The sequence below is a fragment of the Hydra vulgaris genome, chromosome 02 (assembly GCF_038396675.1).
Source record: "Hydra vulgaris chromosome 02, alternate assembly HydraT2T_AEP".
Taxonomy (NCBI): Eukaryota; Metazoa; Cnidaria; class Hydrozoa; order Anthoathecata; family Hydridae; genus Hydra; species Hydra vulgaris.
In genome coordinates this window covers 46,470,400-46,542,488 of record NC_088921.1, presented here as the reverse complement: position 1 = coordinate 46,542,488, position 72,089 = coordinate 46,470,400, and the positions used below count along the sequence as shown (strand labels likewise).

Here is a 72,089-nt window from a genome sequence, read left to right as displayed (position 1 = left end):
ACGCTTAGTCACTTGCGAAAAACTAAACTGAGTAAATAATCGAGTGTGCGGTTTTATCAGAATAAAGAGTTATTTTACTTTTTTTGATTTTTTATTCAACTTTTTGTTCTAGCTGCATAAAAATTATGCTATCAGAATTAAAATTAAATTTCCAACAAAATAGTGCTAAAATTATTTTTATATCAGTTTCGGTTCAAGCGCTATTTCGTTCACAATGATACGAATTATATAAAAAAAGTTTGACTTCCCTTTAAAGTTGTATAAAAAAAAAAAAATGGAGTTGAATTGACATATAATTTTATCAATTCGAATAGAGGAGATGATTCTGTATTTGAATCTATTTTTATTTTTTTCATAGCCATATCATACATTTTTCATAGCCATATTTCGATCAGTGTGCGGAATGATATGGTGTGCGGTTTGACCCGATTTTACTCTATACCTAACAGATTTAATATAACATTAAATTTACACATAATTTCTTAATTTAATTTAATTTAATTTAAAAACTTTATTTTTTGTTGATGGTTACAATAGTTTTATCAAGAATAAACTAATTAAAATCAACACATTTAACAATTATAGACAATACACACTCACATGAAAATCGTTAAAAACAATAAATAATAAATAAACCAAAAAAAATCAAATAAATAAATTTACTATATATATGTCCACATGTATATAGTTAATTTTCGAATAATCTTTTAAAAAGTATTTAAAAATAAAAAACAAACTACAATTTACAAAATTATAATATAAGTTACAAATAACATTAAAAATATTCAAATTCAAATTACAACCGTTTCATTACAGAAAAATGAGTAAATATTGTATTATAATGTCAGGATTATAATGTCATATTATAAAAGTTTATTTATTATAAAAGTTTATTTATTATAAAAGTTTATTTATTATAAAAGTTTATTTATTATAAAAGTTTATTTATTATAAAAGTTTATTTATTATAAAAGTTTATTTATTATAAAAGTTTATTTATTATAAAAGTTTATTTATTATAAAAGTTTATTTATTATAAAAGTTTATTTATTATAAAAGTTTATTTATTATAAAAGTTTATTTATTATAAAAGTTTATTTATTATAAAAGTTTATTTATTTCAAGTTGATTTTTACAAGAGTTTACAAGTTAAATGTGTTGATTTAAATAAGTTTTAGTTAACACTAAAACTAATTTAAATCAACACATTTAACTTTATAGACAGTACACACACATAAAAAAAATACAATTATTTCATAAAAAAAAGTCATGAAAATTTACAATTGTTTCAATTTAAAAATATATATATTTATAATAATACAATCTTAGCTAAAGATATAAGCCAGTATAAAATAAAACAAAATTTTAAAAACGACAAATTTTGCAAACGCAATTATCACCATACCAATTCTTGATATGTTTTTTGAACTCCTCAAGACTTGCGGACATGGTCTCATTATTTAGAGTGTTCCAGAGCGAGGTGGCTCTATATAACGTACAGCATGAATCATTATACATGGAGCCTTTAGGAGGTAGAATGAGTTTTTTGCTACAACGGAGTTATACGTAAGATTTTTTATAGTAAAAAGATTTTTCATAAATATTCGATTTTGACAATTAATAGATATAAAAGTTTCGATCATAAGAAATCTCAAATTTTTTAGATGGAATCTTGGACTATTATCGAAATTTAATAATTCATCCAGGGGCAAATCAAATCTTTAATAGACTATACTTAGAGCTTTTTTATGAATTCTATTTATTTGTTTGTCATCTTTTTTTGAACAAAACATTCAAATTAGAGGACAATAAGAAAAGTTAGACAATATTAAAAGCATTAAACAGCAAAATAGATTTATCACGGGATAAAAATTTCTTATGCGTGAAAGAGCAAAACATTTACCATTAGCTTTACTGCATAACTGTTTAATGTGTTCCCCAAATTTTAGATCTTTGTCAATTGTTATATCTATTAGTTTTACCTTATCGGAGGCAAAAACCCTTATATTACCTATTTTTAGCAATAGATGTTTTTTAAGCCAACTAAAAGAAATTGGAACTTATCTGGGTTAGTAACCATCGAGTTTAACTGAAACCAGTTGATGGTATTGGTTGCTTCTTTTTGCAAATAAAAAATAACCTTCTCAAAGCTATGATCACAAGCATAAATAGTGTTATCATCAGCAAAATTACAATATATAAATGATTTATTTTTATTTGTTAAAGACAGTTCCGTGTCTTTAACAAATAAAAATAAATCATTTATAAAGATATTGAACAAAATAGGTCCAAGGATTGACCCTTGAGGCACTCCAGATAATATATCCACCCAGTTTGAGGCAGAAGAACCTACTTTTACCTTCTGTTTATGGACACAAACATAGAATAGCAAGAGAATAAGACTTTCTTTCAAAAAGCTATAGACGTTTAATTTAGCAATTAGTAAGTCATGTGGAATATAGTCGTACGCTTTTGAGAGGTCTATTAACATTGATCCAACAACACCTCCATCATTAATAATAAATTGTAGCAATTCTTTTAAGATGCTCACTGTTCAGATCAGTTATGCAGTATAACAATCTTTCTTTGTACTGTGGATGACTATTGTTTTGTTTATACCTTGATCAATTTTTATAAAAGTCTTGATGAGCAGTTTCGACAGTTTGTTCACTATAGGGCTCCAAGGGGATACTTTTCTACTGATGAAATTTTTGATGTGGTAGAAGACGGTGTGAATTTTGGGTGTTACGCTTGCACCATTTATCATTAAGTAACACCTTTTCAAATTATTAATTATTTTATCAAAATCAGACTGAAAGATAAATTTAAAGCAAGTTTTTACAATTAAATTGAAACTTTTGAATGCTTCAATTATGTGAAGAATGTTAAGAACCAAGTTTGTATTAGCACGTAGCTGGAGCACATTCACATTTTAAGAAGCTTCCTGCATTCATTTCCCTCAAACTGATTCCTATGATAGGGCTCAGTTAAATATGGAGGACAGCTGGCCACTGAATAACTTCTATCCATGCAGTTTTAAGTATTTTGGAAAGATGGTTGACAACTCCTATAAACAGATGTAATTCCATCGGTGGGATTATTAGTGCGGCCGTGGCGCAGTGGTTAGAGCGCTTGGTTAAAAAGCTGGAGATTCAAGTTCAAATCGAATCCTGGACGTATTTTTGCGTCACGGTAAGGAAGAAGTCATGAACTTCCTAGTTAAATGCACTTCAGCGGTCCTCTGTGACAAGACCGTTAGGTCTTCTTATGGCACCTAAATGACAAAACTAAAAAAAATAATTATTTCCAAAATCAGAACATTGTCAGGCCAACTGATGATTAACTTTTTGAATGTCATCCCGACTGAATTTCTGTAAAGAATCAAGGCTAGATTTGATTAAGCCCAGTGTTTGCAAGTTTCTAGACTTGGAAAGATACTTGGATTTGGTGTCACACCATATACAAAGGTGCATACTTAAATGAGTTTGAAGACCACAGATTATATTCGCAACTTTTATATCGCAAACCAAAATTAGTTTAATTCCATTTGCATTAATCAGTGACCAGATTTGTTCAATGTTGAAGTGAATTTCTGGCAAATCATCTGATACTGCAATAAGAATTTGTCTCTTAACTATAGTGTCTTTGCCAGTCCTTTGAATGAGAGGTTGTTTTTGAGGCGGTGAGCTGGTATCAGCCCTTAACACAGTATCAACAATGCTTAGACAAAACTTTAGAAAATCTTTACCACATCAATTCCAAGCTTAACAAAATATCCTCCAGAAATTTTGCAAGACTGTTTAACATGATTCATAAGACTTGATAAATCATTGCAGTGAGTAACAGCCCGAACTGTACCAAAATCTCTTTTTCCGTCGGTAGTTTTTAAGTCACTGCAGGTGAAGAAGTCTTGATCTGCTCATAAGAAATTTTTATATAAACTTGCATATACAATGTGGCTGCTTGATGTTTGGTTTACAGTTCTAACCAGTTTCTTTAATCCGTTGTTTGATAGTCTTGTATTTAACTGTAAATTTACAAGAGCTAAAGTGGTCAACTTTAAAGCACTTGGTAGTGGCTGGTCACTACATTGACTTGAAACCAAAACTAACACATTTTATCTTTATGTTAAACTTTGTTAAAAGTTTGTTTAAAACTTTGAAATTATTCATTTTAAAGTGATTAGAAATTTATTAAAAATATACTTCCAAAAACCTATCTTGTCTCTTTTTTTAAAGATTTTCATTGAATATGCAAGAATTATTTAGATATTGATATTTACCTAGGGTAAATTTTAGTTGGAGGCCCGCAAGATGCTTTAGCAATCGAATAATAATTAGGGGATTATTCTTTACTGAAAATAACTCAAGATGCAACTTGTTTGACTGCTTTGGTATCTTGTGCTGGTAAAGATTTATTCTCTGAATATGTGAATGGTTTTCTATATATGTAAAATATATGTTAAAGAGTGTTTAAAAATACGTCTTTTACCTCTTACTAAATCATATTATAGTATACATGTGTTCTAATAATGCATCTAATAGTTTTATTTGTTATGCTGTGCGCAAATTTATGGGTACCACCAAAGCAAAAATTCAAAATTCTGTAAGATGCCCTCGAGAATAAATTAATTTTTTTGAAATACTTTATCTTCTAATATTAATGTATTAAAATTAATTCTTAGTTCTAAATAAAAGTTGGTGAGTACTTTTTTATAGTTATTTTTCTATTTTCACACTTATTTTGTGTGCACGCAAGGTATTAAGGCGGTATTACCTTAGAAAATGCTGATATTTTCACGCAATGCATAAGCCAAGTTAAACTACGTTTTAAATAGCGAATCAATATTTTGATCTATAAAATGAAAATGCTAGTTTTAGCAATAAAACAATTATAACAAAAATTGTTGGTATTGCATAGTAGAACTCTCATGTAACCATTATTTTGAAAATAGTGACCGAACATCACAGTAATCGGTAACGTTTTGAGGTCTAAGTAGCAAAAAACTAACTTAATATAAATTAAAACTGCCATAAATCTATATACTAAGCTTCTGCATTACGGGTCTTTCGAAGTCGAAGTTTCGAAGTGTACATTTGTAACTACGAAAATCAAAGTCAAAGTTTCGAAGCTAATCAAAGCAAATTCGGACTTCGAAAATGTTATAATTTTTTTCCGAAGTATTTCAAATTTTTTTCGAAGTATTCCGAAATTTTCCTGATGTATATCAAACCCAGTTTTAGACCATTTTTAATGGATTTAAGAGTGTAAAAATTATGCAAAACAGAAAAGTAAATATATAAAACTTTTTTTAGATTTTATTCTTTGAAACAACTATTATTGCTTGTAATTGATTTGTATTACAATTTACAGATGTACAAATTAAGTTTAATCATCAGAAATATCAATGGAACCACTGTTTGCTCGGATCCTCTTGTTATGTCGTAGTGGAGTGACAGCAGATTGATCTTTTTGGTAGGTCTTGGATTTCCTTTCTGTGTCCTCTTCTGCTGTTTCAATTGTCAAAGCAGATTGTGCATTATTCATTTTTCCAATGTTGGTCTTGAGGTAAACAATTTCGTCAACATTTTGGGGATCCAATTTTGTTTTTGAATCAGTGACCACACTGCCTGCAGCTGAGAAAACCCTTTCACTTGATGCAGAAGTTAAAGGAATGGCCTGGTATTTTCTTACAACTTGGGAAACTATTACCTTCATTTTCTTGACACTTTTTTTTGGATATCATTTTGACAATTTGAACTTCTGTGAACCTTTGCAGAGAGAACCTGGGCTTGTTTGATTGCCTTGTAAATGTCGTTGTCGTCTTTCTCAGAAGATTGGAACGTCCCATTGTGGCTTGATGACTGAAAAACTTTATTTTTGTTGGCTTTTTGCAGCACTAAGTTAATCAAGTGATCAGCGAAAAGCAGAGAGTCTGTAATCTCTACTGTTTTCGGAATTGCAGCCTTTATATTAGCTACTGAATTGTGCACAGCAATCCTTTGAGTGCTGGCTCTGAGAAAAGAAAGGTCTGTTTGCATAACCTTATCCAAAGCTTTGGGTAAGGCTGCAGCTGTATGTTGGCCACTAAATAACTGGCAAGCAAGAACAAGCTTTTTCAGTTCAAAGTTTTTGTTGATGAAATGAAGTGTTGCAGATATGTAAGAATTGTTGCTTCTGCTTGTCCACATGTCTGTCAAAGCCCCAAGGCCTTCACAGTCATTGAGTTCTCTAGCCAATTCCTCAGAAATGTATTGCTTTACCTGTCCGTAAAGCAATGGGAGTTTTTGCCTAAAAAATAAAATAATAATAACCAATTAAATATATATAATGCCAGAGTTTCAATTCAAATTACAATTATCCATGCAAACGTTTTTACAGCAGTAACTTATTTTTGACAGCAGCATGCTGTACTAGGAAAGAATTTTACACACACACACACACACACACACACACACACACACACACACACACACACACACACACACACACACACACACACACACCTTGAAAAGGTTGTTGCAGACTTGACCGTCATCCTGGATTCCCTTTTGGCCGCATACTTTTTGAATCCTTCCGTCTCAACAATGTTGAATGAGAGGGAACAGCTCACCAACAGCTCAGGTAGGTCGAAATCATAGTCAAGTTGGCGCTTGTCAAAAATTGAAACTTTAGGCTGAAAATATCTAACAACTGAATTGTTAGGTGTGGATTGGGCTGGCAACAACTTCTTCTGTTTGTGTGTTTTCAGAGGAGTGTTGTTTGATGGACTGCTGATGTAATCTGAAAAAAATTAAATTGAAACAGTTAAATTTTATTTATGAGTATCTAAAGCTAAATAAGAAGATCGCACATAACAAGAGCCGCCTTTATTTTTTAAATTTTCTTACCGTCACGGTTCTTTTCATATTCGTCCACATCAACCAAAGCTTGGAGAAGTTCCAGTGAATTCGCGTCATCTTGCTCAGTTTCTGCTAGCTCAGAGGCTTCCACTCTTGCAAGAATTCCTTTGTGACACTTTAAATGAGACCTTAAAGCGCCAGTTGATGAGTTTTTCATTTTTAGAATTCTTCCGCATTCTAAATGTTTCGTGATAATATATTGAATATTTGTTTATTTACTCTGATATTTAATCAGCTAAAGTCGTAAATTATTGTTTTGTTAAAAACTTGTCTTTAATAAATCTAGTCTAGTGCTCAACAAACCATACCATCTGCTAAACATGTATTTAACTTTGAAAATTTAAACTTCGAAAAAATAAAATTCGAATTTCATTTCTTCGAAATACTTTGATTGTACTTTAAAAACTAAGTTGAATATTTTACTAATTACTTTTCATTCGTTACAACAATATTACAATTAAACACGAAAAACTCCTAATTCAATTTAATATATATATAAAAAAAAAATCACTTCAATGAAATGGTAAACAAAATTGATACCAACGGCTACTCATTTGTAAAAAACACCGCTCCAACCGTTGCCAACCTTGATATTAACTTTAATTTAAAAATTATTTACGTAACAAAAATATTTCAAAATTAATTAGTTTTTATTCAATATACAATGTGCGATAAGCAAAAAATAGCAAACTTTTAATTAAAAAAACTTTGAAAAAAAAATTGAAATTTGAAAATATAAACTTCGAAAATTTAAAATTCGAATTTCATTACTTCGAAATACTTTGATTGTATACGCAATTACTTAGACCATTAAAAACTATAGACGCGGCTTTTTGAAATTAATTGAAGACAAACTTTTTGCGCATATACGTCACTTTGTGGCAAAAACGCAAATAATGTAGGATTTTAGTATAAAATAGGATTTTGTTTATGTAGGATTTTAGTTCAAAATATTTAGGAAATTTTTTTCCATTAAAAAAAAATATTAAAAATATTTTGAATACTTTCTTTTAAAGAATAAAAACATTTATTACTATGTTTTTTTTAAAATTTTTTACTCAATTAAAAACACTCGATTTGAATAGACAGTAAAAATATAAAAAAGTTTCATATATATATTTATTGACCACAAAATAAAATACTTTTAGTTAATTTACTTCGAAGTTTCTTACAATCTTTATTCAAATTATCTCCTTGGTGGTATAATCTAACGTTACAATAATAAAAGCTTATCATTTTGACTAAATTAACCAAATGATTAGATTGAACATCATTATCAAACATATGTTCTCTGTTTTCAATAAAAATAGAGCTACGAACAGTGTATACAAATACAATTTGCCTGAGAAGAACCTGAAACACTTGTATGAATCAACAATTTTTTGTAGGCAGCTTGAAACTGTTTTGCTGTGGGATTATTATTATATCCTCCATGGCTTCTTAAAGCACTGAAAAAAACTTCCAAATGGTCTTGAGATAGTTTATAAGCTGAAATATACCTAAGACTATAATTACCATTTTGAACATAATAATTCCATATTCCCATATATGATTTCAGGCTTACAATCATCCCAATAAAACCAGTTTTACTTTGACTTAAATGCAGAGGTTCTCCATTTTTAGCACATTTAAGTGTTATTAAATACTCTATTGATTCTTTTATTTTTTTGAAAATAGTTTCTTTATTATAGTGTTGTAAACTAGACTTGAAATTCTTTGCTAACAAATTTCTGCTATTTAAGATGTCAAAAATGTTATTAATAGCAATAATGAATCTTTCTGTTGCTTTGCTGTCTTCAAAATCCTTCAAGTGCTGACTTTCTCGTAAATATTCTATTGCATTTGCAACTTTTTGACTGAATGTCTGTGCAGCTAGCTTGACTTTCATTTTTTCTTGAAACCAATTTATATGTCTCTTTGTAATTTTTGTCGCTAAATGAAGGTCTTCCTTTTCTTGAATAGTTACTAATTTTTCAATAAAATCCCATTTTATTGGTTCATTATTACTATCAAACATTATTTTGTGCAAACCTAATGTATTTCTTATAAGTTTTAACATGTGCGGAGGATCCATGAAAATAAAAATTGGTTTTTTTGTAACTGGATGTGGAAAGTATGTACAAGTAGAGTTAACTGATAAATCAGCTCCGAGATGATTAGCCATACTAACATTTGCCGAAGCACCATCAAAAGTTAAACTTGTTATAGTAACGCCAGCTTCTTCTAATATTTTTAAACACATTTTTACTAAGTTACTTTTTTGAACTCCTGAGATTCCATTAATTAAGAAGTAGCCTATTGGTAGCTTCCACGCATTGTTTAAGCTATTAATCAAAAACACAATTGCTTCTTTTGCTTCAACTTCAGAATCGCTTTGAAGTTCAGAACCAATATCAACATACCTAAAATTATAGTTAAATTTTTTTTGATTAAACAAACACAAACTTTCCACTATTGTGTACATATATAATTGTACTTAACTGTATTAACACAACCTACCCTGAAAACTTGTCACCATCCCATTCTATTTTTTTATGAATTGCCATTTCATCAATCATTAATGAGCAGATACATGATTTTCCTTTTTCTTTTAGTTCTGCTACTTTCAGTTTTAAGACCTTAATTGATTCAGATTGAAATCCAGGTTCGCATGTGACTTTTTGATACCATTTTTGAAGTGTTCTTGGATGAGGAAGCATTTTAGTAAATGTTTTTCTGACATATGAATAAGCTCTAGGAGAATTAAAATTTAGGGTAAGAGCAAAGCTTTTTAACTCCATTGGATATTCTTTAGTGCATTTGGATTTTAGTAATTGTTTAAAAACAGTTTTTGTAGAAGCAGGCATTGTGTCCTACAAAAAATTAAATAATTTTAAAATGTCTAAGAAATTATTACCCATACCTAATTAAAATTTTGAATGGAAAGTTCACATAGATTATTACTTTATATTTTTAGTAAATATCACTTACAGAAAGCTTAAGGGAGGATTCTTCGTCAATCATTTGCATTTCCTTCAAATGTTTAAGTAAAGATTGTAAGTTAGATACTCTTTTGTGAAGTCGCCGATTTCGTTGCTGCAAAATTTTAATTTTTTTTTCTTGCTTTGAAATTAATTTCAATACTATATTAAAAGACTGGTGTTTTTTTAAATCATTCAGGTAACATTTTCTCCTTTTTAGAGGAGATTCTAAGGCTATTTTTTTTAAATTCCTAAAGGTATTGCAGCTCTGTCTTTTAGCTCTGTCTAAGGAGGCTGTTTCCAGGGTAGTTTCAGATGAAGTATCATCTTTTATTGTTTTGATATTAATTTCACTCTCACTTGTGATTTTTCTTTTAGCTGGAGGTTTTCTAGGTTTAATTTTCTTCACCAAACTACTTGGAAAATTAAAAACACTTGGTATAGCTTCCTTTTTAAGTTGCTTTTTTGAACTCCAACCACTAACAACATATGAATCTGGTGTAAAATGCTTAGAACAAATTTTTGAACTTTTTGTCGGAATAAAGTTTTCTCTACGCATGGCAGAAATCCATTTATTTTGTAACAATAAATCTTTTGGAAATCTGTAACATAAAATATAATTAATAAATAAAAAATATTTTTTGCATGTTTATCAAAAAGTAACATATAGCAATATAATGGTTTATAGCAACATATTAGTAATAACATTTAGTAATGTAATGGCAAACATAATGGATGTGGTTCTAATCAATGATATATTCTATTGACAATTCTATAACAATTAAAGTATTAAAAAAAGTTATAAAAAAGATTTATAAATATATAATATTATGTTTACTTTCTTATCAAGAAAAAAGAACTTTTAAGTTTAAGACAACAAATAACACTTATATATAATTATTAAATATTTTAAACAAATATCAGCATAAATCAAAACATATCCTAGGATTAATCAATATTGGCCAAAATTGCAGAAATCCAAAATAAAAATACCATCGAGTCGTTAATAATAATAATAGTGGACAACAAAAATTATTATTATGACATAATAAAATGACTTAATATGACTACTATGTATAAATATGATAAGCCATTTATCTTTCATCATAATTTAATAAAAGATAAATATTTATCATGTATATAATCGATTATATACATGATAAATAGATGATTAATCATCTATTAATCATGTATATAATTAAAATTAATGTATATAATAATTCATGATAAATTATGATGATATATATATATATATATATATATATATATATATATAATATATATATATATATATATATATATATATATATATATATATATATAGATATATATATATATTGATATTTTTCTATATTATATTAAATATGATAATATTTAGTCATATTATTAATATGACTAAACATTATCATACTTAATATTATTAAATAATCAATAGATAAATAACATCATAGTAGTCATATTAAATTATTTTTTATTTAAAATAAACTCTTACCCATGAAATGATATCTGCACCGGCTTTATGTCTTTCTGTGCAGTTATATGCACAGCAAGAATGCACCATAGTTGAAGATAATCAAAAAATATAATGCAAATGCAAGAGCAAACTTATCATCGAAAAAAGTTTTTGCCACAAACTGACGTCATGCGCAAACTTTTTTGGCTTCACTTTAAGATTAGAATTATTAGGCTTAGGCCGGGTCTATAGTTTTTAATGGTCTAAGCGCAATTATACGGACCATTTTGTTCAACTTCGAAAAAATAGAATTCCGTGTTTTCGAAGTCCATATTTTTAAACTTCGAAATTCGAAGTTCGAAAAATACTTCGATTCTCGAAGTTTTTCGAAGTAAAATCTTCCTAATGCGGAAGCTTACTATAAACAGTTAAACAAACCGGCTGAAATTTAATCTTGAGTTTGGTTTGGCCATATGCTACATTTGCACAAATATTTAATCTTGAGTTTGGTGTGGCCATATGCTACATTTGCACAAATATTTATAAAATTATAAAAAGTGGTTCTCATTTTACAGGTATTTTTATAGTCACATTATAAAGTCAAATTTTCACTTATGATCAACATTCAAATTAAATTATTTTCCGCGGACAAATTTAAAAGATTTCAAAACTTGCATCTCAGGGTACCTTGATGTGTATGCTATCCAGGGCTGTACACAAAATTTAGGGGCCTCGAGCATTCTTTAATTAGGATGCAAAACCTCAAAAAAAGAAGCCTGTACAATTTTTTGATTATAATACTAGTAAATAAGTATAATTAAGCTTAACTATACTGCTTATAAGTAGTCCAGCTATAATTAAACTTAATTATAACTGAGCTTAATTATAATTAGGTTTAATTGTAATTAAGCTCAATTATAATTAAGCTTAATTATAATTAAGCTTAATCATAGCTAGACTACTTATAAGTAGTCCAGGTTTTATCAGTGGCGGATCGTGGTTTTTGGGGCCCTAGGATGATCGAATTTTTGGGGCCCTAAAATAGCACCACTGAAGTTAAACTTTCTTAAAATCTGAAATAGCCTGATGTTTTTGTGAACAAATGAAACAACAGACTAAAATATCAAATTCTATTAAAACTAAAATTAACATTTACATTAAGACTTTATCATAATTATAAACAGTTAAAACAACAACAAATTCAAAAAAATTGTTCTCTTCTGTACTTAACAGATACATATTTGCGAATTGCTTTATCATAGGAAATGGTGATATCATATTCAATTAAAAGAATTGAGTAGTTATTTAACCTTTTATTCGTCATACGGGTATAATATTTTGTATCGACATTGTTTATCTGCTCAATAATTTGTTTGGAAACATTTTTCCCACGAGATGCACTATCTCTTCATGAAAAGCTTTGGATAAGCAGTTAGTAGATCTCATTGCCCAGTTTGACACTTAGATGTTCTTTTAAGAAAGGATTGAATTCTGAAATCAGTTTTATGAGACCCATTAAATTTCAATTGTGTAAAGCCCCACTTTTCGTCATGATCTTGTAGTGGCTCTTTTAGATCTCTTTTAGATAAAATCTCTTTTAGATAAAAATTTTATTGCTGCTACAATCCGTTCTAAAATATTGTAATAATATTTTGCAGTTTTAGCATGTTCTTTTAACTTTATATCTATTGCGCTCTTAATTGATTTTCGTATGAGATAGATCAATATCAGGATTTTACGAGTTTTTCATGAATTTACTAAAAATCTGTTGCAAAAAAATCTGCTTTGCTCTTTATAATTTAGCTTAGAATCTGGATATGAATTAATTTCCTTTTTATTTTGGAAAAACAAAGACGGCTGGTTTTAGCAAAAATCGACCAACTCAGAACTAATTAACTTTGGCCAATACCCTATATTGCTATAAAATACTTTTACATCAATAATATCAGTAATTTTAGACAATTTTTCTATCTCTTTTTGCATGCAGCCCTTGTCTCTGTCCTAAACAAGATTTTTGGCTCGGCATTCGGTATCTACGTTGCCCTCAGCTCTATGTCTTTTAATTAGCTCTACATCATCAATTACATTTACCTTTTCCGAAAATGTCATTTCTTTGAATGATTAACCTACTTCGACAGTGTTGGATTGGAAAAAATTGGTTAATTTTGGAAATTTTAATAATACAACAAAAAACTTGTTTACAAAAAATGTGGATGTACTTAGATAGTTTAAAAGTGAATTTTGGTATTTATATAATATATATTTCCAAATAGTAATACAAAATTAACTAAACTCTTATAGTTCTATTAATTTTTACGCACCCGATTTGCACCCGATTTGCAATGCTTGTAGGTATTTCTAAACTACGTATTGTCTAAAACATTTTTAGTGGTGGTTAACTTGGAATATCTTTTATTTTCTTACTCCTTAGCGCAGTGAAGGCGAAAATTAGTTTGTAAGTTGGTGCTGGGACTCTTTCCTCAAGCTTGATTTCAGAAATTTTGTTTAACAAGCTAAAATGCATTTCACTTGTTAAACAAAGTCACTTTGCCCCATTAATGGGGCAAAAAGTGTCTCTCTAAAGTTTGCAGTATAAATTTGTTTTATATGAAGCAGATCTTTAGTCAGTTCATTTTCAGTCTTGTCACATGAATATTTCTGCTAAAAATGGGAGCAGATTTCTTGCTTTCTGCTTCAGACAGTTTTTGATATTCCCAGAAAAAGAGAATATTATCAATTTATAAAAGAGACCAGGATTAATTCTATTGACTATGATAAAACTCGCATGCTCTATTTATAGCGGCATTGAACCTTTTGTACGGTGTATGTGTGTGCAAAGTTGTAACTGTTTTGCTTTGAGGCCGAAGGACAAAGAGATGGATGGGAAATAAAAACCTAAAGTTTTTTTGCGTTTCTGCGGTCAACCACTCAAAGGGGCTTCCCGAGCAATTAGCTTGGTAACTCGCCCTCTGCACTGCCCTAACGCTATGACCTCATATAAATGGCGTTCTTGGGTCAGGTAGGTTGACATTATCAGGATCTGTGCATACTTTTCAAATAGCCCGACTACCGAAGTACCGTAACTTTTAAGCATGTTGGAAAATAACTAAAACGGTAGAGTTTTCCCAATGATCGTTTATTTCCCGTGGCCTAATGCTCCCGGGTTTCCCCTATATATTTCAATACATGCACACTGTCAAAAATAAAGTATAACCATTGATTAATTTATTTGCTGCTTTATTGTTTAATATATACACCACCAAAGTTGTCAGTCATCAAATAATTAACAAATACATTAACAAGTTTTTATGAACTTTAATTAATAAAGTGATGTATCTGTACCATCAAACTTGTAAATACGAATATAATTAGGTTTATGCCAAATAATCCATCTAAATTAATTGTCCATATAACTAGTTCATTCATCAAGCCTAATAGTTTGATCAATTTTTTGTTTGAAAAATTCTTTTACTTGCTTATAAAATTCTAACAAAATTTCAGATTTTTGGGTTTATAGGGTGATTTACTCAGTAGTTCATAAATTATATCAAAAAATGATTGGTAAGCATTTGTTTTAAATATATTTACATTCGCTCTATATTATATTTTTTACATTTTGATACTATGAAACAAGACAATAGTTGAGTATTAATACTCAACCATTGTCTTGTTTCATAGTATCAAAGTGTAATAAAATAATAAAAACAGGAAATATATGCAGCTTTTTTATTTGAAGGTGTTAAACTTTTTTATGGTCAATTAATCTAATCAATCATGATCATGATGATTAATATAATTGTCATTAATTCTTAGATCAAAAGTTTGAAACTCTAAATATTTCGTATTCATGATTATTCATATAATTAGATGTGCAGCCAATAAATCAGCAATGCTTTGGCATTTTAAAAGCCTTTGAAGTGTTAATAAATGTGATCTTTAAAATGGTTATAAGTTAATCTGTTTGTCTGGAATGCCAGGAAAAGTGTATTTATTAGAACCTACAAAAAGTCTTATGCAAAAAATTTAATCTTTATTCTTGGGAGAGATAATTAGTGATAATTATCTTTTCCAAGAAAATTAAATTGGCTATGCATGAGATACTTGTGTTAGTTAATGGCACTTTACAAATTTTCATATATCTCTAATAAAGCTAAATATTTGTAATAAAATAGGATTTTTAGTTACCTGAGAATAATGAGCATTATTACTTTGACCTTGTTGCACTGATTACTACAATGATTCTTTTGCATTTATTCTTGCAATGATAAAAAGATATTTTATGTTGAACTTTAGCTATTAAATGTAAAAGTATATGAAGCTTTTATAAAAATTAAGTTTTATGAAGATTAGGCTTTATAAAGCTTTAATTTATAAAGTATAATTATTATACTAATAATTGCAAATTGTAATACTAGGTTAAATAATTTAAAATTTAAAATAGTGTTAAGAAAGAAAAATAATTGTGGTATAATTTTTTAAGAGCGAAGATTCTGATACCTTGACAAAATCATTTTTTGCTTAATATTTGCATTACGACCTTTGGTCTGTGTTTTTCATTTTTTTTTTACTCATTTTCTAAAAACTAATTTAACTATTTACATGAGTTTATAATAATAAATATATTTATGTTCTTAAATTTAACAACTTAAATTGTTCTTTTTAAATATGATTTTAAAAAAGAGTTAATTTTTGTTAATATACTCTTACAAAGATGGTTGTTGAGTTGAATAATGAGAGTGATGTTCAGGATGATGGAGATGATGAAGATGCAGACAATTGTAAGTTTTATTTATAAATTTTATTCTTAAAAATGTATTTTCATTATTACTAATTTAAAGAAAATTTTTTGTAGCCACTTGCTTACTGACATGGATAGTGTCATTATTTATAATTTAGCTGTATTTTTTATAAAATTCAGTCAATTTAGAATTAAAACCAATGATCTGAAAACTAAGTGGAAATCTAAATGAAAACTAAAAATATGAATTCAATTTTTATTTTAATTTTTTATTTATTTCAATTTTTGTTAAAGAAATTTTATACTTGATTTAAATACTTAAGTTTATAAAACTTTAAATTTATAAAACTTTAAATTTATAAATACTTTAAATTTATTTTTTTTAAAACCTGAAATAAATAAGGTTATACTTTAAGGTTATACATTATACTTAAGTATAATGACATATGTTTGATACTTGACATAACTATTAAATTCAAACTCAGTTTTAAAGAGTTTTAAATGCAGTGCTATTAACAGAATAGCAGATGGTTGCAGAGCTCAGTTAGAAAAATATACAGTTTTTAGTTTTTTTACTATGAAAAGAAAACTTGCAAAAAATAAATACTATTTTAGAGGAACGCTTCTTATTTCAATTTTTAAAAGAAAATGGTACGAAGATAAACAGTTTACTTAGAATTCTTTATTAATTTATTAATAATTTAGATATCTAAACAAAAATCATATAGAAATATAAAAGTCTGTACTTGAACATGTTCAAGTAAAGCCTTTTATATTTCTATGCTTGTATGCATATATAACAATTCTTAAATAGGTTACTTTTAAGTTTAACAATAGAACAACACAAAATAAAATTACTCTAAAAACAATAAGGCAATAAAAGTATAAGTACATTCAGCTGTTAAATCAAAGCTTATAAGCATCATCTTAAGAATAAACAAATTTGTCTGTAAACAAAGTCAAAATAAACAATTTCTCAGAAAAATTTTAAGTAATACATAAAGTTTAGTTTTTTTATTATTTAAGTATTATCTTAATGCAGGATATAAAAAATAAAAATGCCATTTATTGGAAAATCGGTAAATTAATAAAAAAAGATTGATGCCAATATTCAGATTGTGCAAAAAATGGCAGATTAAGTCGATGCCAATTAATCGGTACATCACCAATTGTTTGTCTAAAGTAGTCTTCTTGTTTTAGCTCTCTCCTTTTTTGCTTGAAATATTAGGATTGCTTCAAAGTTCTTTCAATCTGCATAGACAAAGGGTTTTTTTGTTAATGTTTATTGACTACATATTTAAGTTATGTGTATGTGAGAGTGATTACGTTAGTATATATATGCATCTTGCTTGAATTGAATTTCGGCATTCTGTCAATACTTAGGGAAAAGGTAAACTAATGTGATGATGAGTTTCTAAGCACTTAGTAAATTCCATTTTATTGCTTGCAATGATCAAGTAATGAGTTTCAATATTAGAGAATATGCAAAGGTGATTACAAGACATACAACAAAGTTGGTAAAGTGCAAGAACACAGTAACTAGTTGGCATTTTGTTGCATTTTAAAATTTCCTCAAAATTTTTACTAAAAATACATATGCTTTTATACTTTGCGGACCTTCGCTTTTTAAAAAACAACTGCACATCAGGAATTAATGACCTCTGATTTGAGCTTTCTAGAAAAACTGATAATAGCTTTGATTATAACAATGGCATTATGCGCTTGTATAACTGAAATAAGATCATTTATGACAATGCATGTTGGAAAAAAATTTGAGTATTTTACCCCGAACCCTGCTTTTCTTACCAACCATGGCTAAAAAACTTTTTTAGAGTAATTTTGTTATATCCTCAGTCTGCATTTATCAGAGTGATTCAAATAGTATCTGCAATCACAGAAGTCGTCAGAAATCACAGAAATTCTTCACGGAATTTAAATTTACCACCAGAACCTCCTACAAAATGTACCACAAAACATGACTTTTTTGCTCCAATAAAAGGTTATAAATAAATAAATTGTCACAAGCTTCTTTTGATTCTTTAAATTATTCAACTTAAGATGTGTTTATTTTGAATTTTTATGAATGTTGAGAATGATGCAGCATCCTGCTGCTCATAATTGTGCAACATACATACTAAATGATTTCAAAGGTTTTGCAGAAAATTATTGTATATAGTAAATGGTGAAGTAATGCACTCTGGAATCCACAATGAACTGATTGCAAGAGAACAATGCAAAGCATATTAGTTGATAGTATAGGGGATCAACTTGCAGCCTTTCTTGAGTGTAGGGAAAGTTTCAGTTTTTTGTTTTGTTGGTATGGTACTTTACTAGCCTCAAGTGATTTGGAGAACATAGTGCTGAGTAGGAAAGTAAAGCCTATGAAGCAGTACTTAACTTGGGGTGAATGCTGTCGAATTCCATTAATTTGGTTTTAATTAGGTACAAAAGCTTTGACGATGTTTTGTATTATGTTTGATTATTAGTTGTATTAAGTTTTCACCTAAATTATGGAAAAAAACTTTTATTTGTTGCAAAAATATTGAGAAAAGAAGTCATCGAAGTGAGCTAAATCCTCAGCCACCAGTTATAAAAGTGTAAATAAAAATTATAGATTTTTAGTAATTCAGATGTGTAGACAGTTTTATTAAGTTTTCACCTAAAATTATGGAAAAAAACTTTTATTTGTTGCAAAAATATTGAGAAAAGAAGTCATCGAAGTGAGCTAAATCCTCAGCCACCAGTTATAAAAGTGTAAATAAAAATTATAGATTTTTAGTAATTCAGATGTGTAGACAGTTGTTTTATGTAGCCAAATAGCAAAAAAACCAAGTTTATCTTTTTAATATAAAAAATCCAGGGTGGACCTAATGACCCTCCTTGACCTATGCTGGGGATGTCCAATTATATATATATATATATATATATATATATATATATATATATATATATATATATATATATATATATATATATATATATATATATATATATACTATATGTATATATATATATATATATTATATATATATATATATATATATATATATATATATATATATATATATATATATATATATACTATATTTATATATATACTATATATATACTATATTTATATATATACTATATATATACTATATTTATATATATACTATATATATATATATATATTTGTATATATATATATGCACTATATATATATATACTGTATATATATATATATGTATATATATATATATATATGTATATATATATATATATATATATATATATATATATATATATATATATATATATATATATATATATATATATATATATATATATATATATATATATATATATAGACCTTGTTTTAAATAAAAAATGCTTAACGCAATAGCCTTGTGTGAATTTGATGTCATAAAGTTCTCTTTATCTTTTTATTGTATAAAGACATTTACTTTTTTAAATTACTGCAATAATATTAATTACCATAAAAGTTAAATATTATTTAACAGGTTTTTTATTATTGCTATAAGGGAATGTTTGTTTTGTTTTCTTTTTTTTTATTAAATATTTAGTAATTAAATTTAATATTACATTTTAACCCTTTGTGGTCCAAAGTGTGACAATGATTTTTTTTTTAATTTTTTTTGTTTTTTCTTTACTTTGTGATGAATCTGCATACAAAAAAAAAAAGATTTTTATTTTTTATTCTGGTTGTCTTAAAAATTATAATGGGTCAAATAGGTCCCGACAGGCATTATCTAAATCAACAAAAAGTGTACATTATTTACAATCTACAAATAAAATTGTTCACTCATGAAACTCTTTAAAGCAGTTTCTTTTATCTTTTATACATAAGAAAATTTTACAAGTGCTACACTTGAAGAATGGCCTGGCTTCAATCTTCTTTTTTGAACAGACTTCACACCGTCCTCGTTTTCCATCATGATGTGGTTGATGAATTCCAAGATTTTCTTTACAAATTGATGGCGCTACTGAATAATTTGACTTTCTTTTTTTGTTAGTAGTAAGTCTGTTGGAACGTAATACACTGTATAATTCAGTAAACTTTTTATTCAAGCTGTCGATTAGTGGTCGCATTTTATAAAGTTTATCAGTATTAGTATCTGGAACTGCGTTATTGTCACTGACAAGGATATTAGATAGTATCTGTAAAAATCTATTTCAAGATAATGCTTTTGAAATAAACACTACAGACAAATCTTGTTTGTCATTCCAATAATGTTTTCATGATAGCAATTTGTGATAACCATGTTAATCCCCATAAATGAAAATAATTCAGCTTTTGACAACCCAGGGACTCTTTTTTGTGTCTGATTGATATACAAATTACTTTGGAGCAAGATGGAATCCATTATTTCCTTATCAAAATATTTAAAAAAATAATCATTTAGTTTTTGGCAGTCAACAAAATGCACTTTGATTGGCCTTAAAATTTTAATGTAAAATAAATTGAAATCATGTGCTTAATTATTACGAAGAATAATAAGAAACATTATAAATGTTATTTGACTAGTGAATGTATATGTACATTCACATCAAGAAAAAACTCATGAAGAATATATGTATATATTCTTGATGAGCTTTTTCTTGATGAAAAATAAGCAAAACAAAAAAGCATTTTGAATAAATAAATAAAAAGGTACCTTCAGGTTGATTGAGGCTTGAAACAAATTCATTCTTTTCAATCTTGCTCCACTTTCTATCTTGCTCTACATTATAGTTATTTTTATCTGAATCACAGATATCGCCATTATATGAAAAATCAGATGACTCATATTCAGAAACATCTACTTCAACTTACTTGATGGAAAAGTCATCATTACACTGTTGTTTAGCTTTTAGTTTATCTAGTTCGAAATTCTCATCATCATCATTACTGTTAAAGAACACAACAAAAAAGTTTGGGAAGTCTGTAATAATTTGATAATGAATAATAAAGTTTTTTTCTCATACTAAAATCAAAACATGCGCATCATCAGTTTACCTTTATAAAAACTAGTATTTATGCTATAAAAGTACTTTCTATCTTGCTCTACATTATAGTTATTTTTATCTGTGATTCAGATAAAAATAACTATAATGTAGAGCAAGATAGAAAGTGGAGCAAGATTAAAAAGAATGAATTTGTTTCAAGCCTCAATCAACCTGAAGGTACCTTTTTATTTATTTATTCAAAATGCTTTTTTGTTTTGCTTATTTTTCATCAAGAAAAAGCTCATCAAGAATATATACATATATTCTTCATGAGTTTTTTCTTGATGTGAATGTACATATACATTCACTAGTCAAATAACATTTATAATGTTTCTATACATGTTGGTTTGATATATAGCCAAACAATAATAGAAATGACATAATCAAAATTTTGAGTTTCTTAACTACATGCGAATGGTCATAGAGCCTTAAGTAAACTGGGACATTTATGTCCCGTCAGACCACAAAGGGTTAAAAAATGTTTGGTATTCACAAATTTCTTTCTTTTCTCAACATTTGCATAAATGAATTAAATATATTAGATTTTTGAATTTTTAAATGGTTATTTCTTAAATTTCTGATTGCGGCTTTGCAATTACAAATAATTTTTTATTTAAAAAAAATTAGTGGTAACAAATAAAAAAATTATGTTAATTTATTACTTAATTTATTAAAAGTTTATTTTATAAATGATTTTGTTGTGAAAGCAAAGATTATTTTTCCAAACATCATTAATTAAAAATTATACCGCTGTACTCGGTGTAGTTAAGGCAATTTTAAAATATTATAGCGTCTGTATGATATTTTGTTGACTACGACATATTTCCGTAAAATATGTATATTTCCGTTGATCAGGTCTGTGAATAATGAAAAGACGAAAAAAATTAAAATAATAAATTTTGCAGTATCATAAAGTATAAATGTTTGTAGCAAAAAAACCCAGACCAAAGATTCTTTTTTTTTTTTTTTTAAAAATCTTTTTAAAATCATGACTGTTTGTCCAAATTTAAATATGATTTTAAATAAATATACTTTTCATAAAATATTGTTTGCGCAAAAAAAACCAGATCAAAGATTTTTTTTTTAAAAAAAAAATCTTTTTAAAATCATGGCCGCTTGTCCAAATTTAAATAAGATTTTAAATAAATACACTTTTTAGGTGAAATGAACATCATACATAAACGTCCCTTGTTTTACTCCCTTTTTTAAAGTATTATCTTAACATGGTTTTAACCAATATTTTTTTAAATGGTTTACCATGGTTTAAACTATTAGCAGTCCATAGTTTAAACCAAATGGTTTTAACCATTTGCTTTAAACCCTGCCAAGAAGAACTAATTTTAGTTTTATAATTAAAACATCAAATATTTTATTGTCTATTTTTTTGCGATATTTAATGTAACAACCACTAAATTTCTATATATTTTAGGTGAGTCAAAGAAACAAGGAATGGCTGGAATGGCAGACATAATTAACAAAATCTTAGAGAAACCAATATCCAATAATAAAGTAAAGTGAATTTAACTTTAATTATGAATTTTCAAATGAAAAAAGAGGCACACAATGAAATTTGTTTAGTTGCTATAAAGTTGTATTTTCTTAACTTATAGGTTCTAAATTAATAATTGAATGCAAAATTTAGAAGTACTGCTACAACAACTTAGGAGTATTGCTCCAACAACAATAAAATCATGGTTATGATTGCATAAAACATTTTTTTATTTTTTACTTATATAATTGAATTTATTTTTACTCAAATCAAGTTTTTTTGTTTTTTTAATTTAATCCACCTCATTAAACCTTCGGAAGTGCCATAAAGCCTTCAGAGTCTTAGAGGACCATTTCAGAGGCTAACAGGACCAGAACTTCTAGATTGTGAGCTGAGTGTTTTAACACTAGCCTACTACCACATATAATCTGTAAACTAACAAGTTTCACCGAAAACAAGCCACTAATTAAATTAATCCAGATAATCAAGATAAAAAACTTATTTGTAAGGGTAACTTCATGTAAAGTATAGCAAGAAATTAAAAAAATTTCAGTCCATCCCTCTAATCTTTTTAAAACTTAAGCAATAGTTTTTATCAATGAAACATAAAAAATGTAAAATCTGAGGTCCCAAGTGGTTTGAAAATTTTTTGATTTTAAAATGATTGAGACAAATTATCTGTTTTGTTACCATGTGTTGCATTTTCACTGACTCCCAGCAGCGCCGTACTATCGCAAGTGCAACAAGTGCAATCGCACTGGGCCCCCTATTAAATAAATTAGAAAAACTTCTCCAATACCATAAATTACTACGAATTAAAAGAAAAAAAATTTTTTTTTAGTTTCTGCACAGGGCCCCCAAAAGTTACAGCACGGCGCTGACTCCCAGAGTTGCCCAATTCTCATAGACTCAAAATTTGTTTTCTTAAAAAAAGAGATTTCATGTTAAATTAATATAAATTATGATTTTGGAAATTTATAATGAAAATTCATTATTTGAAAATTCATTGTTGATTTTTTAGCAATGCTTTTTCATGAATTAGAATTAGTGGAGAGTTTATTATGTTAAAGTTCTAGTGAAGAAAGCTATTGAAAATTGAAAAACCTGTTCATTTTTGAAGCTGTTAAGTTTAAAGTTAAAAAGAAAATAACAAAAATTTTGATGATTTTAAAAAGGTCAAAAACAAATTTTTTATTTTATTACCATGGGTTACACATTTACTAATTTGTAGACCTTATATTAAAAAAATATAAAAATGTTTAAAATTTTTTTTAATGTTGCAAGTTTAAAAACATATTTAAAAAATTAAAAAAAAAAACCTAACAAAAGTTCTAATTTAGATGGCTTTGTTAAAATTTTTATAAATAATAAAAGAAATTCACTTTACAGGCAGTAAGTGTAAGATCAACTTGGGCACAATCTCCCTATGTATTAAAGGCAAATGCAACAAAAAAGGTATCATTCCATACTGTAATCTGGTTGAATAGCATTGAATCAGCACAAATATTTTAGAATGTGTAAATCTTTTTACTGTGATAATGAGTATTTAAGGCCTCCAATCCAATCCAAGGTAGAAAAGAATGTTAGTATTGGAATAGAGGCCAATGCCTCCAATCCAATCCAAGGTAGAAAAGAATGGTAGTATTGAAATGGAGGCCAATGCCTCCAATCCAATCCAAGGTAGAAAAGAATGTTAGTATTGGAAAAATAAACACATTGTGTTTGTTTTTCCAATACTAAAATTCGTAACATACTACATTTTTTTGATTTTGTGTAACCTTAAAGTTAGACAAAAAAAAAAAATTGATTTGTGTAAATATTAAGAATAAAATAAAAAAATCGATTGGTTTAGAGAATCAAAATAAAATTGAGTAACCTTAAGGAGCTTTATGCAGCATATAAGTTATTATCATATAACCATAAAACAGGTTCTATAAATTTTGCAGTCTTTGATATAAATAGTGCATTCTTGCTATCCAAAAAGTACACATTCTTTTTGTTTGTGTACAATGCACAAAAATATGAATTGTTGATGGTCTTACCATTAAGTTTTTAAAATGTCTTCAGCAGAGAATCAAAAGTTTGCATGTTGTCCAGACATACAAGCTGGTCAAAATTTTTTACAACAGAATTTAACCCAAGTTGATGATCCAGAAAAGAAATCAAAATGAACAGTCAGTGGATAACAGCAAGTAGAATTAAACTATTAACAATTAGGCCTTCATTTAATGTAGTGGTAGGGCTTCTGTTTAAAAGCTTGATAAAATTACTTCTCATTCATTTATCACAAAATCACAATCAAGCTCAAAAATTGTAATCTTAAGCATCTTAAGGAAACAATTTTTTTGTCCAATTTTGTTTAAAATTATTGACTTGTAAATTAGTGATTTTTGGAGGTAAAATGAAGACTGTGGCCCAAAATCCCGAGTAAAAAGTTTAATTGTATATCATTACTTCATCTTAGGTCTACTGAAAAAAATTAGATTCATCAATTGTCTCTCTAATACGTGATCAAAATTTGCATTTAAAAATGGTGTCTTTTTAGAAAAATTTAAATTTTGTAACAAAAGCAATTAAAATATTTTGTTAAACATTTATTTGAATAAAACATCAAATAGTGTTATTTATTGACTAGTTTAGGACATTTATAGTCATGGGTCAAGGGAGATACCCTCCCCTCCCACGGGAGGCCCTACGCCCCTCCCCCAATCTCCCTAGATTTTTTTTTTTTTTTTTTTTTTTTGCATAAAATGAATAAATAATGCAAAAACATACAATTTAATTTTAATTTTGAAAAAAAAAAAATTTTCATTATTTCAAATTGGTGACTTAAAACCTCCTTTTATATAAAAAACAAACATAAGTTTTGTTTTGTTCTTTTTAAAGGTATTTACTTGTTTGTATTTTCTTAAAGAATTACTTTTAATTTCATAGTTTTTATATTATTTTGTTAGGTAATAAATAATAAAAATAATTAATATGGAGAAATGTGACATTGGAAAAAGTCTTAACATTCATTGCCACAAAATTGGATTTTCAAGAAAGCAAGGTTTTGTTCAATTTAAAGATCTTCCTTGTGAAAAACAAGAAGAAATAATATGGCGAGCAAATTTAAAGGAAAAATATAGTTCAATAAGAATTATATGTTGTTATCATGAGCAATTCTATGGAAAATATTTTGAGAGTAAAATTACAAAGTGTTGCAATCCTTTTGGAACACACAAGGAAAGTAAAAAAATTGCTATAAAAGGTAATCTTACCTTATTTACAACAGAATTGATATGGAAATTAAAAGAAAACAATTTATTATTTATAAAATGTTTGATAATTTCAGTTATTTTAACCACGTAAAACTAAATTTGTTTTTTAGGTAATATAAAGATTTCCATAGACATGGCAAACTATTTGCAAAAAAATAATGTTTATGTAACCCCAGGTTGGAAATTCTGCAGTAAATGTTACAAAAAAACAATAGAAACTGATGAGGATTTAAATTCACAGGAGGAATGGGAATCCAAAAGTGAGAAAAAAATTAAGTTAGATACCACTATAGAATTGCTTGGAATTTCACCAGTCAAACTAAAAAGTCTTTCAAAACACAGCAAATTGCCTGTAGCAAAACAAAAGTTTGAGAACACTATTGACAGAGTTGCAAAAATGGTCTCATTAGCATATAATATTAAATAAACTTTTTTAACAACAGAAATAAAAAGCCCCATTTTAAACAACAACATTAACAATGACCATGATCTAGACATTTTAATGTATTAAATAAAAAATAAAATTTCAGACACTGACTCTTATTGCCATAAGGTGCAAATGTTAACACTCGCACCAAAATCATGGACACGTAAAAAGATATCAAGCTACTTTGAAGTGTCTGAGTATCTTGTTCGAACAGCAAGAAAAGTTAAAAATGAGAATGGAATTCTATCATTACCCGGAAAAAAACTGGAAACCCACTTTCACCAGAAACAGTTAATTTAGTGATTAACTTTTATCAAAGTGATGAATTTTCAAGAATGATGCCAGGAAAAAAAGATTATGTAAGTATTAAGAAAAACCAACATGTTCAAAAAAGATTATTGCTACTCAATCTTAATGAATTACATGTTGCATTTAAAAAAGACTATTCTAACATCAAAGTCAGTTTGTCAAAGTTTTGTACTCTTAAACCTAAATGGTGTATTACAACTAATGCGCCAGGTACCCACAATGTATGTGTTTGCATACATCACCAAAATACGAAATTTCTCATGATGCCATTAGGTGGAATAAAAGTTATAAAGATTTCATGGCATTGATTGTTTGCTCTCTTGAAAATGCAGAATGTATGTTGCATCAATGTAACCAATGCCCTGGTATTGAAGTGTTAAAAAGTTTTTTAGTGCAGGAGTTTATGGACCATGAGCATGAAGAAGATGTAGTATTTAAGCAATGGCAGAGTACCGATCGTACAACACTACTTTCACAGTCTTTGCCACTAGATGAATTTAATGATTTATTATGTGACAGCATTGACAACCTTACCACTCATTCATATATTGCAAAAACACAAAGTAGATACTTAAAAAAGTGTAAAGAAAATCTTAACCAAAACGAATGCTTAATTTTAGGAGATTTTGCTGAAAACTATCAATATGTTGTTCAGGATGAGGTTCAAAGTTATCACTGGAGCAAAAGTCAATGCTCACTTTATACAATTGTACTTTATTTTATAGAGAACAAACTTCTCAAACATAAATCTTTTTGTTACCTTTCAGAAGATGTTGATCATGACACAGGATTTATTTACAAGACTCAGGAAGATATAACTAGATATATCAAAGAAAATCTACCTGATGTATCAAGTGTGAAATACTTTTCCGATGGTTGTGCAGCACAATTTAAAAATTTTAAAAATTTTATCAATCTTTATCATCACAGTAAAGACTTTGATTTAAATGCTGAATGGGTATTTTTTGCTACCAGTCATGGTAAATCTCCCTGTGATGGTATTGGTGGGACTGTTAAAAGAGTAGTATGTCAAGAAAGTCTAAAACAAATAACTACTGGGCAGATTTTAGATGTTAATTTAATGTACTCCTTTTGTAAAGCCAAGATAAATGGAATTTATTTTAAGTTATTTTCAAAAGAAGAAATTGATCAAACACGAGCACAATTAGAAAAAAGATATTTAGGTGGAAGAACAGTTCCTGGCACAAGGATGTATCATCATTTTATTCCAATTGCTCCAAACACTATAAGTTATAAAAAAATAAGTACTGATGCATGCACTGAAATATTTGATAACATTCCAAAAAGCAAACATTATGTAGATATTTCATTAAATATTAAAAAAATGGATTATATTGCATGTTTTTATGATGGATTTTGGTGGGTAGGGATTGCTGAAGATGTAAGTGAGCTTGATATAAAAGTCAGATTCATGCATCCACATGGACCAGGTAAAAACTTCTTTTGGCCAATGAGAACTGATGAGTGTTGGGTGCTCAATTCTGAAGTTATATGCCTAATTTCTACACCGCGAACAATATCAGGTCGTACATACAACATATTTGATTTAGATTTGAAGAATATAAACTGTTGGTTACAAAAAAAAATTAATTATGTTTAAAATAATTTTGTTTTTATTTTATTTACCTATTTTGCATTTAAAATGTCTTTTATTTTTTTCAAATTCTTGAATTGTAGGCTGAGAAGGAGGGGTGGGGGTTTAAATAAATCACAAATCACTCCCATCCTATTATGTCAATGACTATATTAGTCTAAAACTACATAAAGATATTGATTGTCAAAATGTTTTAAAAATGTTTTAATATCTTTGGTTTTAAAATTAATGACTTAAAATCGTAAAAAGATCTTTGAAATAAGAGGTAAGTATTTATCGATTTGAAGTAACGCAAATAAACTGTTTCTCAAACTTAAACTGAAAAAATATGTTTTTAAAATGTATTTTAACAATCAACTATTATTTATTCATTTTATGTAAAAAAAAAAAATAAAAAAAAATCTAGGGAGATGGGGGGCGGCGTGGGGACCTCCCGTGGGAGGGGAGGGCGTCTTCCTTGGCCCATGACTATAAATATCCTAAACTAGTCAATAAATAACACTATTTGATGTTTTATTCAAATAAATGTTTTACAAAATATTTTAATTGCTTTTGTTACAAAATTTAAATTTTTCTAAAAAGACACCATTTTTAAATGCAAATTTTGATCACGTATTAGAGAGACAATTGATGAATCTAATTTTTTTCAGTAGACCTAAGATGAAATAATGATATACAATTAAACTTTTTACTGGGCCACAGTCTTCATTTTACCTTCAAAAATCACTAATTTACAAGTCAATAATTTTGAACAAAATTGGACAAATGAGGCATTTCTTGAGATAATCGAGTCTTGAGGGTGCTTTTTTTGGATTCCTCAAGTTAAAATCTATTAGAGTACCAAATTTTAGGAAACTTCCCCAAGCCATTATGAAGATACTGTATGTCAAAGTTGCTTTGTAGTCGCTTCAGAAAATCACTAAAATGCTGAGTCAGCATTATTTCAAGTGGCGATATCTCTGGAACCCATTGGTATTTTTAACTAAAATTTTCGCAGTTATTATTTTTTTGATATGGACTGCAAGTGGTGTAAAAATAAACAAATTCTGAGACGTAAGGGTGTCGAAAATTATTTTTTTTGGATGATTTCATATATTTTTACCCCAAGAGAATAATAAAAATAACTATTTTATTATTCTCCAAGAGAATAATAAAAATAAAAAAATGAAAAAACATTTCATGGAGGTCTGGGATTCCTTTAAACAAATTTTAACCCTTTTTAAAAGAATATTGCCGATTTCTCTTATCTTAACACAACATTTGAATTTACTTTTTATTCAAATGCAAATTTTCAAAATAATTCATTTCAATTGTATGATATTTTTATTATTTATTTATTCATTTCAGTATTCTTTTCAATTATATGATATAATTTTGTGAATAAAAGAGTTCTATACAGATTATAATTAATAGAAATAATGAATGCAAATATAATTTTTTATCGACCTTGAAATATTAGAGGTATTTAATGCATTTTTTTTTTTCGAAATAAACTTATGTTTTAATTAATGGATTTAAAAAGTATTAAAAAAGTTTGTAAAACATGCTAAAAATTTTAAACATGGTTTCTAAAATTAGATAGAAAAAAAAAGAAACAAAAACTTAAGAAGTCAATAAAATACATAGCAAAAATCTAGGTGATAATCAACTACTATTAATTGTTGTATATTATTACCTAGACTATAAATAGCTACACCAGTTTAAAATTACTTTAAATGAAAGTTAAATGGTATTTTTATCTGCCAAAGTTTGTTTTACTGTTTCATAATTGAGAGTTTCACCAATATTTTGTGTTTTAATGTTTATTTGGTTGTTTATTACAGAGAGTTTGACAATGTTCAGTCATTTATTTTTAAATAAAAGCTTTTTATAACAATGACCAAGATTTTTAAATATATCATTTTATATATTTAATGTTTAATTAATAATGTTTTTTGAGTGCTTTTGAAATTTTTTGTTAAAATTATTATGATTTTTTTTTTATATGTTTGTTTATATGTTTAATGCTCTATTTTTAGCAAGATGGAATACTAAGTAAAAGCAAAAAGTCAAAGAAACGAAAGACTGAAATAAAAGAAAAAATACTTGAAAAGAAAGTAAGAAAATTTTTGCTATTAACAATATTGCTTTCTCTATAAAAAATTATTTAATTTGTTATAAAAAATATTTCTTATAATCCATCAGAATAGTATCAGGATTCCTATACAGAAACAAAAGTTGTTTATGCATTTTATACATTTATAACAACTTAAATATTAAAAAAAAAAAACAGGACAAGCAAGCTACAAAAGGAAACCACAATATTCTTATTATCACATAAATAACATGAGCTCACGCTCATTTTTCTTTATAACAATGTGATGATCATATTGTTCCTTAAGTTTTTTTTTGGAGCATCAATAATTTTCCCTGACAAAAAGTTCCAGTATCTGATTATACGATTTGTGAAGAAATTTTGTCTCGCAACCCTTTACAAGTTGACAATTTATTTACATAGCATAACCACAAGTACCACAAAGAGGGAAGCAACCTTGGTGGGTGGTGCTAGTTAACCTTGGTGGGTGGTGCCCTTTTTATCTCCCACTTGATATGATGACTACGATTGAACTGCAAGTTCTAAATATAGTCTAATGTATGTTATGGAAAACAACTATTAATATGATATATCCTTATGTTTATATCATTAATAGATCTATTCATACGTCCTTGGATATACTGAAGAAGTGTTTATTACAAGTTTTTCCACAGCGTTTATTTTATTAAAAAATGTATTTTTATGATCTAGTTACAAAAGAGCAGTATGATTTGTTACAACCAAAAGGTTTGAACAGATGTTTTATAGTTGATGGTTAACAAAAATATGGGTGATAGTTGACAAAATTAATATAATTTTAATAATTGATTTGCACACTTTGTAATATTTCTCTCAAAATAAGATCTTCATGAATTTTTTTTTTATTAGACCACTGTGCCTTGATGTAGTGATTGAGTTCTTTTTAGACTCGACAGAACATTTATATCTTGTATTAGTTTGTAAACTAGTTAATTTTGAATTCAAATACAGGTTCAAACTTCTGTGTTGAAATTTTAAAACTTTTTTAAAAATTCCAAATATTTGATTGACCTTCATAGTTCTTGACCATTTAACATCTTTAATGATCTCAGCTTATAAAAAGTCAATATCAAATGGTGAGCTGATGACCCCAATGATTTATCTATCATTAGCACATAATTTTATATTGTGTATTAAACTATCCGGCAGGTTATTAATATACAAGAAAAAAAGAAGGGACCCAAGACTGATACCTGTGAGACACTGCTAACTACATCTTTTTAGTGTGATGTACTTGTTCCTAATTTGGCCCGTTATTGCCTTTTATTTAGCCATACTTTACTTCATATAAGAAGCTGACCATGTAATTAATATATGCAATACCATATGCATTAAGTTTATGTAGTAGTCATCTGTGAGACACTGCATCAAACTCTTTTTCAAAGTCTGTAAAAATGATGTTAACAGGGTATCCTTGATATAAAACCTCTGTGATATTATGTCAAAGGTTTCTAACAAGTTAGTCACATGCTATTTTGAACACAAATATTCACAGTGATGCATGATAACCTCCAAAATGTTGTCTTTCCAGAATTGATGTTAACAAGACTGCCTGAGGTTCAAAGTCAGTACTCTGGAGTCTTTCTTTAAAACTGGCTTGATGTTTCGCTTTCTCCATCTATTGGGTACATCAGTGTTAATTGAAGGATTATAAGTTATTGCTAAAGGTAAAGCCATACTTGAGGAAGAATTTGAGAGAACTTTTGGGTAGATGCCATCAAATCCAGTGGACTTATTTGGATCAATTGCTTTAAGTCTCCTTTTAATATGCTTATGATTGTGAAAGTGATCAAGTTATTGTTTTTCATTGTACTTCTGTGTCATTCTTAAAGTCTTATGGTAGTCTTATGGTTTCACAACAAAAACCAAATGAAAAAAATTTAAAACACTGCAAATAAATTTGTCTTCAGTTATGATTATTTCATCATTGTTTTTAAAAACTTGTATGTAGTCTTTTGCATTACTTTTTTTTTGCACGTATAAATGAAGTATTTTTGGGATTAGTTTTGCTTTTTGAACAATGGTCTCTTCATATTCCAAAGCTATTTTCTTTATAACTTTTTTTGTTGTCATGTTAGCTACTTTATGCTCTTATTTTAATTTATAGCGAGCAATTGTTCAGCAGATTTGTATTTGGTCTAGAGGTCTTTGACAAACATCACAAGCCATCTTAACCGTGGCTCATAACGCAATCTGAATTGCCATGGGTTGGTACACTGGTTCCAGGCGTGGTCCAGACTTTTAATATGTTTTAAAAACATTGTTTCTGATAAATTTTTTTTTTTTTTATGAATCCATTTTGACGTTCTGTTATTAAGTTATTGTAAAAGTTAGTTTTATTTTTTCAAAAATACTACCTTCTACTATTTGTCTAACTACGAGGTGAGGGAAACTAGTAGTTAGCAACTGCTTTGTCACCTTTTTTGAAGCATTTGCAGATTTATTTTGAATTGGAAACTTGAAGCTAATTTGCAGATTCAATTTGAATTAGGAGCTTGAAGCTTTTGATGATGAAAAAAGTCATGAAAAATTAATGAAAAAGCATTGCAGAATGAAGCTTGATAAGCTTAAAGTCTAAAGGTTTTTTTTTTTTATTTAATCCAGTTGAAAATATTATTACTGATTTTGTTGGGAGATTGATCAGAAATCTTAGATCAGAAGAGCACCTTTAGTCTTAAGAAGAAATCTTGAAAATTTTTCTTTCAAATATTAGCAAATATTATTTCAAGTTGAAATAATATTTGCTAATATTTTTTTAATCTTGAATTCACCTCCCCAAGGCCATGAAGGCCACTACAGTTGAGGAGGCTACTTTAGTTGTGGCTACAACCCTCTCTCAACTCTATAACTCCAAAACACAAACCTTGACGAACATAGCAGCTGCGCAGCGAAACAAGTCGAGTGCCATACTACCAGGGACATGGTGGGGATCAAACTCAGAACTTCTCGCTTATGAGGGATTGCTTGACCACTACACCACTATCGCATAATATCTTTATCAACTTTTAAAAAAATCTTTTTTAGCATCAACACACTATGTGTCACAAAGCGGAAATAGGATTTTACTTACTTTTCAGAAAAAAATTATCGATTTTAATATTTAAAAATTTTTTTAACCAAAACATGTTAATAAAAAAATGTTATATATATATATATATATATATATATATATATATATATATATATATATATATATATATATATATATATATATATATATATATATATATATAGATCTATAGTTTGTTGGCTTTAGGAAGAGCCGAAGGAAAAAAGTGATTCTTACGCCAACACATACGTCACTTTTAATTACTTTTGACTTTCGTCCAACATTTCCGTGTTGGACGAAAGTCAAAACCATTAATTTAATTACAAATTAATTGTTATATAAAAAAACCACAAAAACGCAAATTTAATTGACCAGAATGTTTTTAAAACATTCTGAATGTTTTTAAAAATATAAACAATGTTTTTATTTTTATTTTTTTTAATAAAATGTTTTTATTTTTATTTTTTTTAATAAAATGTTTTTATTTTTATTTTTTTTACTGTAAATCATGCGCGGAGTGTTGCTACATCGACTATCTTATACAAGACTATCATCAGTATACAAGGGAAATGCACAAGTCCAAAAACATCATTTTGGGATAATGAACAAATAAGTTTTTGTTTAATAGGTAAAATAATAAGTTTTAATCGTTGAAATAAAAAATCTAAGTAACTCATTAATAGTTGATTTATTAAGTTTGTGTGGTATATCAAGTGATAGAGAATTTAAAATACTAAATAGTAGTATAAATAACTCCATACTGCCGAAAATTAGCTTAGTGCATTTGCCTTGTATATCAACGATATACACACACACACACACACACACACACACACACACACACACACACACACACACACACACACACACACACACACAAATTGTTTTTACTATGTTTCACAAAAACACTTCTAAGTTTGACATCTTTGTTGGTGTTGTAAACTATTTAATGTATTTTTTTATTATTTATAGTGTATTACAAAGAGCACCTAAATCACAATGTATAAGTTGTTTCGAGACATATTCATTGATATGAACAGCACAGCAACAAGACCGGATATAGAATTTCAATCAGAAATCTGAATATCTATTTGCAATTACTAATAACATTCAAAAAATATATACCTATGTCACAATCTGTACATATGGTTTATGGTGCTTCTTTTATTAGGTAATTTAAGTATCCTCCAATTCTTTGTCTGATAGTGCTATTGAAGCCAGAATCAAAGAAAGCAAAACTGCACGAGTTAGTCATGCACGACTAACTTTCTCGACAGAAAACACTAGGGATACAGTTAATTATTTGTTTGTGACATTTGATATGTACCTCTATTGAGTGTTTCTTTTAATGTTATGCTATTGATAGTAGTTTAGACTATTTTTGTTAATTTTTTTTTGGTAAAGAAATCTTAATATAGTTTGAATAAAAATTCAAAGTTTTGTTGTTTTTTGTTTTTAAAAAATGTTTAAGAAATAATTTAATAAATTATAACTAGTAGTTAACTAATCTAGAAATATGAACTAAAATGTTATACTGCGTTGTTCTGTGTTGAATTTTTTAAAGAAATGGCTATTTTTATAGCCACAAGTTATTAAAAACATCTATTATATCTTATCTTTTAAAAACATCTTTTATATCTTATCTTTTAAAAAGATCTATTATATCTTATCTTTTAAAAACATCTTTTATATCTTATCTTTTAAAAACATTTTTTATATCTTATCTTTTAAAAACATCTTTTATATCTTATCATTACATATATCTTGTATTTAATGATATTAAATACAATATATATTAAATATACAATATTATTAAATCGTGTTAATGTTATTCTTAGTAAAGTTCTATAAAATATCAGCGCCTACTGTTTTTTGAATAAAAATATCCGGACATATGTAATATTCTGGATTAGTCAGAAATTTGTCTGGATGAACCAAAAAAAATACAGTAAACTTTTTTTTTTAAAAAGACCAGATATTCAATCTCTGGTCTTTATAAAAAAAAATCAGCTCAATATGTTGAATGCTCCCTTATTTACAAGCCTATTTCCTCATTTTGTATTAGAGTGATGCAAGTGCAACAGTGTGAATAAATAATAATAATAATAAGTATATTTTAAATTATTCCAGAGTAACAAACTAGTATATTATACATATCCTTAAATGGCATATTTTGGTACAGTTGGACCCAGTCAGCATTTTCATACAGTCATACATTTTCGTACCCAGTCAATTTGTATAATTTGTTCCCATTCAATATTTTCAATATAAGAATTAAGTTGAGAAATTTTATCATAGTTTACTTTTTTGTGAACAAATTTATACCAGCTTAAAAATAATAAGTTAATTTTTTTTTAAATAGTATTTAAAAGATTTATAAAATGTTCTTAAGTTTACTAAACACAAATTTTGGTGTGTTAGAATGATTAACTTGTCTAAAATTTGCCAGTTTTCCAATAAAAAATCAGCACTTATTTTTTGATGTTTCTATATTTGGTTTCATATTACGCTGAATAAAAATTTTTGGTATATGCTTTTTTCTATTTTTTTTAAATTTGACTTTTCAAATTTGAAAGAAGTATTCATTGCATAAAAAATATTTTGTTGAGCAAATCTAAATAATGCCAATTTTTTAAAAGTTTTTTGATAATCATTTTTTTACAAAAATATTTGTTTTTCAACATATTTATATTAAATTTCAATATATTTTGATAACATATTTCTAACTGCCTAAAGGCATTTTTATTATATTTTATATTTAGATATGGCTCGCAGGCATTTAAATTTGAATTTTAGCAGTTTTTAATTTATTTGTAAGAAATTTTTGATCCACTGTTTCTTATCACCTGAGTGATTTTTTAAAGAAAAATAGTTCCTCTATTTTTCTTAAAAAGTCACTTGAAAATTTTCACGTATTTATAAGAATGTAAATTTATTCACTGACCTTGAAGTCAGTAACAATTACAATCATTTAAACTTTTTACAAAATATGTGAAAATAATTGTTAAAAAAATTAAATAATTAAGAGTTATATAATTAAAAACTTTGAAAAATATTTTGGATCTAAATGAAAGTTTTTAATTATTTTTATTTAAACCAGAAAAAAATTGAAGAAAGAACACTAGTTAAAGAAAAATGTCATGTGATACCAACTCGTTCAAATGCACAAAGAGAAATTCTTTTAAAAAAAATTGCAACAAAGGGAGGTAAGTTTTAAGTTAAGTGTTTATTTGTTAACCAAGTTACTATGCAATGATGAAGCGTTTACTTTTCTTTTTATTGGTGTATGTATTTATTTATTATGTATTTATTTATGTATGTATGTATTTATGTATCTATATATATATGTATGTATGTATATAAATATGTGTGTGTGCATATATATATATATATATATATATATACATATACATATATATATATATATATATATATATATATATATATATATATATATATATATATATATATATATATATATATATATGTATATGTATATGTATATATATATATATATATATATATATATATATATATATATTTATATATCAGTGTTATACAATTGGATTTTGGTCAGTCGCTGGCCGGGAGACTGAGAGTAAAATTTAAGCTAACGTCAGTTGCCCGTCAGTGTTTTGAATTGTCCGTCAACTTTTTTTAATGGCCTCATTGTACTTGTTTACTAATAATACCTAGTTGTCTTCAGGTGACAAGCCTTCAAAGTTGGATGGCTAGTCGAATGTTGAGATGTAGCGCGATATTGCATTGTAGTTTACAAATATTTTTTTTCTAACACAATAAAGTCTTTATAAAAATGAATGAAGTTCACAAAAATGCTAATGATTTTAAGGCAATAAAACATGAAAATTCAAAAATAGTTTTTTATCATTGTTATTATAGTTCTATCTTTATCATCTTTCCTATTATCGCTCTTCGAAAAATTTTTAATTTGTTTCTGTTTTTTTAAGTAAACATTATTGATTGATTAAACTTATCATTTACTGTATATCGTTAAATAGATTTAATAATGATTTAAAAATATAAAAATTATAAAATTTATAATTGTATATACGGAAAAAAACACATACTGAAACTTTTTAGTCCCTGTGTAATAAGTCCCTGTGTAATAAGATAACTAATATATAAAATATTTCACGACCAGGAGGTAATCCACTGTTATTAAGGGTGGTAGCCCTCCTTGCAAGATAAGAAACGGCAAACTTCATAAAGTCAGAAGTCGAAAATGTCAGCCACACAACTCAAGGCGAATTCAGTTGCTTTTGCAATAAGTAAGAACGAAGAACTTCGATATGAGTTTCTTGCATTTAAAACAGCTACAACAAATGAAATTCGTATGCTTAGAGATGAAAACTCTAATTTGCGTGAACAAATAGAGTATCTTCAAAAAGAAAAACTTATTCAAGATGCAAAAGTAACAGCACTTGAGAAACAGTGGGCCTCAGATGTCAGCATTTCTGAATCACAAACTTTAAAACCTTACACTAACAGCAGCAATATAACAAACTCCAGCTGGGCCTCAGTAGTTTCTGGAAGAGGTAAAATAACAAGGTCAAATGCTCAACTAGAATTGCTGGATGCAAATGCACGTGAAGTTCAGGAAAGAGAAAAAAAACAAAAAAATGTTATTATTTTTGGTACTGAGACATCTTCTTCTCTAGTCGCTGCCGACCGTATTGAACATGATAAAATGCTAGTTACATCACTTTTAAATGAACTAAATGTTGAATGTAAGCATGTTACTATTAGACGCTTTAGAGGTGGCAAAAGCACCTCAACACAAACAGGTCCATTACAAGTAGTTTTTAATAACGTAGATGAAAGAAATACAATTCTTAAAGTTGCCCATAAACTTAGACTCAACAATGCTCGAAATGGAATCTACATCAATCCAGATGAAACTCCTGCTCAACAAAGGCAATCTAAACTACTACGTATAGAATGTAACAGGCTCAACAAAGAAAAACTTGAAAGTCAGCAAAAGGATCAGCCCTTTCATTTTGCCATCCGTAGTGGTAGAGTCACACGCGTTGATGGAGTTTGGGACTCAACCCTTGGAAAAGAGTTATGATCCAAGACATGTTAAAACAGAATTAAAACTTAAATCAGTTCACAACAGAATCAATAATAATATAAAAATGATTATCAATAATAAAAAAAACACAACAATTCATCTTAACAGTTTTAGTTGTTTTTATACAAATGCGACCTCGTTAAACGCAGAGAAGCTTGCCGAGCTGCAAAGCCTTATTCAAACTTCAAAAGCACCGAGTCTTGTCTTTATAACAGAAACATGGTTTAATGAAAACTCTATTATTAACCTCACTAATTATATCGCATATAGGCATGATCGCACAATTAATCTTCATGGTGGAGTCTGCATTTATATATCTGATACACTAATAAGCCATGAAGTAACATATCTTGAACTCAACAATGACTCTGAACAAGTTTGGTGCTCAGTTATTCTTGGAACTGAAAAAATTCTAGTTGGTTGTATATACCGTTCACCCCTCAGCAATAACTTTGTAAATAATCAAATTAAAGCCTCTATAAATTTTGGATCTAATTTAATCGAAAAAAAACACTACTCTGACCATACCACATGGCATAACAACACAGCAATTACCACAAACTCACTAGCTGAAGACTTTATTGAAACATTTGATTCAAATCATTTAACACAGCATGTCAATTTTTATACTTTTCAATTGAACTCTATATTAGGTCCATCCAGCACTCTAGATCTTATTTTAACGGAGTCATCTCAACGTATATTTTCTCTTGAAAGACATTCTCAACTGGGGTGCACTAAAAAAGGACGAGCTCATTTAATTCTAACTTGGAATTTCGCTGTAGAATCGTCAACCCCTCCTAGAAATCGGTTTTCTTCATCTCGACAAGATTTTAAAAATGGCAATTTCGATAAACTAAACATGTATTTCAAAGATATTGACTGGGTTAATCGTTTTAAAAATTTAAATCTTAATGAATGTTATAATGTATTTCAATCTATCTATATTGAAGGGTGTAATCTTCAAATACCAGCAATCAAATCGAATTATTCTGCTTTACACGCACCTTGGATCACAAAAGAAGTAATCTCTGCAATAAAAAACAAAAAAAAACTTTATTATAGAAGCAAAAACCCAAACTGGCGTCTGGACACTAAACTATACAATATTAGCTGCAATAAAGTAAAACAAACTCTAACTCATTCTATTGCTCAATATGAAAAATCTATATCCGAAAAAGCCAAGACAAATCCAAAACTTATATATAGGTATATAAACATGAAACTTAAAGTTAAAAATCAAATAAGGTCTATGAAAGAGTCAAATGGAAACATTACTTCTAATGAAAGGCATATAGCTACGATCCTTAACAATTACTTTTCATCTGTTTTTACTCCTTTTAATTTGAGTCAATCGCTGCCAACATTCGAAAAGCGCACATTTTCCGTGATTGATGAGACGTCAGTCTTAAATAGACTTAATGAGAACTACATACAAGTGTTACTTTCAAACCTAAACTTGCATAAACCAGCAGGCATAGACGGCATTCACCCACACGTCCTTAACAAATGTTCTTGATCTCTGAACGTGCCCATTACCTACATATTTATAAAATCTATTTTTGAAGGTCGAGTCCCAGCCACGTGGCTGGAAGCTAACATAACACCGCTTCACAAGAAAGGATCTAAACTTGATGCATCAAACTACAGACCGATTTCCCTAACTTCTGCCTGCTGCAAAATCCTAGAGCGTATTGTAAAAGATTGTTTAAAACTTTTACAAACTTTCTGGTTATGGTATCTCTAATATGCTTCTTAATTGGATAAATTCTTTTCTTTCTAAAAGAACACAACGTGTTGTCATGGGTTCCACCATTTCAGAGTTGTTACCAGTCACCAGTGGTGTCCCTCAAGGATCTGTTCTAGGACCACTTTTATTCATCTTATACATTAATGACATAACAGACCTAGTTAGCAATCCAATGAAGTTATACGCTGATGACAGTAAAGTTATTTCCACAAATTCTACACCTGAGAGCCCAGCTCTGCTCCAAATGGATATAAATCACATTGTGTCTTGGACTCTAACCTGGCGCTTACGACTTAATTACAAAAAGTGCCTTATCTTACACTTTAACAAAAGCAAAAATCCTAACCACCAATACTATATCTTGACTCAGCAAGGGAAGCAGCTTCTTGACTCCTCGTACAGTGAAAAAGATCTTGGGATTTGCATTTCACACAACCTCAAATGGGATACACACGTTGAAATAATATCATCAAAAGCTAACTCTGTTCTCGGTCAACTAAAGAAATCATTTATTTATAAAAATGCACAAGTTTGGAAGAGGCTCTACACATCGCTGGTCAGACCTCACCTTGAGTATGCTGCTCCTGTGTGGAATTATCTTTCTGCACACAACGTTAAAAAAATTGAAAAAATCCAAAACCGTGCCACCAAAGCAATTCCATCTCTCAAAGCCTTATCCACAGAAGCCAGATTAGCACACCTTCATCTTACCTCACTAAATGAAAGACGCAATCGAGGTGATTTAATCTACAACTTCAAATTTATAAATAATTTAGAAAATATTTATTGGATTAACCCACAAATCGGCTATCCATCTGTGCGAATAACTAGAGGACACTCTCATCGTCAATACAAAGAGTTTTTTAACGCTTCTGACCTCAATAACAATATGCGTGCTGTTTCAACTAGACTCAATTTCTTCCCTAACAGAGTAGTAAACCGATGGAATTCACTCCCACAAACTGTAATTGACTCTCGTCATCTCAATGAATTTAAAAATCGTTTAGACAAACACTGTAGCCAACACTAGTATTTAAGTTAATGTAACGAATTGCTGCTACAGCTCATTGTCTACTGGCAAAGCTAAAGGGTTGCTACCCCTTTCAAGCGACATTTTATTGTTCGCCGCAGCTTATCATTATTATTATTATTATATAGTATAAATAGTTAAAACTGTATATAGTATAAATATACGTATATTAAATATTTGAATTTATTAAATAATGATTTTTTTTTTTAAAAGTGTATTAAAGACTATAATAAAATAATGAAAAAATTAAAGCAAGAGAGCGACAAAGATCAACTTAATTTTACAAAAATCAAATTAATTTGTTTGTTTTTTATTAAATTCAGCTGAAATAGTCGTTACCTTTTAACAACTTTTAAATATATAATTCAATGTCAAAGAGTGACATAACAATTTTGTAATTTAAATTCATTTGTTTTTTAAAAGTACTTTTAAAAAACAAATTGACGTATTTTACGTACAAATTTATTTCTATTATTTTTCTATAATGTTTAAATTTTAAAACAACTTAACGCTTGAACAATTTTATTTTATTATAATAAATAATAGAAAAAACATAAAACAAACTTTAACACCATCTACATTTTAGATATATACCTACATCTTTTGTTCATCTTACTGGCTTTAAATTTTATCAGCAAATTTTTAACAAAAAATATTTAATTGATGTTAAAAAACTGAATAAATCGTCACCTGGATAACTTTATTGTCAGGTGTATAACTAGATACATTAAATTAAAGAATTGTTTCAAATAACTATGATGAATTTAATTGAATGAATTAAATGTTTCAACATCTACAATCTATTTTTACTATAACATCTCCCAGGTCTATGTAACTGGATTGCTTCGTTGATCACCTATATGCCATCATTGTATCGCATAAACCACTATTGATCCTTTCGAAGATCCAAATATTTAGATTAGCTGGTGTCTTCACTTTCAAATTTTCCCAGCAATGACTCAAAAATAATCCATCCATATGCCTATGGCAAGCAAACCAGAAAAGGACACAGTTTAATGCCATCTGTAGAGACACACATGCAGCAGTTCTCTTTCCTAAAATTGTATATCATTACAGTGTAGTTATATGATCTTCATTTAGATATTTTATATTTAATTAATTAGGCTTACCTTTATTTGATGAAGTTGCATTGAAAACCATATCAATAACATTTTCTTCACACTTCCATTAAGAAGTTTTTTAGTTCCCTTAGCTATGGTGTACACCTAAAATCAATTTCTCCAAAAATGTCTCAAAAAATCAATTTTTTAAGTTGATTTTGGATGTGGGTGAACACCATGGAACTTTGTCCCATCAGCTCCACACACAACAATTGGAAATCGGTTATCTGTTACTTTCGAATCAAGATTGTCCATAAGTTTTGCAGCTGCATCGGAAGCAATGTTGGTGCATTGGGATGAAAAACTTATGGACACTCTTGGTGTCTATAAATTGGACACCAAAAGGCATCCAGTTTTCTTTGATCTTCAAAAAAATGTGATGATTTGAGCATTTAGACATAGCTTATAAGGGTCACCCGATCATGTTGCTACAAAGGAGTACACAATTGAGGCTAAATTGGGTTAATGAGATGTGGCACTAAATTAGGTTGAAGAGATATTGTTATGGATACTGCATGAAACAGGTAAAGTTTTTCAATATTTCATGAAGAACAAAGATATTTATGACACATTTATGACATTATTCTTCTGTGCTTCCAATACTATGCTAACTTTTTCAATATTCTCATCCTCGCAAAAGCTTTTGCCTGTTTCAACATTTATCATTTCAAAAGTACCTGTATATGGCTTCATATTATCTTTTTCCAGATTATTTTTTTTTGGTTATTTTATTTGCTTTTTTGATCCCAGTGCAAAGCTTTCAGGTTTGATAAAAGGCATGACAAGACCTGTATCTGTGTTAGCAGTTTAGAACCCTTTATTTTTTTATCATCATCTCCAGGAATAATGCCAAGTAACAGTTTTATATATTTTGGTATACCTTTTTATCAATGATTTAATGCTACAAAATACAATGACAATATTAATTTATATATAATTCTTAAAAAATATTTATAATAATAATAATAATAATATATATATAATATATTTCTGAAAAGAGTTGTTACAATTCAAGGCCATTTATAAATTTTTAAAAAGTTTTAAATTTTTTTTATTTATAAATAGTAATTAATCTAAAGTAAACCTGATATTAATGACACACATATATATATAATAATAGATAAAAATGATAATAATAGTAGCAATACTATTACTTATTACATTATGCAAAATTGAAGACTAAGAATTACAAAATTCAAGACATTTTTTTGAAGATTAATTGAAGATTTTTCCTTAATCAAAGTATTTTTACTTACAATAAAAAAAAAAATCTACAAAAAATCAACATAATCCATACAATATATAATATACATAAATTTTATAAATAAAAATCAAAATAATCCATATAACTAGTAAACTAAAGAAGACATCGCATATGCCTCGCATAGCCCTTCTTTTTGAAAATATTTTCTCTTTTCTAATGTCATGCCAGTAGTAATTAAAGCCATCTGGACCATCAAGATTAAATTTTTTTTCATCGGAACACAGTTTTTTTGCCATTTCTTTTTTAACTAGTAAACTAAAGAAGACAATTAAAAAATTAATTAAAAAAGTAGATTTTCAATAGCAATAAAATGGTTTGATCCAACATATTGAATAAAAACGATAAAAAAACAACCAAAACCAAGATTAGAGCTACCACAAAAGTTGCACAACCTTCATAAAAATTTCACAGGGATGCTTTTTAGATCAATATGCAATACTAAAATTATGAATAGCCCTAATATATATTTATGTATATATATATATATATATATATATATATATATATATATATGTGTGTGTGTGTTTGTGTGTTTTCTTTCCACCTCGCTTTCCAGACAACCCGAATCGTTTACCTTCTCTTCTCGACTTATGTCTTGCTTCTGATCCTAGTCAATGCTCAGTTTCTCCACATTCACCCTTAGGTGCTTCTGATCACAGTTTGATCTCTCTAAAACTAATATCTCATTCTTCTTCATCATCTAAATCCCCTAATATCGTACCTCTTACAACTACCTTAAAGCTGACTGGGATTCTCTCCGTGATTTTCTTCGTGATGGCTCTAGGGTAAAAATCTTTTGTCTTCCTGTCAACAAATGTGCTTCTTACATAACTTCGTGGATTCAGGCTGGCATAGAATCTTTTGTTCCCTCTCAACGATTCCATGTCAAGTCTCACTCTCCTCCATGGTTTTCTACACATTGTGCATTGTGCTGCGATTGTCAATCGAAACCGTTACTTCCATATCTATCAGCAAAACAATTCTCCAGAAAACAAACGTCTGTTTAATACTGCTAGAAACCATTGTAAAAAGGTTTTGTCTAACGCCTAAGCCCGCTATTCTCAGGTCATGAAATCTTGTATCTCATCTCAAAAATTAGGCTCTCGTGACTTCTGGAGAATCTTTAATAGTATCAATAATAAGGGTAAATCTTTAATTCCACCTGTCTTGTATGGTTAAGACTTTGTCACCTCACCTAAAGACAAAACTGAATTGTTTGCTAAAAACTTTTCATCAATATCATCTCTTGATTCCACTAGTTGCGTTCTACCTGATATTGCCAACAAACAGGTTGATCCATTGCTTGATATTCGTATCACTCCAGCTTTTGTATCTAAAGTGATTTCCTGCTTAAACTCTTCTACAGCTTGTGGCCCGGACAACATACCTGTTATTGTCTTGCAGAAGTGTTCTCCGGAGCTGTCATCTATACTTTCAAAACTATTCAACAAGTGCTTATCAGAGTCTTGTTTTCCAGCCTGCTGGAAAGCGGCATCCATCAACCCTATTTTCAAAAATTCTGGAGAGTGACCTGATTTGTCTAACTACTGTCCCATTAGTCTTCTTCCTATCATAAGCAAGGTTTTTGAATCTTTAATTAACAAACACTTAATTTCTCATCTTGAATCTAATAACTTTCTGACCATTAATATGGATTTTGATCTTCTCGTTCTACAGCTGATTTGCTAACAGTAATAACCGTTAGGTTTTATCGTGCATTAGATAAAAGTGGAGAGGTTAAGGCCATTGCTCTTGACATTTCAAAAGCTTTTGATAAAGTTTGGCATGCTGGTCTTCTTCATAAGCTTTCTTCTTATGGTGTATCTGGTAACATCTTTAAGTTTATTGAATCCTTCCTTTCCAATCGTAGTATAAAAGTTTTCCTCGATGGACAGCATATATTTTTCAGCCAATCGTTATCGCAATAATTTAGATCTTCCTATATTTATGAACGGTAACGTACTCAATGAGTCATCCACTCTTAATCTTCTAGGATTAACTCTTACTTCTGATCTTTCTTGGAAACCATATATCAAATCAGTTGCAAAATTAGCATCTGCTAAGGTTGCATCTCTTTATCAAGCTCTACACTTTCTTACTTCGGATTCTATTCTCTATCTCTATAAATCTCAAATCCAGCCTTGTATGAAATACTGTTGCCATATTTGGGGCAGATTTTCTAATGATGCTCTTTCTCTTTTAGACAAGGTGCAAAAACGCATTGTAAACATAGTTGGAACTGCTCTTGCAGCCACCCCTAGCCATTATCACACTGTCGTAATGTTGCTTCTCTTTCTCTTTTCTACAAATACTATAATGGGCACTGCTCTAAAGAGCTAGCGTTAAGTCTCATCCTTTTTCTATGACTGTTCCTAGGTGCTCCAAAAACTCTTATTTGTCTAGTTTTTTTCCTCGAACATCGGTCCTTTGGAATTCGCTTCCTTCATCTTGCTTTCCTGATTCATATAATTTGCAATCCTTTAAGTTGTCTGTCAATGTCATTAGGGTGACATGAAATTATTAAAAAAGAACAGCAATGATCTGCAGTACATTTCATATGTATGAATGCTCAGAAAGTACAACTTTTAAATGAAAAAAATTTTTCTCCTGACTTTTTTTATTTTTCCACTGTTTATTTAAATTTTATGATATTAAATATTTTATATGTTTTATGTACAAAAAGTGCATTTATTTTATTCTACAAATATATAGCATGTGTATATTATCTTTTAATGTAACAATAGTTAAAAAGCTGTAACAAATAAATATGTGGAAAACATCAGCAACCCAAAAATCATTAAGAAAATATTATAATATTATATAGTGTTGTTTTGACTATTAAATAACTTGACTGTTAACTAATACAAATAATATATTTTCTAAAGTCTACTAAAATCAAATAATGCATTTCAAAATCAAATCATTTTTTAAGTCGAGTAAAAGTTGATTTAGTCGAATTACGGTAATAATTTATTTTATTGAAATAAACTGTAGTAAAAATAATAAACTAATTTATATTTCCTTTCTACCTTTTAACATTATTTTAATATTGAGCAAAACAATGAGAGAAGTGCCGCTCCGACAATGGAACAATTTATTCCCAGACCTCAATCGTTTAGGGACTTCCTTAAACACTTGCTATGCATCAAAGTCTTTATGATCATATTTACAATGGATTGCATCAAGTAAAAAAATTAAAATATTAATTAATGAAATACATTTAAACATAGATGAAATACATAGTTTAAATTAGTATAAATTTATTTTGTATTTATTAAGGTGCTTCAAGAAGTCCTAACAGTCTTATCACAGAGCACCACAAAGAAGCATAAATAATGCTAACATTAGATAAAACTTTATGAGAGTAAACAAAAAACTAGGTAATAGTTTAAAAACTAGGTAATACTATTGTAATTCTTATCTATGCTTTTGTTTCTTTTCCTGAAAATGTTTTTGAATTTTTTACTCTATGTTGTAATAATCATTTGATCACTATAGTTAATTTTAAAAGAACGTGCATCTCAATTCTTTCACATTTTTAATTCTTTATGTGATTTGAATTTCTCTGAGGAATGAATTTGAAAAAAAAATTCACAAACAAAATTTAAAGATTGAAAAGTTAAATCGAATGAAAAGATGAATTTTAAAGTTTTTACTCAACTAAATCAACTTTTAGTTGATTAGTAAGTCCACGGTCGATTAAATCAACTACTCTATTTTTTAAAGTTGACTAATTTCAACTAGTCCTTTTTTAGTTAATTTAGTCCAAGTCGATAACAGCACTAGTATTATAACAAGTATTGATGTCATATCAACCTCTAAATCTTATTGGTTCAAATTTTTGTAAAGGTTACTCAATGAATTTATGGCAACAAAATTATGCAAAATACATTCTTGCTTTTTTTAAACACTAACCATTAGACCACTCATATTTTATATAAGTTTGAGTTAAAATTTTATTTATATTTATATAAATAAAATTGTGTAAACTTATATAAATTTTTCTAACTATATAATAATTATCTAACACGAAATAAACAAACAAATACAATTTTTTTATAACAAACATAAATCAAATATTTTTAAATTATTATTCATAAAAAAAGATAACTGATCATTATGAAAATCAAATTTACCTTTCAGAAAAGCATAGATTTAATTCTAAAATAAACTGGATGCTATTGATAACTGTGTGTTATACTTGCCTATGTTTTGACACGTGAATAAATCTCAGTTTTCCTTATTAACTTGTTTCTATATTTATTGTATTTATCATTATATAAACTTTATCACTAATAGTTAAATTTAAAAATTTTTGCAGTTGTGAAGTTATTTAATGCAGTCAATGCTCATCAAAAGACTATGTCTGAAAAAATGAAAGATGCAAATACAGAGTCTAAGAAGGAAAAAGGTTGTTTTTTTTGTTTTTGTTTTTGCAATATATTACTACTCTTTTTTGTTTTTATTATAATGATAAATTTATAAACTCATTGGGCAAGTAATTTTTATTTACAATTACTATTTTAATTATTTCTATTTTACTACTTATTTTAATAGGAAAGCTAATATATATATATATATATATATATATATATATATATATATATATATATATATATATATATATATATATATATATATATATATATATATATATATTCTGGGAAAAAAATTTGGGCGGCAGTGTTTTTCAATTTTAATTAAATTCAATTTCATTAGAAGTTGAAAAAATTTTTTTTAATACGACCTAACTGTTTGGTGATCCATATTAGCTAAAGTTAAAATTTCTTAAAGGTGATACAGTTAAAGTTTTTCTTTTTGGTGGCTTTCAAATTTTATCATTGGTGGTATTATTTTTTCAATATTTTAATTACACTTTTTAACCTAATATCTAAACAAGTTTGGAAAAAGTCCATTTGATAACATATTAAGAGGTAATATATGTCGTGTTCCATTCATTTAAGAATTTTATTGACAAATTCCAGTTTTTACTGATAAATGGGATTCTCCACTAGCATGTGATGAGAGGTGAAATCTGTTATTTCACCTCTCTTTTATGGTCTAAATTTTGTTACCTCACCTAAAGACAAAGCTAAACTTTTTGCTAAGAACTTTTTATCAATCTCATCTCTTGATTTCACTAATCACATCCTATCTGATATAGCCGACAAACAGGTTGATCCTCGCTTGACATTTGTATCACTCCTGCTTCTGTATCTAAAGTGATTTCCTGCTTAGACTCTTCTACAGCTTGTGATCGGGACAACATACCTGTTATAGTTTTGCAGAAATGTCTCCAAAGCTGTCGTCTATACTTTCAAAACTATTTAACAACTGTTTATCAGAGTCTTGTTTTCCAGCCTGCTGGAAAGCGTCATCTGTTATCCCTACTTTCAAAAATTCTGGAGAGTGATATGACTGGTCTATCTACTGTTCCGTGAGTCTTTTTACTATCATAAGCAAGATTTTTGAGTCTTTAATTAACAGATCATCAATATGGATTTTGATCTTCTCATTCTACAGCTGATTTGCTAACAATAATAACCGATAGGTTTTATTGTGCATTAGATAGAGGTGGAGAGGTTAATGCTATTGCTCTTGACGTTTCAAAAGCTTTTGATAATGTTTGGCATGCTGGTCTTCTTCATAAGCTTTCTTCTTACGGTGTATCAGGTAACATCTTTAAATCCTTCCTTACTAATTGTAGTATAAAAGTTGTCCTCACTGGACAGCATTCTTATTTGTTTTCTGTAACTAAAGGCGTTCCTCAAGGTTCTATCCTTAGTCCTTTACTTTTTTTAATTTACTTTAACAATCTGCCAGAAATTCTCACATCTTAGGTAGCATTGTTCGCTGATGATACTACCATTTATTCTTGTCTTGATAAGAAGCCAACACTCTCTGATTGCTTGGAAGGGGCATTTATGCTTGAAAAGGATCTCACTTCTGCTACAGCATGGGGCTCACAGTGGCTGGTGAACTTTAATTCAGATACTCAATTTTTTTCAACTAATTGTTATTGCAACAATCTAGATTATATATTTATGAAAGATAATGTACTCGATGAGTCACCTACCTTTTGTTTTCTAAGATTAACTCTTACTTTCGATCTTTCTTGGAAACCATGCATCAAATCCATTGCAAAAATAGTATCTGCTTAGGTTGCATCTTTTTATCATGCTTGTTACTTTCTCACTCGGCTTTCTATTCTTTATCTCAATAAATCTCAAATTTATCCTTGTATGAAATACTGTTGTCATATCTGGAGCAGATCTTTGAATAATGTCCTTTCCCTTTTAGACCTCTTTTTTTTCGTTACATACACCAATAGCAACTATATAAAAATGCAAAATTTGAATTATGAAATACATATTAACATTATGAAATATATTAACTTTGAAACATTACACAAATGCAAAACATGATTTTGTTAATTGAAATAAAACTTAGTTTAAAATTTAACATTTTTCTTAAATAAAATAAAACTCAACAGTTAATAGTATTATTGGGTGTGCAGACTTTTTTGAATTTATTTTGTCAATATTGCCATTGTTAAAAAACATTATTAGGACATATCTTTTTTTCTTATAAAAAATACGTTTAATAACTTCTTTAAATATCTACTTTGTTTTCACGCCTAAGTTGTAACAGCTACTATACAAAGTACTAATATGCTTGCGTTCAAAGTTGAACACTTTAAGTCAAGGATTAATTAAGCAATTTAATTTGTGCATGCATAAATATAGTAAATGTAAAAAAATTTGTCAATTTTTTTCATAATGTATAAAAAAGTAAAAATTGGTTAAGGGCCCTACTATTACTACTTACTACTACTTACTATAGACTGCTATTACTACTTACTACTACTTACTATAGTCTACTATTACTACTTACTACTACTATTACACTATTACTATACTGTACTATTACTATTACTATACTATACTACACTACTATACTATACTATACTATACTATACTATACTATACTATACTATACTATACTATACTATACACTACTATACTATACTATATACTACTATATACTATACTATACTATACTATACTATATACTACTATACTATACTATACTATACTATACCACTATACTATACTTACTACTATTACTACTTACTATACTATTACATACTATTATTTTAGAATATATAAGATTAGATATTATTTATATCGTATATATTATAGATGATATTTATTTTATATATATATTTAAATTATAAAAGTAAAAGACCCATATAGAATTCGTACAAAGCCTCTTTAGCCACCACATCCCTGATTATTTTTGTAAACCTAACTGTTATATAGTTGTTTTTTTAAATCTAATTATTATATAGTTATATTTGTAAACCTAATTGCTGTATAGTTATATTTGTAATCCTAATTATGATGTGGTTATCTTTATAGCTGCAACAAGTGCATCAAAGTCAACTTTTATGGATCTCCTAACAAAGAAATCTCAGGTTTATTTTTTGTTTGCAGGTGTTTGCAAAAGTTTATTTAAAAGTGTTTTTTTTTTTAATTTTAAAATTTAGCTAAGTATGTAATAAGCTCTTACTATCTTTTTTTTGACCTTTCCAAATAAACTTTTCTAATCCTGTAAGGTTGCATTTTTTTCCTTCAATTGTACACACACTAAAGTGATTACTGCTTTAATGAGTCATCATATTTTGTTACTTTAGGCTTCTCTTATAACTTACCATTTAGTTAAAATTCATTTGTTTACATTAGATTTTTCTGATGAGCTTAAAATGTTTGTATTCATTTAATTTTTTGCTGCAAATATCAGTGCTTTTATTCATCTTTTCTGCAAATTTTATTTTATCAGTAGCATAATATTCTAAACGCTGTGTCAGCGCTTTAGAATATTATGCTACTGATTCAAATAGTTTGCAACTTTTATATCTTTTATTGACTGTTTTTGTTTTGTCTTTTGTTTTAATATTTTTATCTCTTTAATTAATTTTCTATATTCTAACTGTCTAACTCATGAGTAAATTTAAACAAAAAAGTTAAAGTATAATGATTTAATGTCAACACGCTTGGTTATTTGTATATATATACAATTATAAAACAGACATTTGGTATTTAGACATACCAATGTAGCTGTTAAGATCTAAAACACAGGTCATATAGTATCAAAAGGGTTGTAAATAAACTAAGTAGGTTCCTACAGTAATAAACAATAACCCCAGAGCAAACCTTGTAGTACGTTGAACTTTCAAATCATTCTATTAATGGGCAAGATTATGCAAGTTTTAATGAAAATATAATAACACAATCATTATTAGAAAATATTACATTATTTCTTCAACCTTATACCACCTAATGTTCCCAAAATGGAACACAGCAAAAAGATGAAATTCAAATTAATTTATACTTTGTGTTTTCATAATTACATAATATCTTAAATTTGAATGTTGATAACTTATTTATATCAAATTCGGTAGCATTTATATTTAAAATGGTAAATTTTTTAAATTTATTGAAAACACAAAATCGTAGAGTTTTGACACCACTTAAGTTGAGTCTTCACAACTCAACTCCAAAAATTTGATTTTTTTTTTGAACCCAAAATAATTATTTCCAGTTTAAATACGTCAATTACATTCACTCATATTGATATGCATGCTATAAATTTTTTTTTTTTTTTGTTATTTCTTCTCCCCAAGGCCTAGAAGGCCACTACAGATGAGTAGGCTACTTAATTGTGGTTATAACCCTCTCTCAACTCTATAACTCCGAAACACGAACCTTGACGAACAAGGCGGCTGCGCGGAGAAACAAGTTGAGCGCGGTACTACCAGGGACATGGTGGGGATCGAACTTGGAACCTCTCGCATATGAAGCGAGCGCTCTACCACTACACCACTACCGCAATATAGGAAATACCGCAAATAGGAAAGTAATTTGATTAAAATAAAATGTTCCCATATGGGAACATTAGGATGATAATAAAGTTGCTTAAGTGTCATTTTTATATGAAACCTTTAATGAACAGCTAAGTAAAGGGGTAAATATTTCATGAAAAATTTAGCATAGCTGTGTCTATTTTGGCAAAAACAGTGCTAAAATGTAAATAAAAGGAAAGCCAATACATTTTGAGTGCAAGCTTTGGGCTTTATGTGGATATTATGGATAAAAACTACAAATTTATACTGGAGAAGATTCTACTAGAAGATCTGAGATATCTTTAGGTCAGCAAGTTGTTCAAGATATGCCAGAAGTAGTGAAGCAAAAATCTAGTACAAAGTTTCACAAAATATATTTGAAGAATTATTTCACAAGTGGAAAGTTGATGAAATTTCTTTCAGAGGAGGGTTTCATTGCTACAGGAACTGTTCGTAAAAATAAAACAGATGGTGCCTCAAAAGTAATGATATCCAAAAAAACAATTGAAAAAGCAAAATAGAGGCACTTATGACTATCGTTGCAATGGTGAAGTTTTTGACTGCAAATGTCATGACCATTGCAAGCAACTACTTTACACATAAATATGGTGAAAAAGCAAGTTGGAACTAATTGTTTAATTAGTTATGAACTAATAATGCTTAGGTCAATGTTTACTTTTTTTAGTATTTCGTTAATTCTACTTTATTTATCTATTTTTTTATTTTTTTATTGTCTTGTTTAGAATGTTTTTTGTTTTGTTTATTTTATTTAGTATGTTTTCACAAAGTATAGTGAGAGACAATAATTTGTTTTTAGATACAGTTTTAGTAAATTAATATTTCCTACTAAAAATGTTCAAAATTTAATTTTTTTATTTTTGTGAAGCTTTATTTAAATAATAAAGACTGAGAATTTAATGCAACATGTTTATATATACTTTTTGAAATTTTTTTACTTTTGTAAAGTACAGTTTTTATTTAGTAATAAGCATGTAAGTGACTCATTCATTTTTTCCCAAAAAAATTTAAAATCAAGGAGAATTTATGTTAACATCCTAATGTTCCCATATGGGAACACTACTTTACTTTAGGTGCATTAAAAAAAAAAATTTAACACCAAGTATTAGTTATTTAGATCATAAATAGTCAGTGTTTTAACTATACTTAAAAAATATGAAATATGAAATATTTCTGGGGTAGTATAAGGTTAAGCAGTGTTCAAAGTGGTCAAAATCTAAAAGAAAAGACACTAATTGCAAAAACAGCAAACTTGTACAAGTTACCAATAACAATTAAATGCAAACAAACTTTCCTAGAAAATTACTTTACTACGGTACTAGGAAATGAAGTTATTCTTACCTCAATTGCTAGAAATTAACTTTTTTTTCTGACTGTTAGCTAATGATCCATAAAGTAAATTTCAAATCATAAAAATTTACTAAATTAAAACTATATTTTAACAGAAGACAAAGTAGAATTAAAAAAATTAAAATAAAAAGTGACATGTTTATATTATATAATCTTTTCAGTAAAATATGAAAGATAATCCCACCATCATGAGGAAATAAATGTAAAACTATAGGAAGAATATAAAAGGGATAAAAATGTTATAAATAAAAAGTTGTCTTTTAAAATTTGCAAATAATCTAAAATAAAACTTAGTACGAAGTATATGATCATTCTTGCTAATTATAATTGAAAAAATCCAATTTAATATATTTAATTTGATCATGTGTTTTATTAAACTTATTCAAATTAAACAATTTTTTAAATATATAAAGCAATTATTGTAGAAAAATGAGATATAGAAATATTGTCATTAAAAAATCATAAACTTTCTGAAGAATATCGGCATGAATATCGAATGATTTAAGTTTGTTAATCTATTTAGGTCTAACTTTTTTTTAATTTTAGGATTTATAGATGTTTCAAAAACTTTACTATGAGCTTTAATTTGTTTTCACTAAATGTAGATAGTGCAATAAACTATTTAATTATGGACTTCGTTCTTTTATTCTAAAAGCATCAGAACAACTTATTGCAGTATTTAGTTCTATTAATTTAGTAAGCATAAACTTCGACACAATGTCACCAGTTATAAGGTTTACATCTCCTTAAAAAAGCACACCCACTGCTGCCTTTACTGGAATTAACATGTTTCTAGTTCAAAAACAATTTTATTTTCACTATCTGCCTTTTTAATCGAGTCATTAATACAGATATTTACAGGAACCTTTTTTATGCAATTTTTTAACTTATAAAACTATTTAAGTATCGATAGTAAGCTGTTCGATCTTGTTTTGCAATCTTTTATTAAATGAAGTTTTTTTCCAAAATCACTTTTTACATATTTTTGAAGACAGTCGTCATTTTAAGTTAATGATTTTTTCAAAATCATTAGGATTTTTCTAACTTTATTTATCACCCAAATTTATTGCCTAAATTCTTTGTTTGTAATTATTATGTCTTCAATTAATTGATTTTCCACTATAAAGCAAGTCTCATATTCATCAGCATCGCTATCTGATTCACAGCTTTCACTAAATTCAGATTCTTTTCACTAAATTCAGATTTTCCAAACTTTCTATGGCAATGTAAACTTTCTCAACTAATTCTCTCTTCGGATGGATTGATGCTGACATATTATATAAAACTGATGTAATAGCCAGCTGAGTACCATGAGCAAAGCATAGCTGTTGGTTGATTTTATAATTTTCTTCATTGCACTTTCACTTCAGAAAAATTGTCTTCTTTATTTATGTTTGATGAAAAATAGCATAGTTTAATTGCTGTTTCACTTTCTTTGTTGCCCAGAAAATGTTTCCAATTTTGCTGCTTTTGGAGTTTTGCTGTTAAACTAATGAAATAATTTGACGAATCAAAGAAAATCTAATAACTTATTAATTCTGTCAACTTTGATATAAAAGTTTAAAGTTAAAAGGTTTTCAAGCTCCATAAATTTAAATAAATATATCTAATAATGTAAAAACACAATATAATTTCATCAATTTATTCAACATCAATTATTGGTTTTATTTATATTAATACTGCTTTTTTTTTTTTTTTTTTTAATTTTTTTTTTTTCCTAATTCTGGGCAGTTCAGAGGATTTGCTGTTTTAAGCACAACTTTTACTTCATTTTGTTTAAACCATTCCATAGCCAGTTTCCATTTTTCCAGTTTGTTTATAATATTGCTATAGCCACTATAAGGACTTGAAGCTAAATCAGGCCAGAAACAGGTCTATTATCATTTGATTTGATAAGAGATAAAAGCTGTTTTTTAAAATACTCTTTAACATACATTTGACTAGAAAGTATAGCCTCAGAAATAGAAAGATCTTATTTTTTGCCCCACCTGCAAATAGCTTACTAAATCAAGGCTTTAGCAAACTTATCATGTTTGGTGTATTTAAATTTTTATCTGTTTTATCTGTCCTCTATATATGGAAATATAAAAGGCTGTACCAGGAAATTGCTGAAGATTGTACTTGATATGAAGGATATGATTAACTTAAGTTTCATCATCTTCAATAATTCAGAAATTTTCAGAAATAAAATTGTCATAAAACTTTCTGCAGCAGGCTTATGTTTGATCAATTTTGTTTGAGAAAAATGTTGAACAACAATTAACTAGATATTAAACTAATTGCATAATTATTTAATAATATATTATTATAAATAAATTATTTTGATATTAATTGCATAATTTTTAATACTAGTTGCATAATTTTTTTTCAAACGTCTTTTGTCATTTTTAAAACTAATTTTAAGTTAAATGGGAAAACTAAATTATTTTTTTGAAACCGCAACATGTTATAAACAAAGTACAAGCACAATTAAAAATATATTTATATATCTACTCAAAAAAACATTTTTTCTTTCAAATTTATTTTGTGAACAAGCTTTAGTTAATATAAGACAAATTTAAATTACATAAATTAGTGCCAGTATAATGTATTTTTGTAAAGTTAAAAATACTTGTGTCATGTATATGATTTTAGCATCATGACATACCTCGATGGCTAAATGGCTTAGTAATAATGTAAAAGGGTTATATGAAATTTTTTTAATGACCTTATAAATGTTTGTCAACATTAAAAAATAGTTTAATAAACGATTTTACTCTTGAACATGTGACAAACAATTTGCTATGTGCAAATATGTTAAAAATACTGGGTGTAAAAGTAGCAAAGTCAAATTGAAAAATACTGCTAAGCCATAATACTTAAGTAAATGTAAAAAAGTAGAGTTTTTTTAAAATATTTTAAGTTACAAAGTAACAAGTACTTTTGCGGGTCACAAAAGTGAATACATCCAACATTAACAGTAATATACATAAAATATAATTTTAAATCATCTTGGAACAAAACTTATTAAGCATATGTTCAATCCATCAATCAGTTATATATTGCAACAATTTTTATAATTAACTTAAATAATTCAACTTGATTTCTTGCCAGTTACAATTGTTCTGGTTTATTCAGGACATTATTTATAAAGGTGTATCATGGTCTTATCTTATAGATTGATGCCGTTCGCAGGCTGCACTTGCTGGCAATGCATTGATCACTTAAAAATATATATATTCTTCAACAGTGGAGAGTCATGAAGTTCATCAAATGATAAATTGGTACTACTTATATATATATTGAAATAATGGTATCAGCAACAGTGTCATGTGACGATCCGAATTGAAAAAATTCATCTTTAATTTAGTCACGGCTACTTCATATGCTGAATTTCACTTGCAATGTCACTGTTTTTAGCCAGCTGCTGTTGAATTTTAATCTCCAGAAATTCTAGATCAACTCTTTTTTGTTTATTGTCTTAAATCTAAACTGTCTTAAATTTTCGATGGAAATTTGCTGCTATTAATTCTGCATTCTTGATGTACTGATTAAATCTGCTATCTATAGCAGCATCCATGTTTTTCTCTCAATGATTAGCAGCAGGTATTCCATTTAGAACTTTGTTTCACACTGCATGATATTTAACGCTTAAGCGAGAATACCGATTCCTTTTTCATTTAATACCCTGTTCATGCATTCCACAGACATGTTTATTAAATTCCATCTCGTCTAATTAAGAACAATAAACTGCAAACCTAATGACTTATTAATAACTTCTGTAGATGTGACTGTTTGTTCCATAATGCCAGACATTTGTTAACATTAAGTGATCTTTTTGAAGGCTGCATTATAGTCAGCAGCAACATCAATGCAAGTTGCAGACGGTGTAATTGGTAAGTGAAATAGCATAGGATTGTGTAGGGGTAGGTGAAATAGCATAGAAGCGTTTTTTATAAAGGTTTTTGAATAGTTTTTCAAACAGACAGTCGGTTCGCTTCTTGCGTTGCAAAAAGTAACGAAGTATTGTAACGAAGTAAATGAACTTTGTTACAACCCTGCCTATAATCAGTAACAGTCCTCGTATAAAAATACTTATTAAGATTGAATTAAATTGTTTCTTGTTTATTTTTATTTTTTGTTTCAAATTTTTTTTTTTTTTTTAGTTTTAAGTTAAAAGTATGTTATACTAGTTTGAATTGATTTATAAAAGCTTTGTTAGTTAGTTTACCAAGTTATGTCAAGTTAGCGCTTTTCAAAGTTTACCAAGTTAAGTCAAGTTAGCGCTTTCCAAAGTTTACCGGAAAACTTAAACGTAGCTGAGATTATAGCCTATCTAATTTGATTTTTTGTCTTAATTTATTTTTCAGGTATCCGACAATGTTGATAATGCAAATACTAATACCCCTTCAAAATGGCAAGTCCTTCGAGATGATTTTATGTTAGACGCATCCATGAAAGATTGGGATAAAGAAGACAATAAAAAAACTTCAAACGAGTCTGACGAAATTTGCCAATTTGACTCAGATAATGAATGTTGAGGAGAATTCGGTTTTTAACTTAATGAAACCACGGCGAAGATTTTGAGCTAATTGAGATAAGTTAAGTAAACCCTACAAACTTTAATCAAGACTACAGAAAGTGACTTAAACTATTGAAGCAAGAAAGTATATACATATTTTTATAATTTTGTCATTATTATATAACGTGAAGTGAAAATGTGACCTAAAAAATTTTTATATTTAGTATTTAATTATACAGAATTTTCTTATTTATTAGAATTGCTCTATTATTAATGCTATAGTATAACAAAAGTTTTTTTGAGACTTACCAAATCGCACCACTAGTAAATAACCTAAAAATGCAGGGTAGAGATGCAAAGTGTTAAATTATGTCCTGTTACGTTTTATGGACTGCCCCTCAATATACTTTCTGCGTCCTGGATGCCACTCTCCATTTAGCTTTAAGAAATCTTTAAAACCTAGAAAAAGTTTTCAAGGTGTGTTTACAGTTTTATATTTTCGCAATTATATAATGATTGCAATAGAAAACTATTTTGCAAATATTGTATATTTGCAAAATAGTTTTCTGTTGCTAGGATTATTAATCTAGATGTAATGCATATTTCAATATTATGTTCATATTTGTGTAAGTTCATCAAACATGCTGGGAGAAAGTGATATAATGGTAATTTTTTAGTCATTCTTGGATGCAAGCGCACTATTTGAGCTGGAGACGTGAGCACCTTAATGATCAGGCTAATGAAACATCTAACTGATTAAAAAAAGTGTTTTATTCTTGGGATAATGTTGAGTCGTTGAGAGGTTCTGGTAGTTGAGTTGAGTTGTCTTTTGTGAGACATTTTTTGGTGCAATAAAACTCGGTGTTATTTGCATATTGCCTTGGTAAGAAAGTTTAACAAAACCAAATTTTGAATTTTCTAACTGCTACCACTCGCTAATTTGATTTGCTGAAGCTTCGTTTAAAACCTTACTGCACATCTTACTTGATTTGTTGTCGTTGTTTGATTTACTTACTGCTCATCATCACATGCTTTATAGCTTATTTTGTTGAATTTGACTTTCAACAATTTCCAATTGTTTTCAAAATCCAGTAGTTATTTGCGTGCGCATCACGGCGATCTGTGGTTGTAAGGGAAACATTAAATCCTGAAGTTAGAAATATCTTTATAATAAATTCCGCAAATTACATACGTTGTGAGTTTCGCAATATTGCGCTCAGAATAAAATTTATGCCGTGGCTACAGTACCGGCTGCTAGATCTCTAACGCCAGCAGCTAGAGTACCGACTGGTCTGGGTTCTAACTAATTACTCCCTACGTGTCCGTAAATAATAACTAATTTTCGAAAGTAATAAGCGGTGGGAATATGCGACAGGCAACACAAGTTGCCTGTCGCATATTCCCACTTGTCATATTAATATTTTGATGTAAGTAACTTCAATTTAATTGTACAGCAGCTTTTAAAAGATGTAAAAAATATAATTTTTTCGAAATTAAGAGTTTGATTTATAATTTAAATAAAACAACTTCTTATTATTACTGTAATTTAAAATGAAATGCTTTAACAAAATCATTAACTTTTCCCAGATGAGGTTATCTCATTTCTAAAACAAGGCTTTTAATGTAATCTAGTTGATAATGATGATGTAATCTATGATGATGATGATGTGATCTATGATGAAGATGTCAGTTTTTCAGACAAATAATTAGTAGGGTTGTCTTATTTCATCTATGAACTCATTAATCATTCATGTATTAAAAGCTGTTTAAAGTTTGATTTATATTTTATTTTATGTATTTTTTTTAGATATGTTTTATGCACGTTTTTTTTTGTTATAAGCTTTTGAATGAAATCTATAACTTTAAAAAAAATATCTATAATTTTGAGGTGGTTAATTACAGACCTATTTCATTATGATTTAATGTAGGGGAGATGGGGGCGCATTGATCGCCGGGGCAGTATGATCTTTTGGCTTTTACTCGTTCATTTTTGCCTTACTAGAAGTGAGGTTGCAATTTAATTAACCATTATGCTTCCCTAATTGATTATTCGTAATATTTTTTCATAAGGTTATCAGCGTCAAAAAAAATAAAGAAAATATTGTTTTTCGTCATAAAAAGTGATTTTTTTAAATCGTACTATAATTCAAATATATTTTTATTTAGATGTCTGTATGGGTTAACAACAATTTTATTTTAAATTTGTAAGTGTTAGGTGTATAATATAATATATAATTTTTATTTGGCTGCAATTTATACAGTAGATATTGCTATCAATATGTTACCTATACCTATTGGGGTACATTGATCTTTGACTATGCGGGGCCCATTGATCGGAGGATCAAAGTGCCCCATAGAAGACGAAGTGCCCCATGTTTTTGTTTATAAGCAATACAGTTAAACGAATGGAATTGTATTTATAATTAAAAAAAAAACTATATATAAACAAACAATAGCTTTTAGCATTTCATTTTTTAAATCTACTTATGTTATAAGCTAGTAATAATAATACTATTATTTTATAATATCAAAAGAATAATATTTAACATAATAATTAAAAAATATTTAACATAATATTATTATGTTAAATATTAGCATTTATTAAAAACATATGTTTTTATTGATATATTTTTTTACAGATCTTAAAATGGTTAGAAATAGAATTAAAAAAACAAAAAAGTTGCTATACCAAGTGAAACAATGAAAGTAGCTGTTAATAAAGTTTTAGAAGGAACACAACTTAATGTTGTAGCACGTCAGTTTAACATAGACAGAATGACTTTAAAAAGATATTGTCGTAAAAAGAGGCTTAATCCAAATGAAGCTTTCAAGCCTAACTACAACAATAGACAAGTTTTTACAGCAGAAGATGAAAAAAGTTTATCAAGTTATTTACTAATTGCATCAAAAATGGCCTTTCAACTAGGTCAACGCGATTATTGGCATATGAATTTGCTTTAAAAAACAATAAGATATGCCCATCATCATGGATCAAAAATAAAATTGCAGGCATTGATTGGTTGCAAGGTTTTATGAAAATACAACCAGAGTTGTCTCTACGAACACCTGAAGCAACGAGCTTCGCTCGATCAACAGCTTTTAACAAACACACTGTAAGAGAGTTTTTTCAAAATCTTAAAACGGTAAGAAATCGATATAAATATAATCCTAACTGTATATATAATGTTGATGAAACTGGTTTAACAACCGTTCAAAAGCCGGTAAAGGTTTTAGCTGGTAGAGGAAGCAAACAAGTTGGAAGAATCACATCTGCAGAACAAGGAACATTGGTAACTGCATGTTATGCCTCTAATGCTATTGGAAATTCCATTCCTCCATTATTTATTTTTCCTAGGGTAAAGTTTCATGATTACATGATTAAGGAAGGACCTCCTAGATGTGTGGGATTTGCAAATCCTTCTGGTTGGATGAACTCAGAAATTTTCATAGAATGGATTAAACATTTTGTTAAATATTCAAACTGTTCTCAGGAATCTCCAGTTTTGTTACTTCTCGACAGTCATGAAAGTCATATTTCTGTTAAAGGCTTGGAGCTTGCAATTCAACACGGAATTACAATGATAAGTTTTCCTTCCCATTGCAGCCATAAATTGCAGCCATTAGATAGAACTGTTTTTGGACCATTGAAAAGGTTTTACAATTCTGCATGTGATAATTGGATGGTTTCAAACCCAAAGACCAATGACCATTTATGACATTGTTTCAATAGTTCGAGAACCGTATACAAAAGCTTTCTCACCATCTAATATACAGACAGGATTTAGAGTAGCTGGCATTGAGCCATTCAATTCTGAAATTTTCAAAGATGACGAATATTTACCATCATCAGTTACAGATAGAGCTGCTCCAGATACAGTTACTATCACTCCTGTCAACATGGAATCTGAAATGATACCAGCACATGTTAATCACATAGAGTCTGAAATAACTATAGTAAATATTGAAACAAGTATTTTAAACAAAGTGTCAACAAGTGTTGCTTCTATAATCTCACCTGAGGTTTTAAAACCTTACTCTCCTTAAATCTAAATCTATAAAAAAATTAGACCCATCAATTGGTATGTTAGCAAAAGTAAGGGACTGTGTCAATTGGAACTTGTTTCTAGCATTTGTCATGCTATATTCAGTTGTCATTTGAAATTCTGGTGACAAACTAAAAATAATCCTTATCTATATTTACTTTTTTCACATTAAAGCCATTAACATTATCCGTTCAAAAATTTCACTCATCAAAGATCTTGAAATAATTAACAAACAATATGATGTTGTTTATCATATATCTATAATATTTGTCATTATATCTATAATATTTGTCAATATGTGTCATTGAAAAACAAAAAGAAATTTTCATTTTTAATTTTTCACTGAAGATGAAAAAGTGTCCATTAGTCTGTTATATAAAATAACAAGAACAGGTAATATTCATATATACTTAGGGCGTCAAGAAAGTTTGTGCAAACTCATGTATTTAAACAAATTTTATGTCATTATTGTATATCATTTTAAAGAGCATTCACTTCTCATTCATTTCTCTGGTTACATTTTTATTATATATTGCTTATATAATAAAAAAATTATTTCAATTTTAGTACAAGCACTTTAAAATAACTTTATAAAATGAATAGATTTAGAGATAGAGCTTATATTAAACTTGTGCTCTGCTTGGAATTCCAGGAGAGTGTTGAAGCTTGTCATGAAAATTTAGCAAAATTCAAAGAAGGTAAATGTTATTACTGCATGATTTGTGGTTTACCTCGAGACAGATTGGACACAAGTCATCTAATGTCAGCTGGGTAGCCGAAGGTGAATCTCGTAGAACAGTAGTACAACAGGCACGTTTTGAAACAAAAAACATGTATTCTATCTTCTTTAAGACAACAGGCATTGTTCATATTGATTATTTGGAAAAAGGTAAGACTATAACATATAATTATTACATTGAAAATTGCTTGAAGCCGGTTATAGAAGAAATAAACAAGCAAAGACCTACCTCAATGCTAGACCTCAAGTCACAAAAGCAGTGAAAACTTTCCTAGATCAAGCCGGATTCAATATAGTTTGCCACCCACCTTACTCGCCAGACTCCATCAGATTTTTAGCTATTTTACCGCATCAAAACTCATATTGACAATCATACCGGCATTGAAAGTCAAAAAAGACAAATTACGAAGATACTTAACAAATTACGAAGACAAATTACTAAGATACCCAGGCATGCCCATCGAAGTCTAAAGAAAAACATTTGAGAAGTGGTTAGAAAGGATGCAACTATGCATAAATAATAACGGCGAATATTTGAACATTTAATAAAATAAAATAAAAAAATACATCTATATTTTAAATTTTTTTTGGGGGGTCGCAAAAACTTTCTTGACGCCCTAAGTAATTAAAGGTATGGGCGCAAATACAATGTAACTTCACTTTTATTGATTTTCAGGTTTTAATGAATTCTTAGTATATAAAAGAAGTTCTATCAGTTAGTATAAAGTGACATAGCATCAGCCGAGAACCAAGAGACACTATGTCCATTTTTTGCGTTTCCGAGGAAATCAAGTTTTAAAATTTAATTTGTTAAGGCTTTCTGCCAGAATGTTCGACTAATTTTTAAAATACTTTTAAAAGTTGTACCCTTCTTAAGAATAGATTTATTTGATGAATACTCCATTGATTGTTGATTATTTATTGATAATAATCAGAAAAAATACAAAATGTGGTTTTTCTCTTCTCTTCTTTTCTCTTCCTCTTGGTTCTTGGCTGACAATAGATTAAAGAACTTCTTGTGTCATTAAACACATTTCTTGGTAGAAAAATATGTGTTACCTACATTAATTTGGTGCAAAAACGAGGTAACTTTGGAGTTACCTCGTTTGTTTTTTTTCTAAATTAAGTTAGATACTACTATAGAATCGCTTGGAATTTCACCAATCAAACTAAAAAGTCTTTTACAACACAGCAAATTGCCTGCAGCAAAACAAAAGTTTGATAACACTATTGACAGAGTTGCAAAAATGGTCTCATTAGCATATAATATTAAAGAAACTTATTTAACAACAGAAATAAAAAGCCCAATTTCAAACAACAACATTAACAATGACCATGATCTAGACATTTTAATGTATGAAATAACAAAAAATTTCAGAGACTGACTCTTATCGCCATAAAGTGCAAATGTTAACACTCGCACCAAAATCATGGACACGTACAAAGATATCAAGCTACTTTGGTGATGTATACATACACATGTATACATAACACAAAAAAAGTTAAAAATGAGCATGGAATTCTATTATTGCCCAAAAAAAAACTGGAACCCACTTTCACCAGAAACAATTAATTTAGTGATTAACTTTTATCAAAGTGATGAATTTTCAAGAATGATGCCAGGAAAAAAAGATTTCGTAAGTGTTAAGAAAACATGTTCAAAAAAGATTATTGCTACTAAATCTTAATGAATTACATGTTGCGTTTAAAAAAGACTACCCTAACATCAAAGTCAGTTTGTCAAAGTTTTGTACGTTTAAACCTAAATGGTGCATTACAACTAATGCGTCAGGTACTCACAATGTATGTGTATGTATACATCACCAAAATGCAAAATTTCTCATTGATGCCATTAGGTGGAATAAAAACTATAAAGATTTCATGTCATTGATTGTTTGTTCTTTTGAAACGCAGAATGTATGTTGCATCGATGTAACCAATGCCCTGGTATTGAAGCATTAAAATTTTTTTTAGTGCAAGAGTTTATGGACCATGAGCTCGAAGAAGATATAGCATTCAAGCAATTGCAGAGTACCGATCGTACAACCCTATTATTACAGTCTTTGCCACTAGATGAATTTAATGATTTATTATGTGACAGTATTGACAACCTTACCACTCATTCATATATTGCAAAAACACAAAGTAGATACTTGAAAAACTAAAAAAAAATCTTAACCAAAATGAATGCTTAATTTTAGAAGATTTTACTGAAAATTATCAATATGTTGTTCAGGATGAGGTTCAAAGTTATCACTGGAGCAAAAGTCAATGTTCACTCTTTACAATTGCGCTTTATTTTATAGAGGAAAAACTTCTCAAACATAAATCTTTTTGTTACCTTTCAGAAGATATTGATCATGACACAGGATTTATTTGCAAGACTCAGGAAGATATAACTAGATATATCAAAGAAAATTTACCTGTTCTATCAAGTAAGAAATACTTTTCCGATGGTTGTGCAGCGCAATTTAAAAACTTTATCAATCTTTGTCATCACAGTAAAGACTTTAGTTTAAGTGCTGAATGGGTATTTTTTGCTACCAGTCATGTTAAATCCCCCTGTGATGGTATTGGTGGGACTGTTAAAAGAGTAGTATATCAAGAAAGTTTAAAACAAGATAAATGGAATTTGTTTTAAATTATTTTCAAAAGATGAAATCGACTAAACAAGAGTTCAATTAGAAAAAAAATATTTAGGTGGAAGAACAGTTCCTGGCACAAGGATGTATCATCAATTTATTCCAATTGCTTCAAACACTATAAGTTATAAAAAAAACAAGTATTGATAAATGCATTGAAACATTTGACATCATTCAAACAAGCAAACAGAATGAAGAGATTTCATTATACATAAAAAAAAGGATTATATTGCATGTTTTTATGACGGATTTTGGTGGGTAGGAATTGCAGAAGATGTTAGTGGCCTTTATATTAAAGTCAGGTTCATGCATCTACATGAACCAGGTAAAAACTTCTTTTGGCCAATGAGAAATGACGAGTGTTGGTTGCTTAATTCTGAAGTTACATGCCTAATTTTTACACCCACAACAATATCAGGTTGTATGTACAACATATCTGATTTAGATTTGGAGAATATAATTAGTTGGTTACAAAAAAAAACTAACTACATTTAAAATTATTTTGTTGTAATTTTATTTAACTGTTTTTCATTATAAATTTGTCTTTCTTTTTTTCCTTTTTTTCAAATCCTTGGATGTAAAGCTGAAAAAGAGGGGAAGTTTAAATAATTCCCACTGTCTACCTCATAATGTCAATGACTATATTAGTCTTAAACTACTAAATAATACCATAAAGATATTGATATAAATTTAAATGTTTAAAAACATTTCAGTATCTCTGGTTTTAAAATTTAAGATTTTTAAAATTGTGAAAAGATATCAGTTTTGAATGTTTACTTTGAAACAAGAGGTAAATATTTATCGATTTGAAATAATGAAAATAAATTTTAGAGTTTATAAATTTTCTCAAACTTAAACTAAAAAAAAAATATATGCATATATTTTTTTAGTTTAATTATATTTTAATAAATATTAATTTAATTTATGTAAAAAAAAAAATTAGGGAGATTGGGGGGGGGGGCAGAGTTAGTCAGAGTCCCCCTGGCCCTCCCTTGACATATGAATATAAATGTCCTAAAATAGTCACTAAATAACACTGTTTGGTGTTTTATTTTAATAAATGTTTTAAAAAACATTTCAATTGCTTTTGTTTTTAGAAAAATTTAAATTTTGTACAAAACTTAAATTTTTCTAAAAAGATACCGTTTTTAAATGCAAATTTTGATCAAGCATTAGAGAGACAATTGATTTTTTTTCCCAGTAGACCTAAGATGAAATAATGATCTACAATTAAGCTTTTTACTCGGAATTTTGGGCCACATTCTTCATTTTACCTCCAAAAATCATTTATTTACAAGTCAATAATTTTGAACAAAATTGGATAAACGAGGCATTTCCTGAGACTATCAAGTCTAGAGAGTGCTATTTTTGGATTCCTCGAATAAAAATTTATTGGGGTACCAAATTTCAAGAAATTTACCCAACCCATTATAAAGATACTAAATGTCAAAGTTGATTTGCTTCAGATAATAACGATATCTCTGGAACCCATGTGTATTTTTAACTAAAATTTTTGCAGTTATTAATTTTTTAATATGGACTGCAAGTGAGGTAAAAATGAACAAATTCTGAGACGTAAGGGTATCAAAAATGTTTTTTTTTTTGATGATTTCATATGGATTACCCAGTATTGTGCATAAAGGAACTTACATAAGTAAAAATATGGTTTCTCATGATGATGAATGTGACAGTATATTAAAGGATTGAGATAATATTACTGATTTTGTCTTCGGAAACATTGGGCCTAATGTAAATAACATTTCTGCCTCTAATGATAGTGCAGAGATTTGTAACCTAGTAGAAATTACTTCTGAAAGTGAATTTAAAAACAATTAAAAAACGCATCAAAAATCCTTGTCTGGAAAAGAAACATTGCAAAAAAATAAAAGCTGATGGAAAGACTTACATTGGTTTGAGAAAAAATCAAAAAATGTTAAAGGGGAGAGAAAACTTGGTGACTCTGCAACTGCAGGACAAAATGTTTTGAAAAAATTTCACATAATATGAAGCTGCTGCTTTTAGAGACTTTTAACAATATTGTGATAAAGAAAAACAGGATATTTTTATTGGAGGACAAGTTCAAATGAAAGCAGTTGAAAAATGTAGGCCTATGTCTGACAATGGCCCAAAACCTTCATGTTCTTATGTGTATATAAATATAGTGGGGAAAAAATAAAATAAAGGTATGCAAAATAGCTTTTTGTTCATTGTATGGTGTGAGCGGAAGAGAGTTAAACATTGTTAAACAGTTGCAAAAAAATGTTCCTGCTCCAAAAAACATGCGAGGCATACACAAAAACTGTCCCAGCATGATACCTGAAGACATTGTACACCAAATAAATGCCCACATAAAGTCTTTTCCTAAGAGAAAATCCCATTACTGCAGAACTAAAAATAAAAATAAATGGTACGTTTCTCCTTAGTTAAATATGAAAAAAGTGCACAAACTATCTGGAAATATATGATCCTGAAATAATAACACCTCTAAATATCTAAGGTTTTCCATCTATCAAATGTAAATTATACAATAGAAAATGTTAATATTAATTAATCTTAATTCCCTAAGGGACATATACATATAAAGTAGTAATCATATACACAAGTTATAAAACAACACAACTCCCTGAGGGAGATTATAGGTAATTATTTATGACATTGGCAGTGCACAGCAATGATCGTATTAAGTGTAATGAATCTTGTAGCACAATTTCCCAGTTTTTGACTGGTAGATTTCTTGATTTGAGAGCTAGTATTGCTGTTTTCCATATATCCCGTTAAAGTGCTCTACCTGTCTGTTTTCTTTATGGTTATGACACTGTTCTACCTCGAGTATGTAGAAAATTATGAATATAACAAATTTTAGTTGATTTTAGAAGTGAGCCTTAAAAATCTACATTAAGTCGCTCAAATGGTTGTGTTGCTTATATGAGGTGAGCATTAAGTGATGCACTGGTTTACGACACTTGATTTCTTCTATGGAGTATGACAAATTCCGACTGCAGACGAAATGTTTCATTCTTGTTATGCCTGGATGACACATAGCACTATGGTGCTCTGCTAACTTTAATTTGTTGTTACATATATAGGAACATGTCAAATTTGTGTTTTTATTATTAGGTAATTTTTAATTTAATAGGACGGAGCATGAGGAACGTGTTAAATAATCAGCTGTTTGGTTATATTTACCTTGGTCGCTATTGTATATCTTAGCTGTAGCAACCAAGTTCAGGACGCCACCGCATAATTTTGTCGTTTTTAATTTTGCCTCGATGGTTCTGATTGAAGAGTCCTACAACTCTTTATAATGATTTACTGCTAAACGGTAAAGGTAAATTAAGTAGAGGCTATAATCTCTCTGGATCCAGCTTTATACTATTATAAGATAGAATGTAACCAAGTAGGTTTATAGAATTGGCTGAAACTATACTTTTACTGCTGTTAAAAGTAAGCTTGTTTTCCTCTGCTGCTTTGTACAGTTTCTTTAAATTAAATTCCTGTTCAGTTTGAGTCATGCTATGCCATGCCGTAATACTATCTAACTATTCATAGGTCTGTTTCAAAGAGTTTTCAATAATAAACTCGTCGATTTTGCTTTGAAAAAACAGCATATGCATTTGTTGGCCCAAATGACAAACGAGTAAATTGGTACAACTTGCCATCGGCTTCAAACGCTGTATAAGGTTTAATTTCTTTTAGAAGTGGTATTTGATGATAGATGTTTGTAAGATCAAGAGTACAAAAAAAGCGGTACTTGGACAATTTTTTGATCTGATCATCTATTCTTGGTAAAGGGTAAGCATCAAGGTAAGTGAATTTGTTTATAGTTTAGAAATAGTGGACACATATTCGTTTTTTGTGTCATTCATTTGTAGTGATTACGATTTGTGTCCTCCAAGGTGATTTGCTTGGTTTTCAAATTTTATCATTTAATAACTTTTTTATTTCGGTTTGAATGAAAAGCTTATCAACGCGACTGAATCTTCAAGATTTAGTTGCAATCGGATGACAGTCTCTGGAGAGATTTGTTGCTGGAGATATTTGAGATTTTTTTAGACTGCAAACTAAAAAAGGGGGTAATTTTCCTCCAATAGTTATTGTTATGTTGCTATGTTGTTTCATAAAACCTTGACCAAGAATAATATCAGCACATAAGTCAGATAATATTGATTAGGTGATGTCAGTTTACTTTTGATTTTTGAAGTTTGCTCATTATCAGCGTATTTTCTTGCATTACGCATTGTATTTATTTGAGGTACGTCGGACTGATACTGCTCAGAATGTTTTTGCGCAAATTCTAATGAGCGTGCTTGGTCAAACGCCGATGTTAATATGAGTGTCTTGTTTTCCAGTAGCCTCCGGCGTATTATACTTGATGTTAAGCCAGTGATAAATGCGTCTCTGATAGACTCGTTGCAGTATATATCGGATGTTACTCCTTTAAAGTTGGAATCTTTTGAAAGGGTTCAAAGAGCTTGGACGAATTCGTCTAGCGTTTTGCGATGTTGTTGTTTTCGCATTGTTAATTGATGTTGCGTAAATATTTCATTTTTCAGTTTAATGTACAATGGCGTGAGCATTTCGATTGCATTATCAAAAGTTAGCGAATCGGAAATGTACTCATACACAATTGGCAATACAAAGTTTATCAATACTCTTAGCTTTTCATCAGATGTAGATTCTGCTGATAAAAAGAAGTTTTTGAGAGTGAATCCATTTTTTAGTTGACATTGAAGAGTTTAGATTTGCGTTAAATCTTTCAGGACTAAGGTATTTCTCCATACGGATAACTTAAACGTTTTAATTTTTTTTTTTTTTAATAGAAATATATGATAGATAAATTAAATTATATAATAGAAAATATTAATATTGATTAATCGTAATTCCCTAAGGGACATATACATATAAAGTAATTATATACACAAGTTATAAAACAACACAAATCCCCGAGGGAGATTATAAGTAATTATTTATGACAGATCCTGCTATTAATAACAGTTCACAAAATGAAAAAGATACTTAAATGTCACTAGTAACATGATTATTTTCGTTGTCACTTCGTAACATTCTTTAACTTTTCGTTTGAAAAGCCTCAATCTGATACCTGCCAGAGTTGAGAGCAATTAGATAAACTTATTGCTTTAGAAGGAGATGCTTTGGTTAGGCAGGTATTTTGTACTAAGAAAGATATTCATGAAATAAAAGCCTGTTTCTTCTACACACAAATGATAGCAGACATTGTTGAAGTAAAGAAAAGTAATAATGAAACAGAGTTGCTAACATTCGATTATCAGCAAAATATGCCCCTCCCTTACTTGATAAATAGCAATGTTTTTTACAAATGTCAGCTTTGGGGCCAGTCATAAAATACGTACGCAGGTATGGGGGAGGGGTTTCCCATAAGCATACAAATGCGTTTAAGGAGGAGTTGGGGGAGGGGTGTTAAAGACAGTGATTACGTACGCGGTTTGATTATCTCTCCTAAACTTGATTTTATTTTTATTATTCTGTAAACATTGAATTTCACGTGTGTAAGAAATCAGTATTGTGTTTTTTTTTCTGACTTCAGTCAAAAAAATTTTTTATAAATTGCTTTATATACAGTAAGAGAAAATTAAAAAAAAAAAATTAAGGCATACGTAGCGGAGGGGATGGAGGGGGAAGGGTCTTTGAAAGCGTACAGGTTTATACAAGGGGGAGGGGGATCCTAAATCAGTGGTTTTACTGCGTACGTACTTTATGGATGCCCCCTTTGGGTGTATAATTTTTGTATATTTGCAGCCAGTTATGAAAAATCTTATTTCTTTATGTATGATGAAACGGTTGCCAATAAAGGATAAAATGATGTTGTGAGCTTCCTGCATTTTTTTTATTAAAAATTTACTTGTTGCATCAGTCAATAAGCTCTACTTGTATTCAGACAACTGTAGTTCACAGAATAAAAATCAAAACCTTGCTCACTATCTATACACTTTAGCTCATACTGGAAAATTTAACAAATATAATACATCCAGAACCAGGTCACAACTTCTTACCTTGCTACCGAAGTTTTGGTTTGATTGAAAAGGAATATAGAAAGAGAAAGAAAATTTTTACTAAAAATATGGGTTTCTCTAATTAGAAACACATGTCATAAATTTACTGTTACTCAGTAAACCAAGAGCTGTTCTTGAACTTTAGTAGCCATTTCTCTCATTTGTTCAAGAAAAAGGTTACTAATAAACCCAAAGAAAAGTTTTTAATCTTGTTTTACTGTGTTATGGGTTACTAAAAATTATGTGCAATGCAGTAGTTTGGCCAGCTGTATTTTGAAAGAAGATTTTGTCCTTTAAA

General features: G+C 28.5%; 2 protein-coding genes across 2 annotated transcripts; both read left to right on the top strand.

Moving 5' to 3' along the window:
* Positions 1-15,939: 15,939 nt before the first annotated feature.
* On the top strand, positions 15,940-58,500 carry LOC100201004 (RRP15-like protein). Its single transcript, XM_065791120.1, has 7 exons — positions 15,940-16,093; positions 22,472-22,551; positions 30,161-30,238; positions 36,405-36,510; positions 47,883-47,972; positions 50,983-51,038; positions 58,184-58,500. The coding sequence occupies exons 1-7, from the start codon at positions 16,027-16,029 to the stop codon at positions 58,352-58,354; spliced, it is 648 nt and encodes a 215-aa protein (XP_065647192.1). The 5' UTR covers positions 15,940-16,026; the 3' UTR covers positions 58,355-58,500.
* Positions 58,501-61,035: 2,535 nt separating this feature from the next.
* LOC136076096 (uncharacterized) lies at positions 61,036-62,379 on the top strand. Its single transcript, XM_065789560.1, has 3 exons — positions 61,036-61,188; positions 61,308-61,987; positions 62,034-62,379. Exons 1-3 carry the CDS (start codon positions 61,036-61,038, stop codon positions 62,377-62,379), a joined length of 1,179 nt encoding a protein of 392 aa, XP_065645632.1.
* The last annotated feature ends 9,710 nt before the right edge of the window (positions 62,380-72,089 follow it).

What these genes read in the sequence shown, in the direction of transcription:
- LOC100201004 (XM_065791120.1), top strand. Translation starts at nt 16,027, where the DNA reads ATGGTTGTTGAGTTGAATAATGAGAGTGATGTTCAGGATGATGGAGAT. An exon ending in AAAAATTGCAACAAAGGGAG is followed by an intron (nt 36,511 to 47,882) that starts GTAAGTTTTAAG and finishes AAATTTTTGCAG; the next exon opens with TTGTGAAGTTATTTAATGCA. An exon ending in AGAGTCTAAGAAGGAAAAAG is followed by an intron (nt 47,973 to 50,982) that starts GTTGTTTTTTTT and finishes TTATCTTTATAG; the next exon opens with CTGCAACAAGTGCATCAAAG.
- LOC136076096 (XM_065789560.1), top strand. Translation starts at nt 61,036, where the DNA reads ATGAAAGTAGCTGTTAATAAAGTTTTAGAAGGAACACAACTTAATGTT. An exon ending in CTAACTACAACAATAGACAA is followed by an intron (nt 61,189 to 61,307) that starts GTTTTTACAGCA and finishes AAAAACAATAAG; the next exon opens with ATATGCCCATCATCATGGAT. An exon ending in GTTTTTGGACCATTGAAAAG is followed by an intron (nt 61,988 to 62,033) that starts GTTTTACAATTC and finishes TCAAACCCAAAG; the next exon opens with ACCAATGACCATTTATGACA.